The 63250-nt window shown below is 44.8% G+C and overlaps 4 protein-coding genes across 5 annotated transcripts in view; 3 read left to right on the top strand and 1 right to left on the bottom strand.

Moving 5' to 3' along the window:
- Nucleotides 1–3395: 3395 nt before the first annotated feature.
- On the top strand, nt 3396–7745 carry aimp2 (aminoacyl tRNA synthetase complex interacting multifunctional protein 2). The gene is made up of 4 exons (XM_030343949.1): nt 3396–3662; nt 4245–4463; nt 4792–5026; nt 6807–7745. Exons 1-4 carry the CDS (start codon nt 3534–3536, stop codon nt 7187–7189), a joined length of 966 nt encoding a protein of 321 aa, XP_030199809.1. The 5' UTR covers nt 3396–3533; the 3' UTR covers nt 7190–7745.
- Nucleotides 7746–8452: 707 nt separating this feature from the next.
- zbedx (zinc finger BED-type containing X) lies at nt 8453–11049 on the bottom strand. Of its 2 annotated transcripts, XM_030343938.1 has the most exons (3): nt 10711–11049; nt 10365–10428; nt 8453–10076 (listed from the first exon to the last, which is right to left on the bottom strand). In XM_030343938.1, exons 1-3 carry the CDS (start codon nt 10900–10902, stop codon nt 8731–8733), a joined length of 1602 nt encoding a protein of 533 aa, XP_030199798.1. In that variant the 5' UTR covers nt 10903–11049; the 3' UTR covers nt 8453–8730. The 2 variants fall into 2 exon arrangements, with proteins under 2 accessions (XP_030199798.1, XP_030199788.1); XM_030343928.1 differs by having other exon boundaries at nt 8453–10428.
- Nucleotides 11050–12199: 1150 nt separating this feature from the next.
- On the top strand, nt 12200–28222 carry cacng4b (calcium channel, voltage-dependent, gamma subunit 4b). The gene is made up of 4 exons (XM_030350407.1): nt 12200–13302; nt 19271–19354; nt 21996–22136; nt 25402–28222. The coding sequence occupies exons 1-4, from the start codon at nt 13080–13082 to the stop codon at nt 25944–25946; spliced, it is 993 nt and encodes a 330-aa protein (XP_030206267.1). The 5' UTR covers nt 12200–13079; the 3' UTR covers nt 25947–28222.
- A 21294-nt stretch (nt 28223–49516) lies between these two features.
- LOC115558413 (voltage-dependent calcium channel gamma-1 subunit-like) overlaps nt 49517–63250 on the top strand; it is a 23152-nt gene continuing 9418 nt past the window's right edge. Inside the window, exon 1 of the mRNA XM_030376512.1 lies at nt 49517–50286. Coding sequence (XP_030232372.1) covers nt 50046–50286 — 241 coding nt within the window. The 5' untranslated portion in view covers nt 49517–50045. The remainder of the gene's footprint in view (nt 50287–63250) is intronic.

Raw genomic sequence — 63250 nt, 5'->3', positions numbered from 1 at the left:
TCTCTCTCTCTCTCTCTCTCTCTCTCTCTCTCTCTCTCTCTCTCTCTCTCTCTCTCTCTGTTTCTGGAAAATAGGCCATGAGTTCTCGATTGGTCCATTTATCAGCTTAGTATTGCTTTCCACTCCATTGTTTTCTGGCGGATAACACCGTGCAACAGCTATATAGAACCCCGCTCTGAGATAGTGTCAAAGGGGCGGCCTATAGCACTTGTTCTTAGAAGCTCAATAATTGATGGTACCTCTTCATTGTCACCAAAAACTTAAACCAAGAAAGGAGTGTCTGGCTCACCTTACCTATTAAGTCTGTTTGAAACATTAATGGGCCACCCATCATCCTACTGAAAACCAATTGACAAAAGTAAAAGAGACAGACAGAAAGACAGAAAGAGAGGAAGGTAGCAAAGCATTGTAAAGAAAAACAGAAAAACAATTTTAGATAGACACCAGCGAGTGCAACATTTTGGATACGCCCTCGCCCTCCCAAATGGGGATACGTGTGGATGTATGTAACAGGACAGTCACACGATAGGCTAAACAGGGATGGATGTTGTGAAAGATTTAACTGCATTGCTTGGACGAATGAATGGGCTGCATGAGCTCAGAGCCAGGGTCTCCATCCATTATGCAGGGCCTTGACTGTCCACGGTTCTCTAGTGATCTGCTGCTGTGCTGTGCCTCAGATTAATATTATGTCATGGGTCTAGGTAACTTCTCTTCAGTGAATGGAACTACCTGTGCCATGGTTCACATGTCTTTAGGAATTGACGCACACGTTAAGACAGATCTGAGCAGCCTTACCTGTCTTGATCACAGTCGGACAGTGTCATTCTTACCCAAAAACAGACAGACAGATGCATGCACTTAACGGGTGTGTGGTCTGAGCAGTCGAACATGTCTTCAGTACCTTCGGGTTTCAGATAAAAACCATCGCAGGTGGTGGTCAGTCGTCAACTGAAGCGCCACAATGCCTCGAACATGAGGATTACTACGTATCGCGGTGAGGACACACTTGGTCGAGCCGTGTCAAAGAAGAATGTCGTAGACATGAGGGGTGACAACGTTTCATCAACCCTCAGCCAATCACCTGCTGCAGTCAAACGGGAGGAGAAGACTGAGCTTCCGTCTCGTTCTCTCTGCTACTTTCGCCGGCTGCTGCCTCATTTCCAATTAAAAGGGTCGGAGGGAATTCTAACTAGTATATCATTGATTGAAAGAGGGGAGGCTATTATAGCTGAACTTTAGGCATTCTGTCTGGTTAGGTTAAGACATGTGCTTACCTAGGCCCATGATATAGCTACGACTAAATACAGGATGAGAGAGAGAGAGAGAGAGAGAGAGAGAGAGAGAGAGAGAGAGAGAGAGAGAGAGAGAGAGAGAGAGAGAGAGAGAGAGAGAGAGAGAGAGAGAGAGAGAGAGAGAGAGATTTTCTATCATATGACATGAATATGGGTAATGTTCTTATTTGGAATTGATTTTATTTCATTTATTTTTTGCTTATTTGTTTTCTTTATTTTTTTAATGTTTTTTTTAGCTTGAATGCTTTATTTAAGTTTATGGCTGAAGCCTTCACATTAACCCCATGAATCGTCGGATTTGCGATCAGACAGTATCCTAACAGGTGCTCTAGCATGGCTGACACCTGTAGATATTTTCCAAATAACCGGGTACTATCATGTTAGATTTTAGGACTGTGTAATATTTGACAAATGTTATGAATTGAATTAAATACCTTAATCCATATTTAATAGTCAAATCTTCTTCTCAAACCGACCAACTAATATTCTTGGTGATTTACATTATAATCCAATTTACTCTTGTGTGACATTAAACAAAAATACATAATGTGTGTGCATGTGTGTGTGTTTTGCATGCATGCATGAAAGAATGTGTGCCTCTGTGTGTGTGTGTGTGTGTGTGTGTGTGTGTGTGTGTGTGTGTGTGTGTGTGTGTGTGTGTGTGTGTGTGTGTGTGTGTGTGTGTGTGTGTATGTGTCTCTGTCAGTCAGGATACATCTGCTATTTACCTCTGACCCCGTACAAACTCTTCACAGCATTGGCCATGTTCCTACACGGTGTACAACATGACCGCAGTTCACTGTCAGGTTACATCCCCAATGCCAGCTCAGTTTCCTGTCCATCAGATCTCACCAATTGCTCAACTGGGCCACCCGGAAAACCCAAAACTCAACCGTTGCATTTTAATTAAGCTCCCTCCACCTGTGTCCCCTCTGGCTAAGTGGTATGGACACCTTTCAGGAAACAGTACAAGGGGGTGTAGCGTATCGAAGGCAGGGATTAGTGACAGGGAGTGGTCGAGAGACATTGTAAATAGAACCACCGTCTGACCGCTGCGACCTCGGGACGCAAGGCTTCTCCTGCAGCGGTGATTAGAAGGGAACTCTTTTGCTGCTGCAAGGGGAGGGGCGTGGTTCCATGATACAGAGCAGTAGAGTCAAATGCAGGTTTCCCCAATCAGAAGGAATGTATGGCAGGTGATATATATATATATATGTGTGAACAAATACGTATGAACAATACATTATGTTGAGTTGTTGTATAGTCGTTCTAAAATTGTAAGTCAGTCATCAATTGTATGATCTGCTCTTGGCTAATTGAAAATTAATAAACAAGTTAAAACAAAAATTTGATGAGATCCTGTTTGCAGAGGTGGCTTCGTATGACGAACCCAGGGGTCACTCATAGCACTAATTATTGACCCAGGCATTGTATATACCAGGGCATTACTCATATTGACCACAGCTGGTGCTTTGACAAGCATCAATGAGACACGTACATATCTATCCAATCGGAATGTTGAGGGCTACACTGTGTTTGTCCTGCTATGAGAGCTCTGTGAAAAGGGATCGTGGTCAATGTATGCTATCTTTGCTAGTTCAGTAGTTTAGTTAACTATATGCCCTGGTACATAAAAATATAGCAGGGCTGCTTTCCTGCTATTACTCCTCAATGATAAGGTATATTGTTGAGAGTTAAGGGTAACAGGTGGATGTGAATTGTACTGGAAATGCAATGTAATTATTTTCAGCAGTTCACATTTACATTTGAACGTGCACAGGTTACATAAAATAGCACGTGAACACACACCCACACAGAAATACACAGACACACTCACACGCACACACACACTCACACGTGCAATCGTCTTGAGGCGTTCGATCCTTAAAGATAAATACTGTGGCGCCCTCTAGCGATACAATTATTCATATGCAGAAATTAAGCACAGAACGGAAATTGCATTGTTTTTACTATTACCGTTTTCATATGAGTAATATTTACAATATTAATTCCTTGCATTAACGTGCGCAAGAAACCAGAATTTATGACAAATGTTCATACAATGGTATTTAATAACGGATGTGACGTAAACGTGAAGGTTTTTTAGTTCCGGTCCAGGCATGTACGTGAGTTAGCTGCGGCTGCTGCTGTCTGTCAAGAAACATCACCCAAGCACAGCGTTTGCTGGGATTTTATTTTTTTATTGTAGCAATCAGAGGCCGCTTTACACCAGAAAACATGTCTATGTACCAGGTAAAGCCCATATATGAGGGTGGAACAAAGATTGATTTGCCAACGTGCATGTACAAGTTACCCAATGTCCACGAGCAGCGAGCAAGCAGCTGCTTCTCCGAACATGCGCATCAGGTAACTAACTTGGCACCGAACGATAATAGTGATCCACACATCAGCTTTAATATAACCTCAGTCAGTATTACCAGTTATTTTAACTCGTTTAGCTTTCATATAACTTCCCTGATTGGCAACCGTACATGTAGCCTAGCTGGGTGTAAGTCTGGATCAAAGACAAGTAGCCGTTGAGGATGATGCAATGTCGCCTCATCCTTGGTTTCTGTTTCCACAATGTTCTGGTATTGTTATATGGAAAGGATAACACTTCTTCAGCCAACCTTTTTGATTGTCTGGTGATAAGGGCGTTTAAATCTTGGAATGTGTGTGCTTTGCTCTATATAGCGTGTAATGTTTGAGTTTGTATTGTACGTAGCATGACAGTATATCAATAAAACACAACAAATATGTCGGTTTTTTAATGGGGCTAGTGTGTGCTATGTGTTCATTCATGTCATACTCGTGAAATGATCTACAATAAAAACACTAGTGTGCAAAACCATTAATAATTGTGGATATACATATCCCTAACCCCATGACAATATAATAATCTCTTAACATCATCCCGGTGCTTACACACATTCTCCCCCTCCCTCTCAGAATGGCGAGCCGGACTCGGCTGTGAGAGCTCTGGAGGCTCGGCAGGACGAGATCATGAGGAAGCTGTTTGAGTTGAAGGCGGCAGTTGACGGTCTGGCTAAGACGGTGGCCACCCCGGACGCTGACCTGGACCTGACCGTCAGCTGCAGCCTTGCATCCCCCAGCCCCACTGCTTGCACTTTTACAGGCACTGCAGATCTGGACACCCTGCTAGGCAAGGTGGGGAGGGGCTGTGGCCTCCTGCTGTTGCATTGTTTATATATATTCTCAGACTGGCTTGATCAATACGTGCATTGTAAAATAATATTTTCTATTATATTGTTAGATTCTATTTTTATTGGGCATACTTGACATATATTATCAAATCAATTAAGCCTCATTCACAGCAGCGATGTTCTCAGGATGTCCCATAATAACCGGTTTAAGTCGGAGGATAAATTATTAGGATGTCCCAATAGTCCCGTTTTTGAAAAAATATCAATCACGAGCATTGTCCTGATGATGACGACAAACTACTCCGTATTCCCGGCGTCTACCCGTGCCACAGGACCTGGGCGCCCTGCGTGACATCGTCATCAACGCCAACCCCGCCCAGCCTCCCCTCACCCTACTGGTGCTCCACGGGCTGTTGTGTCAGCGCTACCGGGTGCTCTCCGCTGTCCACGTGCACTCGTCTGTGTCGGGAGTGCCCCCCCAGCTGCTGTCCTGCCTGGGCGCCCGCCTCACCGACGGCTCCGCCCGGAACCTCTTCCAGCTGGGCTTCACCCTCATATGGAAGGACGGTATGGGAGGAGGGGGGGTCGGCTGGGAGAGATTTGGGAGGGAGGGAGGGAGGGAGGGAGAGGTGACAGACTGACTTAAGGTACGGCCACACTGAACGTGTTACGCGCCTAACCTGCCTAACCTGACGCTTGATCATTGTGTGTCACAAAAATGGTTCAACGCGCCTACGCAGCTAGATGAGCTCGCCCAAAACGTATTTGTTGTGGGAGTTCGAGGAGAGTCGGAAACCCAAACGCCGCCGTGTTTGGGTGCATGATAGAGCTTAGATCGGGCCAGAAAATCAAGCCTGACCCGGCCCGAGCCCGTGCAGGATCTTTCCGAGCCCGGCCCGACAAATTTAACTGTAATGATGAGCCCGAGCCCTATTTCAACCCGACATTTTTTTAACACATGTGTAACTTTGTACACATTTGTTACTTAGGCCTACCCTGCTAAATATATATGTAAGGGATAATGTATAGAACGCCGGTCATTATCGGGGAAAATAAGACCCGGCAGGGCTAACAGGACACCGACGCGCAGCGTAGGTGTCCTGTTAGCCCTGAAGGGGCTTATTTTCTATAATGACCGTCAACGTTCTATACATTATCCGGCTTGTTACACGGCTACTTGCCAAAACGAAAAAATAACTTCACATGGTGTGTCTTTTTACAATTATTCGTTACCAGCATTCGTAGTGTTGATCAGCAGAGAGATAGTCCGCCAAAAACGTTGACGTCGCTTAGCAGTTAGTTACCAGACTACTACCCATGCAAGTGAACGGAGCGTTCCACGGCATTGAGAAGACCTGTGTAATAAAGGCCTATAATATTTCTGTTAATGGCATAGATTTCACCTCAGATTAGGCAAATAAAGCAATGATTAAAAAAAACAAAACACAAACACTCGATCAAAGGCCCGGGCCGAGGATAGTGGTGGGAAATATCAGCCCGATCCGGCCCGCGGGTCGGCTCGGGGTCGGGTCTCTAGTGCATGACATCCTCCGTAGGCGCTCACAGCTGGATGAGTTTCACCACCTCCTCATCGTTTCAGCACACACTGAAACGATGACTTGGTCTTCCATGTTCTTTCTGCTTCTGTGCGTCCTCCGTCTCTCTGCCAGTTACATTGGGTCAAGCTAAACGCTGATTGGCTATCGCAGCTAAGCGTCACGCGTAGGTGCGTAAAAAGTTAAATTATTTGAACTCCGCGCGTTGCTGCGTTGGGCGCGTATAAGGTGTCGAACGCGGCTAACGCGCTGCTTTAGCGCGTGTATCGCATCTACGCGCATAAACCAATGGTTCCCTATGCAAAAATGCCGATTTTCTACGCCTCTAACGCGTTCAGTGTGGCCGTACCTTTAGGTTTACCAGAGAGTAAAGCAAATTAACCTTGTTTGCCGTAAATATGGATGGGCTGTAACAAACATGTTGACATGTGCATTACTAAAACCCGTTTGCAATAATTAATAATCATTTGGTCAATAAGACGAAGCTTATTATTCTAAGTAAATTTTATTTGTACATGACTGTAATCAGGCGTAGTTGGGCATTGTGACTAGGATGAGAACAGGATTAAACCCTGACCCTTTAAGCTGAAAGACACTAGAGCTACACTAATTTATTTAGATGCTTGCTCAAGAATGCCTACCAGTAGCAGTTGACATTTGGACTTGAAACCAGAACCTTCTATCTGGAAGTCAAACACCCCAACCACTGTACTGCCCCCTCTTCTATCTTGGTGTCTCACCGTATCCCCTGTCTTCCTCTTCCCCTCCTCCCCCTCCCCACCTACCCACAGTGCCCAAGCTGCAGATGAAGTTCAGCGTGCGCAACATGTGTCCCGTCGAGGGCGAGGCCAATGTGGCACGCTTCCTCTTCCGCCTGCTCTCCCCCGACCCGAGCGACGTGGGCCAGGCCACGCTGGTGGACAGCTGGGTGGACACGGCCTTCTTCCAGCTAGCCGAGGGCGGGGCCAAGGAGCAGGCGGCTGCGCTGCGCTCCCTGAACGCCGCGCTGGGCCGCCAGCCCTGGCTAACGGGACCTGAGCTCTCCCTGGCGGACATCGCGTGCTACTGCTGCGCGGTGCGAAGCGGGGCGGCGGCGGCGGCGCCCACCCATGTCCAGCGCTGGATGAAGGCCTGCGAGAACCTGGGTTATTTTAGCCGGGCCCAGCTACAGTAGGAGGCCGCGTCCAATCAGAGATAAGCTCTGTGAAGATGTGTATCTTGTATCTACTGCTTGTTCTCACCCTGGTTCTATCAAGGAGAGGGGAGAGACAGTTGGTATTTGCAATTCACAAATCAAGAGAACCCATGTCCGATTTTTCCTCTCGTTCTTCATTCCTCTGAATGGATCTCTGAACGCGGCAGTCGATGTGCTGTTGGTGAAGGTTCTCGACATCTTGGGTATTCTATCCAGAGAAAGTAAGCATCAGAGGACTGTATGGACAATGGGGGATTTGGTTAAGAATTGGAACAAAAGGGAAAACTTCTACTGTTAAAGTAACACACACACACACACACACCTCCCACATTGTGCCTAATGTGACCCTGCTCAAGATGCATGTGTGTGTAATACATGGGGATGCGTGCAAATACAATTTTTACACTAAATGGTGCAAATGAGATGCAGACCTGACCAACATCAAGTGTGCTGTGTGGAGATCTTGACACTTTCTATCCATGTTTTTTCTTTTCTTAAGTCAATAAAACGGAATGGGGAGAAACCCTGACCTATGGTTTGTGTTTTGGAAGCTGCTGCTAAGTGTTGGTTTGAAGAGCTTTTTTTGTCTTTCAGGATTAACATCCCACACGTAGTACTCAAGAGTATATACAGTACTCAAGAGTATATAAAACATAGGTACTCCATCTTTCACTTCTATAAGTACATAAAAAGGCCTAGCATACTAGTGCTTTTCAACAAAAGGGAATTTCAGCCTTGCCGCTTGCTTACTTTATTTAAACTAATTTCAATTGGAATAATTTGCATTTGAAAGGGTAATCATCAAGATGTGGTGGGCCAAACTCTATTTACAAACTGGACCTTTCAGTTTGCTTTGGTGTCCAGGTGTGTAATGTCCACACTTAGAATAAAATGGAGGGCGATGTACATCCTTTTCAACCCCACCATTTGATTGAGTCATACTAATATCTTTCTGTACCATTAATTAGCACGATGCAAATTAATGTTTTAGGAAAAGATGAACCTAGGATGATTGGCATTGTGTGTGCATGCATGCTCTGTTCCCATTTAGAAATTATTGCAGTTTTATTTTTTTCATCAGTAATCGGTTGATGCACTCCTGGCTGTATGTAAAACAGCTGGGCAAGTGATCATGCCCCACTTCTACACTGATTACATCTGGTTCACATAACCCCTATGACCTCTATCTGCTGAATAGCGGACGTGGTTCACGAAGGAAGAAGAACTCACCATATACAAAGATTTTGCGTTTCTTCTATTCTTTAGTGTAGTACAAAAAACAGTCAACAAGGGAGCTCAAATTAATATAAAACTAAAATCACATGTACATAATAAAAAATAAAGATTGTGGGTTGGGAGTAACTTGAATGTTTGCCTAATGGGCTACTTATCCTGAGTCCAGGCCAACTAATATTGGCCATCCCATTAATTAATAACATACTAAGAAATTATTCATTTAGTTTCAATGTCGCTCGTTATATTTTTATAGTTAATCTTTGCTGATTAGGCTTTGAGCTCCACTAGGTGTCCAACAAGCAGACGGTGCTGTTGTATCTCAGCAGGTTGATCCTCTCAAAGAAGTCGTCGGTCAGACTGGTGATTCTCTGCGGGGCAGCCAGGTTCGCCTTGTGGCTGAAGAGGCGTTGCACGGGCGCCGCAGACGGCAGCGTTGTGTTGTACTTGATGAAGAGCTGCCTTACTCTGGGGAAGTCCTTTAGGCACTCCAGGCTCTTCCCTGTGCCCTCCAGGTACTTGTGGATCTCCTCCTTGGCGCCTAGCTTCTCAGGCCGACTGCGGGGCGTCGCGGGCCCGTAGCTGAAAAAGTCGTCTTCAGACTCTGTGATGGTGTCGTACTCGTCCGTCGCCTCCTCCACGGGGAAGCCGGGGTCCAGCTCGGCCGTCTCCAGCAGGCCGCACATCTCCTCCCTCTCCGAGGGAGACATCCACCACAGCCGGAACTGGGGTGTGGTCGCTGTGGCGATTTTGGCCTCAGTGCTGGCGAAAACGTTGCGAAAGCGCTCGTCAATTGTGGCCACGACGGTGTCGATGACGTCGGCGAAGTAGCGCGCTGTCGCCCGCTGCTCTGTCAGCTTGTTCTTCAGGCTAAGGATGGTGGGGATGACTAGGCCCAGGTAGCACTTCTGCTCGGCCTGGAAAAGCTCCAGGGCAAAGGCCAGCGGCTTGAATACCACCACGTACTCCTGCAGGAAGGCCATCTCCTTGGCCTGTAGCGCGGGAACGCCAAGCCGTTCGCTCAGAACCGACCGCTCCTTCTCGGCCAGAGAAACCAGCCTCTGCACCATGCTGTACTCAGCGTTCCAGCGGCTGGCGCTCGGCACCACCAGGGGCATCTTAGCCACGTCTTCGGCTTTCGCGGACGCCACCTGCAGCTTGTGGCATTTGCTCCAGAAGGCAGAGACCTTGGACATGGTGCTGTAGTACAGTTGGCCCACGGGGCCCTGGGACACCGCCAGCCAGAAGTCCTCCATCACAATCAGGTCCAGGGTGTGCGAGGCGCAGTGGCCCACGTCCGGCACAAACACCGGCGCGTCCCGTTCCTGCTCACTGTCCAGGATGGCGCCAACGTTTTCAAAGAAACCCACGTCATCTTCATCGCCGTCCGCCAGGAACTCCTTGAACATGCCGACGAAAGGGCTGCCGTTGTCCACCAGTGTGGTCTGAACTTTGCTCTCGATGTTATACGCACAGTGGATGTCGCGGATCCGGCCTGAGATGGCCTCAACTGTGTTGGGCCCCTCAAGCCGAGCGAAACCCAGGGCGGCGGATTTCCGCTCCAAGGTGACTGCGTCGATCCAGTGACAGGTCATGCCGAAGTAGCTCCTGCTGCCCGTGGTCCAGATGTCGCCTGTGGTACACATGTGCAGGACGCTGTCGAGTTTGGCCGTCAACACCTCTCTCATGCTGGAGAATTCCAGGTCGACCTTGGTGGACAAGGTCAGCTTGTCCATGGTCAGCTGACCCTCAGTTAAACCATCCAGCAGTTTCCTGAAGCCAGGCTGCTCAAGCAGATGGAAAGACTGGCAGTCCTCCACAATGAAGTTAAATATTAGCTCATCTAATCTCGATTGTGCCTGGGTTTTGGAAATAATCTCTGCTTTAACTTTCTTGAGTTGGAAATGACTGGTGGCCTCACCGTTGTGTTCCTTCTTTCGGCCCCTCTTTGGTGCATTGACCTCATGGCAACCCAAATGTTTCCTCTGAAATATAATACAAAAAATACAAAAATATTATATATGAAGAGTGTTTTTTTTTTAAATTTAACACCCACTTTCAAACGTGAAATGGGACATCTGACAGTATAAGGCTGTATATATCTAGATAAAGAACAATCATCAGAGATTGGTCCACAAAAGCACAGGCCACCATTCAATGAAAGTGAAATGACCATATACCTAAGGTACATACAACCAGCCATTCTTTCAACCAAAAAGGTACCTGCCTTTTACCAATGCACAGAGAAGTGAAAATATACAACTTACGTCTAAATGTTTCTTTAGATTTGACGTTGATGTTTTTGAGGTGGATAACAGATTAACATTCGGTAAACATAAGTTACACTGGACGATTACATTTTTTCCTTGATCTGCCTTGTGTGTAAAATGGTGGCCATAACGCCAAGAATGCAGTGCCGTTTTAGTGTCTATGACGGGTTCTGTATGGTCCGTGTCCATTATATCCGTTTTGCCTGATGTTAAAACTATTTCAAAATGAATCGAAAGTATTGTAATCTGATTTAGTAATCAAAATTACATGTAATGTAATGTAACGCAGACGGGAAAGGACTCGTGAAAGGGGCATGTCTGATGGAGATTTTGAGGGAGGGGACATCGCGTCGATGACTCGTCGTGCGCTTGCGCACTCACAATCTGTGGCCCTTTAATCTTACTGCGCATGTGTACTGGGCACGCGTCATTGTCGCGTCTTGAATTTTACGTCATTATCAAATCAGATCAAATCAAAGGAAACTTTACTTACCTATTCAGGTTCCAGATACAAAGAAAAATTACAACACACTGAGGTAAAACATGATTCCACCAATATTATTGCATCATTTCTTCTTCGTGGCTGGACAATAAATAGAAACACGAGTGACATCATCACTGTTACAATTATTATTATTATTATTATTATTATTATTATTATTATTATTATTATTATTAATACTATTATTATTATTCGTTCTATATATATATATATATATATATCGTTTTACAAAAACCTGGCTTCACAATATAACGATGACCAAAAGAGAACACGTGGTAAAAAAGTGTAAGTGAAATCCAGAAATGAATCACTATTATAAGGCCTACAAAATGGCCTAAATAGGCTAGTCTATCCGCAGACCCTCAGCACGTTACTTTAATTTCCTCTTACATCTAAAAAACGAATGGTGTTTAATAAAGCAATTTGTTAGAGCCTTGACCATGCACCGTCACTGCCAAAGTAGAGGGGAGTTGGCCATTTAGCCTATGGGTTTATATCCGTATGCAGATACGTAAACACACAGACACACACACACACACACGCACACGCACACGCACACGCATACAAACACGCACACGGTGGATACACCTGAAAATCGACAAATAGGCCTGAATTAGTCACAGCGCAGTTGTCTCTTACGCATCTTCTATATTGTATCCGAATGAGCCGCTATTTCATCCCTCAGCTTATAAACTTTCTTGTGCTTCATTGTTTCTCCGGACACCAGGACAATATCTATTGATAGCCTACTTAAATGATAGTGATTACATTACAAAAAAGTGGTAGGACTAGGTCTACATGGTGATGGAGGTGGTGGTGGTGGTGGTGGTGGTTGGGGGAAGGGGGGCTACATTGGACTCCAGTGAGTGATGGGTGAAGGTGAAATTGTGTGCCTTGACCAACAATCATATCCCGAGTTCCGGCTCCCACCAAGACTGCCTCGGCTGCTTATAGCCTATAGCCTAAGGGTACAGATTATAATAACGGAAGCTGTAGGTCTACATTCGGCTAGTGGCTGACTATTGGTTCAATGGATTTGACATATTTAGCATATAGCCTAAGTTCCGCACACTCAGTAAACATCTTATTGCTTTTTGGGATTTTTGAAGGTGCCGCGTTTTGAGTGGGGATCCGTTTGAGCTGGGGGAGGTCTCTGCAGGGAGGATAACTCATCTCGTCGTCCGACTGCAGTCAATAGTGGAGGAAATATCGAAATAATGCTAGAATGATCGGTTTTATTTTGTTACTATTACAATGTGTTTAAGTTTCTAATGGGCACAAGAAGTGACGGAATGCATAAATATAAAGCACATGTGCATTGATGACAGGCGTTTATGGTGAGCTTTTTGGATTTTTATCCCTGCAACCTGTCGGAGCGGTGAGGGTGGGGTCTGATGTTGGAGTCATGACGCAGGGGTTATCGGGTACATTATTCCTCTCTATGGCAACAAAGTGAACTGATCATATAGAAATCGTGTGGGTCAAAAAGGAGTACATACAAAAAATTATGCAATTCTTGGATTTAGTGCCATCCGGCGCGCGCGTGTCAAAGCTTAGGGCTACACACATGGCATCTGGTGGACCGTGGATGTTGGCAGCAGCAGTTGCCACTAGTTGACATGTCACCCGCGTGTGAGCATCAAGTGAGCTTTTCAAGAGAGAGACACAGACAAAGAGGTGGACACTGAGAGAGGGAGAGATAAAAAAGGGGAGAGTGAGGAGAGAGAGTATCACCAATCTTCACTTTCCAGCGTTGCCGAAACAAACTAAATCTCCTACGCCTTGAAGCACTCCAATGTGCGCGCATCGTTGGAAACGTCTGTTGACTTTATTATCCTTGTTATTAATATTAGTATGAGGCGCAATGGCTTGGTTTGACCGCGGGGTTCAAACGCTGCTGGCCACCGCCGGGGCTTTCGCCGCGTTCAGCCTCATGACCATCGCCATAGGGACAGACTACTGGCTGTATTCGCGCGCGTACATCTGTAACGCCACCAATGCCTCTACGGACGACGCCCCATCGCAGCCCAAAACTAAGAAAGGCGACCTGACCCACTCGGGGCTGTGGAGAATCTGTTGTATTGAGGGTAAGAGGTAACACTTTGAACTCTTTGTCGTACAGAATTCCCTTCGGAAAAGCTGAACACTGAATATTATGCTTTTCAGTTTGTCAGTGCTTTTTCAATAAATACAATAAAACTTACTTTAAACAGTTTTACCCAGTTAAGGCAAGGTTTAACTTGGAGTGTAGGCTTTGATGTTCTATGTGTGTGAATAGTGTGTAAATAAAGTGGTCAATTATTTTTCAGAACGGAAAAAAGTGAATGGAGAATGATTCATTATTAAGAATATTATATAACAAGAACAAAAAAATCATCGGTCGAATTGACTCGTGTTAAAAGTAGAAAGATACAAAAGCGATTTATGTGCGAAATGTTGGCATCCTGCAAGTGATGATAGGCCTAGTTATTTCTATTTTGTTTAGCCTACTTGAAAGCTACGTTTGAATACCTTAAACATATAAAAGTCGGCCGCATACAAGGCCCACGCGGCAGAAAGCATCGCCAACCAATCCATGGCACGTTCCTGTCTCATTCAAGAGGAGCAGGCTCATTCCCGGCTGCAACATGCACAGTCCTTACCCATATCTTCGTTGTATGGGATGCTGTTGCTTGGCAACATATTTGACATCGCTATGGAAACATGCCCAGTGTTAGAAAAAATATGTCTCCCGAGGTTAAGTCATTTCCGAGCGCAACAAGTTATTAGAGACAGGGAGGAGAATACCCCTCGGAAACGTCTGAATCCAGTTTTTATTTTGTTCAGTGTTTTGGGTGGTGAGATGGCAATGACTTCTTGGTTCATAGGAACACGGTGATTCATTGACCGGGTTAGTTGCGCTTTCGCTTTCTATCGGAAATCGACCATTATAGGCCTATCGACTGTTTGTTCAACCCCAGACGATCTAGATCTAGATCCGGCGCTCCACGCATTATCAGCTCTCTTCCTGTAAGAGCTGGGCACTGTCCACATGCCGAGGTGTTTTTGAATTTTCGGCCTTCAACTTCTCACTATTTCATCTACTTGTCACAGAGCAATGTTCACTAATCTTAATACTTTATCCAACTGCATTAAAAACGGCCCAAATGGTTTAAATGACACCAGAAGCCTCATGTTTACACGGATATAGAAAAAAAAAGATTTGTTGGGGTATGACCCCAGACAATTTTTTTCCCATAGTCATAGTTTTTCCCATAGTTTTGTTCTTTTTGTACTAATTGACCTAGTAATTCCATGCTTTGTCTCTGGTTTGGGAGGAAGAAAAAAAGGTACAATCCATTCATATTGAACATAATGGGCTCGTTGCCATGGGAACTCACAAGTATAGCGCTGGAGACGGGAGGTAATGACGACACTGTTTTATTGATGATGGTGGCTGCATGCAGAAGACAGTGTGGTAGCAGCCGCTACAACCAGGGCCGTGCAGAGACCTTTTGAGGGGCAGGGGCTCTGATTCAGAAAAGGGCACATGGTACAAGATTAGCTAACAATATACGTATGTCATCTTTATTTTAAATAATGAATTACCAATGCGAGATATAAGCAAAGTCAAAGTGTTACCTGTAGTAAGTAGCAGCCATTGCAATGGCTACTATTGCAATAGGCCTACTTGCCATGGCAAGTAGGCCTACTATAGCAATCAGATAAGAAAATATATTTTTATTGATTTGTGCTGATTTCTTTCCTGAACCATTCCATAGTAAAGTCTATGCCACCAGTCTGGGGGGTGTAATTTGTAGACGGTCCCAAAAACTGACGGCAACCGGAACATAGATTTAAAGAGTAATTCCGGCGAAAATGTAACAGGGTCTTTGTTTTGGGATATATGCCCATCAAATACGCCCTCCAGGGACTTTTTTCATTGAAAATCGAATATAAAGGATGCCTGGCGCAATGTTATTCCGTGTTATGGTTAGGGGCACCGCAAAAGCTGCATGTTTTAACCACTTATATTGCTTAAAATAGCACCAAACCTCTGCAGTAGCATGATTAGGGTCCCTACACATAAAACGAAGCATCAACAACTTAGTTAGCGAACCAGAGTTTATTAAAAACGACTAATGTCGTTATGATTTTTGTCGATAGGGTGTTCTAAACTGTCCTCAACATACTACACCCATAATGTAGTGAAATTCTGTTGATGAATCTGATTGCTGGGTAAGTCAAAACCACATAGGCCTATACGGCGAATATCAGACCTGTTGCTAACTTTTACCCGCTACAAAACAAGATAAATGTTAGTTAATTTTTGGAAACGGACGTCTCTTAAAACAACAACAATATGATGCGCATCCTGCAGGCAGGCAAATGTGAAAGGTCACGTTGATAGCCTATGACGTCACCTACCAGCAGCGCGGGTAGACGAGGCTACCAAATTTTTTCTATATTATTCCTTTTCGAAAATTTGTATTCTCGATAATTGATTCACACGTTAAATTTTAAATGTTCATGTGTAATTTTAAGAAGCATTGATCATTTAAATTGCCACTCAAAAGGACACTTTGGACATCCAGAGGAAAAGGGGCAGGTGCTCAGGCACCAATAGCCCCCCCTCTGCACATGCCTGGCTACAACAATTGGCGAAGCAGAGCGAAAGAACAATCGAAATGTCCCATTTTAAAATGCAAATAACTCTCTCCCACAGCACTTGTTTTTTGTTTGAGTTCAAAATCAGGCGAGGCCATGTTTGATTAACCCCTGCTATGACACAAACTTAATTAACTTTCATTCCAACAGCACATAAACTCCTCGATGGCTTTTGTATTTGTGTGTGTGTGTGTGTGTCTCTGGTTGTTTGTGTTCGACAAAAAGCTCAAACGACAATGATCCATGGATTTTCTCGTCTCTGTATCCACATCTCTGTTGTGGTAAACTCCCCTGAGACTGCATCATGTTTAATGAAGGATAACTATTACTACTATTTTTCATCCAAAGCGACTTATAGTGTAGCATAGCACTATTGACCTCGGACCTGATCTGGATGTGGTGGTGGTACAAGGGGGTGTGTGGGGAGGCGACGAGTACACATATGGTTGTATTGAATGCAGATATTTCTCAAAGTAGATAGTTAGTTAATAGGTAATCTTTCAGTCTAATTTTAAAGTGCTTCCATTCATAAAATCGTCACACTTCATACATTTATATCAGATTTCCAAGCTCTTTCAGACGGGGAGAAATCTTTTAAGAGGAGGAATCCAAGGGGGGTAGGTGTGAATTGTGCAGCGGGTGGGGACATACAGTATGTCTATATAACTAGGATCACACCCCCTGTAAGAAAGCAAAGGAACGATTTTGCTTCTCCTGATCTGGAGTATTCTACAGAGATGGCCCTCTTATTGGCTTAGCTGGGTTGACTCACAGTATCTCAGCCTCCCTGCCCCAAAGCACCGATCCTCTGAAGCCTGCTTCAGCATGTGCGTGGTTGTGTGAGTGTGTGTGAGTGTGTGTGTGCGTGTGTGTGTGTGTGTGTGTGTGTGTGTGTGTGTGTGTGTGTGTGTGTGTGTGTGTGTGTGTGTGTGTGTGTTTGTGTGTGAAGGGGGGGGGGGGGGGTGTTTGTGTGTGTGTGTGTGTGTGTGTGTATTTTAGAGCAAGATCATTAACTAGTGCATGAGGGTTTTTTATGGAAAGATTGAATATGTTGTGCTGGTTAGGTTAGGTATTAAAATACAATAAAGATGTCAAAGGCATCCTTGGATATAATCTATTCAAATGAGCATGTCAGCGGCTGACTATTGGTTGCCATGGAGAGCTAAAGGGGTGGAGGATTGGGGATTCGGGGGGGATGCTATTTACAGCGGAGGTTTTGATGCTGCTTTCAGCTGAGACCGAGACTTAATAGGTCTGTTACAGCTGCGTTCTGTTTACCTCCCTGTCACACCCTATTCAGTGTGTGCCTCCAACATCGATGATCGATGTATAGGTGGCGCCTTTAATTGATCACTGAGTTTTTATCATGTGACTTAAGCAGACAAATTGCTTTGAGAGGAAAACCGGGCTTTCTATAAGATACCAAGCGATATGGCTTTCCTGTCCGTGTAAGGCTAAGTTAGAAATCGCCTGTTGATTTGTCTCCACCAGTTACCAGGAAGTCCTTTCAGTTTTCCGTTACCATAGTAACTGCCCTAGAAACAGTAATATATGTCCACAAGGTGCTCCGATTACTTCATTCATTTGTAATTGATTCACTAATGTGCAATTACCATATTCAATTCAAGATATGTTAATCCAAGTGGTTGTTATTCAGATGTTTGTGGGTCCCCTCACTATTGCTGTGCAATAATAACAACGTAATTCAGTTCATGGGGACACCTGACACCTTGCACCTTTAAATCTTATAGTTATTTGTATCCTTCTACCTTGTGGACGTCCAAATCCTCGTGTTTGCCTCTTTCTTGCACGCATAATGCTGTGCTTGGATATTTAAGTAAACATTTCTGCCACTTCCCCTCTCCCAAAATCACTGCATCTGTTATATTCAGACTTCATACACAGAAGGCCCCTAGCAAAGGTTGTGTCAAAGGGGCCGTGATCCCCCAGGGCACCCTGGGAAATGGAGATCACAAGTTTTTTGTTCGGTTGATTGGGATATGGTTGTAGTTCCCCTATTAAGATGCAACAAGTTGAATGTGGCAGTAGGACTGTTCAGAGACTCAAAGAGAAGTGAGGTTTTTATAGGTTGAGACGAGGGCAGGCTTAAAGGACCTCCAAGAGAGAGAGAAAGGCTCACAGGAGGTTTTACGAGGTAGGATTTATATTGAATGTGGAACTCAGATTGGTCGTGACGTGCAGTCATACATGCATAAGGACATAAGTACAAATAGAGAAAATATATTCAGAAATATCCCGGTTGTTAGCCCTAGCTCTGGACAAATGTCAATGTCAAGTGTCAAAAACATTAGATCAGTGTGCTTTGTGCTTGTGTGTGTGGGTAATTGTTTTTAATGTCTGTCAAACAATCACATACGCTTATTGTCCCTATGAACAACCCTGCTCCGCCAGGCGTAACTCAAAAGGAAGAGGGGTACTACCCCCACCTCCCTCTTAATGCCATGGTATTATTGAAACCACACAATTACGGATAAAGAATTATCCCAGCTCACACATATCAATGTCCACATCTCTATTGGTCTTTTGCCCTCCCTTCCTCTCGGCTTTCTCTCCTTTCCTCTCTTGTCTCTCCTCCTTTCCTTTCCTTTCATCTCTCCCTTTTCACACCTTCTCGTCTCGCACATTGCCACTCCTGGGTATATGAGCTGCTGCCCTTTACCTGATTGTTTCCTTCCTCTTGACAGACACACACGCACGCACGCACGCACGCACGCACGCACGCACGCACGCACGCACGCACACACACACACACACACACACACACACACACACACACACACACACACAGGCTGACCTTTGGTCCATGTTTAGTTAAGCCTTCCGAATAGAGGGGAAGCATTTGTGGAGATATAACGGCTCAAAAAACAGTGTCCTCTCCTTTCTGTTCCTAACTACCGACATTTGTCCAGAAAGAAATTAGACAATGATATTGTTTTGGTTGGAGTAGCCTTGCTTATTGGCTCTTATTTCTCTTTGGAAATGTCGGCCATGAAAGAATTTCTTGTTAACACTTGTTAAAAATGTAAGAATCATAAGAAAATTTGATTCCAACAAGGACGTTTTAGCGTCTTCATCTTTGGATGTTGGGTGTATTTCCTTTCAGGATTTGAGATGCAGCTTTCCACTCCTTATGCTCCATTATCTGAGACAGGAGCAGGGCAGGGTTGCACTGCCTGGGACAGTAGCTTTAACAGTAGCTCTACCTCCTGCACTTTCACTTTCACTTCAGCCTGTGGGCTCAAGCCAGCTCAAATCAACTGGAATTCTAATTTATCTCATCAAAATTTCTGTCCCAGGACATGAAAGTAATTAGAATGTTTGTCAGTAATATAACAGTTTCTAGTGATGTTTGTTGTTCATCTAGTCATTGATGCATGTGCCATGCAGGTATCAACCAAGGCAGCTGTAACAGGATCAACCATTTCCCCGATGACAACGACTATGACACGGACAGCTCTGAGTACCTCCTGCGTAAGTTCTGCCTCTGATTGCATTGACTATTAATATCTGAATAATAACTTATTATTTTTTACCAATCTCCGATGTTTATTGATTTCCTTCTTTTACAAGACATGTTTATGTAGAAGTATTGGTAGAACAATAATAAGGTTGATTCAAAAGCAATTTACAAGCTTTGAGTTAACGATGACCTATGCATTAACAAAACATTAACATTAATTTGTAGACGATTAATAAGTATATATCAAAGGTTGTATCAACGATGTTGGGTGACATCACTTCTGTTGGTATTTGAACAGAAGTCAGAGCCAGCTCGCCCCTCCCATCCGTGTTTCATGCATCCAGTAAAAACGATCATGAACACAGCGCAAAACCCCACAACACCCGCTCCTTGTCGGTGATTGGTTGGAATACTGATCTATCCATCTTACATCAGGGTGGACACTCAAATTTAGAGGGATGTCGCTAGAGGGTCAATTATGACATGGCTTGTAATTATTAATCAACATCATCCCTGGTGGTAGAATAGGGGCCCTTTCACGTAGCTCATTCATCATCTACAAATGTATCTTAATGTTTGGTTACTTATTAGTTAAGCATTCTCTAAAGGCTAATAAATTACGTGTGACTAAACGTTATTATAGAGTGCTACGGAAATATTTTGTTTTATTCATTTTAATTAATTAATTAATTAATTTGACAGGGACAGAGCATATAAAAAATAATATCTATAAAAATATGATGCAAAACTGCTCATTGACATCCAAATCCCTAGGCAGGTAACAAAAACATAAGAACAGAACCTCAACATACAGCCAACAAAGCAGATGTAAGTCAAACAAACAGGTATAGACACATCATAAATGTTACAAAAGCATTAAACAAATAACATTTTATGGTGTTGGTCGAATAGGATAGATAGAACATATTCCGGCTATATTTTAAATGAAACACAATGCAAAAGCCAATATCTCACCACAACCCCACATGCACACAAGCATAATACACTACCCCAGGTTCCCCTCATTAGCCAATATTTCATCCACATAACATTGCTCAACAAAACTTGTTATTTTTTCCATTTTTAGGGTAGACGACATTTCATGAAGCCAATGGACAATGTTCGGCCTGCTCACTTTTTCCCCGGCAAGAGCTAACAAGCGCATTGCTTGCAACCAACACATAAGTGTATATACATAACTTGGTTCTTTAGATGGGGACTGATCCGCCCAGATTAAATACTTTGGGATGGGAAGTAAAATGTACTTAAATAAATAAATATCCAATGTAATACCTCCTACCAAAAATCCCCCAAATCACCTTCCATCACACTAAGGTTCCCTTTAGTGATTGCACTTGTACCATTAAACATGTTTAACCTGGCAAGTATGACATATGTTTGCATCCACCAATTGTAGTGAAATTGTTTCAGCTGGGTATTCCCAGGATGTGTCTGAGCCTTAGTACAGATGCTACTCCTTTTATATAATATGTCCTTTTCAATATTATCCTTTGTGCACAGAGGATTCTGTTGAAAAGTATTCTGGCGTGTTGTATAGAATTGACATTCTGTCCTCCTGACCATTACAATGGGTTGAGATGTTTTCGTCCAAAGAGGAGAGAGGGGGATCTGTTTTGGTCATGGCACCCATAAGGAAGCTCCTTAACTGTGACTAAATAAAAAAAAAAACAGGGAATATCAAATTACGTAAAAAATACATTCTTTATATAAGTCCCATACTTTCCTTAAACCTATGCTGGCCCTTGATTGGAAACCTGGATCACACAAAATGTTGACAGTATCCAAAACAAATTGATTATTATTAATTCCTTTATATCAGTTGAATAAATGGGTAATAGGTATTCTGGATACAAATGAGAATCTGAGTAAAATTGTTGAATAGCATTTTGGAGACAGGCTGCACAGTAGCATCAAATTACTTAATTGGCTTGTATTGCTTACTTGTATTATCCTCACCTTTCTTGACCCCTCCTTTCTATTTGCTTAATTTACTTTGTTTCATTTAATTTATTTTTTGGTTCCTTCTCACCCTTCCTTTCCTCTTTTCTCCTTTACTTGTATTTTCTCCTATCCTTTCCTCTCTATCATATAATTTTCTCATTTCCTTTCCTCCTTTCTTTTCCTCTCTATCATACAATTTTCTCCTTTCTTTTCCTCCCATCCTTTCTTCCTTATCCTTTTATTTTTTCCTATAATTTCCTCTTTCCTTCCCTTTTCCCGACCCTTTCACTTCTACTTTCCATAATTACCCTTTTATTTTCTTTCCCTTCCTTGCTTTTTACTTACCTTTTCTCCTTTCCTGTCCTTTTTGCCTATCCTAGGAAAGTCATCTAATCCTTAGTAGAAGGAGGACACTAACCATGTATCTATTAAATGACAGTGTTTTCCACTGTCCCCAACAGTGTCGCCAAATGTTAGACATGAATTATTTAGTGTGTAGGCAAATCCATAAAAGGCCCCCTACATAGCAGTCAACCTTACCTCATAGTCACAGAAAGCCCTGGTTCTTCATTTTCCTTGCTTCAATCCTTCCATCCTTGTTATCTCTGATGCCTTCCTAAATGCAAAGAATTCCTAAATGCATTCTTCAATCTTTTCTAATCGAACAGTGCCTTCATGTAATGTTTCCAGGCATCGTGCGGGCCTCCAGTGTGTTCCCCATCCTCAGCAATGTCCTGCTGATGTTTGGGGGGCTCTGTGTCGGGATGGGCCACGTCTACAGCAAGCGCAACAACATCCTCCTCAGCGCAGGCATCCTGTTCGTTGCTGCAGGTAACCGCCGGGGGCTCTGGGAATGTTCTCCTACTGTGGTTCTAGAGGTTGTAGCGGTCTAGAGATGTTCTCACTGCTACGCCGATTATGATCGGCAGTGTTGCAATGGATGTGTTAACAGGCATGGTGGTATTTCATTTATCACATGAGATACAGTTCTGCATTAAATCAACCCATTTAATGCAACCAGGCGTTGTGGCTGTGTAGGCATTGTTGCATTAATTGCAATGTTTCAATGCAGTACTGCATCTTATTGGGTCAATTTTGTCAACCCGTTACCCGTCAGTGATTTAGCGCCCACTTGAAATCATCAATGGGCAGAATTGTGTCCAAATCTCAGTCCAAGTCAATCCAAATTCACCCCTTGGCCCTAGCCCTTAGCCCTACCCCTCGCTTTTCCGCATTCACGCGTTGGGTAAAACTGTCCCAATAGTCATTTCAGGGAGGGGTAGGGCTAAGGGCAAAGGCTAACTTGCTCTTGAAAGTAAGATCTTTGAGAAGCACATGCAAGGATTGTGAGAAATATCCCACAATGCCTTGCGAGAAAATAGAAAATCAAGAAAAATCCTAAGCAAGATGGTGGCGAAACATGCGACAGGATCGAACACCACAAATGTAAGTGTAAAAAAATTAATGTAAAAAACTATGCTGACCATTGCATTAGCATTATGCCGTTTCAATGTAGCATAGACATTTTCTAACAAGCATAATCACAAAATCACTAGTTTCATCGCTCTAGTTAGCGAACTAACTAGCTAGTGAACTTAACGTCATTGATGATAGATTATGACAGTACTGGGCATATTTAGGTTAGGTTAGGTTATATCCCTGACCCATTTACCCCCTTTGTTGGCATGTCGATGGATGGCGGAAAAACTTGTAAGTTCTTGTATCTGGTATCTGAACAATGTTACAATGATATCCATACGTTCCATGTTCTAGGGAGTCCAGGTTTGAAGATTCGATATAATCACTTGGCAAACAATGTAATAGTTATTGTTTTAAAAATGCTATGTAGCCTGGATGGTTGATCAATGTGATGTAGTTCTTGACAAACCAGTGTCTTATTTAATTTATATTGGTAGAAATATATAATGATACACATATTGATATAAAGATATGGATAGATAGATCCCCTCCAGCTCAGGCACCTCTTCTGCATTAGTAGCCCCAAGCCCCCCAACCCCTAGGAGGGAAGAAAGATGGATGGTTTAAAACCGACCGTTTTGGGCCCCTTTGAAAAAGTTATCGAAAAATATGATTGTGTGATTGTTAAAGCCTTTTCGTAATGTGTAATATTAGTTATATTATATCACTGATATATTTTTTTTAATTGATGGCACACTACCTCAAGTTCTTTGTTTGTTCTGGTTTTATTTATTATCTTTTGGTACAATGTTTGATGCAAGATAAAGGGCAATATTGCCGTTTCTAAAAGGTTGTGAGCATGAATCAGAATCTTATATAATCATACCACGTTTTTCATGGCGGTAATAATTTAATGACATTCAAACCAAACCAAATTCCAGAGAAAAGTGTAGTATAAAAAGATTTATTCTGAATTTAAACTGTAAAAAAAGGACACACATCATTGAGACCAGCAAGAAGCAGCCTCTGCAGACCATGCATGGCTCTTCTGCTGAGGTGGAAGCCCTGCTCCAAAGTTCAAGCACAAACGCAGGATGGGAAACTTTACACTTAACTTGCATTACTATGGAATGGTCTGGAAAATAAAATAAAATCACATAATTTAGTCTGAATTGGAAGGACTTTAACTAGTTGAAACTAGTTACATAAAACGCATGTGTATGGTATTCTATCCTATCAGACCTGAACACAGATTAAAACACAAATTAAAGTAAACTGTTTATTTGACACTGTGGGCCCTATCTTGCATCCGGCGCAGTCACTGGCGCATGTGTCGTTGCTAGTTTGCAACTGGCGCAGAGCTTTCTTTTCCCTCCAGCGCCAAGCGTCGGTAAATTAGGGAATGATCTTGCGCCCCAAGGGGCGGTTCGGCGAAAGGAGTGAGTGTTAAAAAGAATGAATGAATGCGGGCGTGCGTGTGTGCGTCCATCTGTTTAAACACACGCAAACTAAACACTTAACGCATAATACAGTCCATGGCAATGTATATTAACGGGGGGACCCATGCATATTAGGTCGATAACGATAATGCATACAATACTGATAAGAAACAATGTTTATAATGAATTGCGTACATCATTAAATAGAACCACAGTTACCGCATATCATGTGTTATATCTAAGTTTTCTTTGCCGAAATTACTCAGTATTTTTTGAAGTTGTGGAAGAAAACCTTATTCCATGTGTGAATTAGGCCATATTATTTGGCCATAAACTGGGCCATTTGTAGTTTGAAATTCATGTGCATCTGACTCATCGGAGACTGCAGACGCGCTTTCAAAATATCAACTCGTCAGATTCAAATGTGCTCGTGGCTCCTAAAGGGGATGGGAGCTGGCACTCTCATTGGTTTGTTGCACATTACGCCCAAACCACAACTACGGGTATTTAGGCTACTTCAGACCAACCCTTTTTAGATTTGCGCCAGGCGCAAGAGTAATTTTTTGCGCCGGCGACATCGCCATAGAACCGCCCACAAAGCTACTTGTCTATAACAAAGGGGTTGATCCAACAACATTAATGTTAGTCATACTAGCATGTTGTGTAGCTAGGCTAACTACAACAAAAACTTTTTGCAGTATATTCATGTATGTATACACATGTATACACATACACATCTTGGACGTCCTACATTGTTGCTCTTTGTTTAATGTGTCTCGTTCTTCTTTTCATTGGATTATTAGCAGGCTGAACGGGCTGCTATGAGGTCAAAATGCTTATGCAGCTGCCGCGACTGTCGCCATCTGGCTTAAACCCGCCCTACCATAAGGGTACTATCGATGGTGGAAACGTGAGCCGTAACCAAGCTGCCTAACCGCACTTAAATTACCGGACCTAATCGTCCTGGGCCTAACCGCACTGCCCAGTGGAAGCGGGCCATTTGCTTCTTGGTTGCTTAGGGTATGATTAAACAGCCCTTTACAAATAGTGCTCAACTTCATTGGTTTAGAAGTAGATGTCTCATAGTTGCTTTGCAACAGTCAAGAGGCTGCTGCGAACTGTTATTTTTCTAGAATTAAACAAAAAGGCCATGCAGTGTGCCTCGCATTTTGCAGCCTGCATAAGTCTTCGCTGTGAATGGGCACTTGATGTCTCTTAATATGATCTTCCCCTTCAAGGTCTGAGCAACATCATCGGCATCATCGTTTACATATCCAGCAATGCCGGTGACCCCAACGACAGGCGGGATGATGACCGCAAGTATACATACTCCTACGGCTGGTCCTTCTACTTTGGCGCGCTGTCCTTCATCGCGGCCGAGGCAGTGGCCGTGCTCGCCATCAACATCTATATCGAGAAGAACAAGGAGGTGCGCTGGCGAGCACGCCGCGACTTCATCCGCTTTCTCTCCTCTTCCTCACCATACTCACGAATGCCCAGCTCCCACTTCCGCCGGCGTACATCACGCTCCAGCTCTCGCTCCACAGAGGCGTCGCGAGAGAACTCGCCAGGCACCAACGCCCGCAAGGGGGGCATGGTGCCGTCTCCCAGCAGGCCACTGGGCGAGCTGTCCATGTACACTTTGGCCAGGGATAGTGTTGCCGAGAGCCCCTACAGCCCAGAGCATGATGTCGCAGCCACCGCTGCTGAATTCCTGCAGGTGCATAACTGTTTCCCCAATGACCTCAAGGACGGGGGCAACCGCAGGACCACACCGGTGTGAAGCACAGGGTCTCGTCCCGTGGTCTCGTCCCGGGGTCTCGTCCCGGAATCTCGCCTATGGGTCTCATCTCGGGATCTCGTTCTGTACTCGGGTTCCGAAGCGATACTGGGGTTACAAAGGGGTTCTCGGTAACAATTGGGTACTGGGGTTTCCGGAAACTCAGAGGACAGGTAAAAGAAATGGAGTCCACAAAAGAAAACCATCGGAGACCATTCCATACTTTGAGTTACTTCAGGGTCCAAAGAGAGCAGCAGGTGTGTGGAAAGATATCTGTGTAACCATCAGTTGTAAATTGAGCTGTTGTCTCTTGTATTGGCCTTTGTTATCGTTGTTCCTCTTCTATTAAGACTGCTTTTAGAGGCTTGTCGCTGCAGGGTTGAGGTGCGGTTATCTGTGTCTTAGCCAGCGTCGTGTTTGAGATCATTGGATTGTGATCACACTCCTTTCAAAGAGGGCATTGGTTACAAACATTGCTGTTTATTCTAGAATTATTCTTGTTTATGTGATTCTTAAAAAAAAGATTCAACATTTTTAGTGAGATCTGAATGTGCCGTATTCTACCAGTGTTTTACTAAACAAGGTGCTAGGTTATCTATAACAGTGTCTTTGTGTGTGCTCTGTTTCTATCAAGTGTGGACCTCTCAACTTAATTTCTGTGTTGTGGGTTATTATACCGAGGCGGTTTCCTCTTCATCAACATAGTCATTTATTCGAGTCCCTACATGGCGGATTAACCAAAATATACAGTTATAATTATATAAACTCTTGAGTGTAATTCAGTGTTTTTGGTATAATCTGAGATCAATCAATATTGATTGATTCTTTCAGAGTTGGTGGAGGGGTGGGTAGTTTGGTGGTCCATGTTTGCAATGTGTTGAAAGTGGAGAATCTCTACCACTGAGACCAGATGTGCATGTAGGGACAGGTATAGAATTACAGCATTTTAGTAGGTCTGTTACCGATGGAGATTAAACACACCATCACCCCCGCTTTACTTTTGTCATACGTGCCCATAAAGGACACAGCATAATCTGTGTGTTAGCAAGTCTGGAGTTTGAAAGAGTTAGCATTCTCAAAAGACTGCGATGAGAGAGGTTCTGCTGGCTTTGAATCCCCCAGTAGCCTGAGAAAGATCAGAGCTTCTGGGCCAACATGATAAAAAATTAATGTTTGTGTGTCCTAACAAAAAGGAGTGTTTAAGGTAGAAAAGAAAAGATATCCCTTTGCGTTTGGATTTGCCCTTTGGATGTTAGTTGAGTGAAAAATAAAAAAAGTGTTCTTGTTGTGATGTTACAAGTTTCTATTGGTTATTTTATTAGTTAATAGTTAATTATGTGCCCACTCATAGCAAATCCAATATTTTTGCTCTTGTGGCCAATAGATAAAAGGTTATTTCGTCTGCTTGTTACCGCCATGTACCCATAAGAAGAAGAAACACAGCAACATATGCATATATCTTCAGACTTAAAATCATAAATTTTTTCCTCTTCATTTTGTTAAACAATTTTAAATGCACATTTGTGGCAGAAAGACTTATTTTTTGGTTTTCCTACTGTTTCAAATAAGCTCAATTAGGGAAAGGAAACTTTCTAAATTACATTTTAAATATATCATACATATATGAATATCCAGGAGACCTAAGAAAAAATGTATCCTAGGTAAACTTTATTATTTTATATGCCATGCATGCAGATACAATTCAAACAAACGTAATGCTGTTCTGAACAATATCACCTGATCATAACTTCATAACATGCACTCATAATCACCATTTCATATTCAGTTAAATAATCGTCTTAGCATTAAAATTAATGCATTCTGTTAAAGTGATGAACTGTTAATATTAAGGAAAAATTACTTACATTCTAACTAATTGCGCCTTATATTAAGAATTATTCTAAAGATAAATATTTTTATTGACAAAGATAATGGTTAACTGGACCACAGAAAGTAGTTGAATGTAAAACCGTAAAGATGGTGATTATGGTAGCAATGCAGACCACCACTACCTGCAAAATAATGCATATCAAAAGTTATTTTCTTCCCTAATTGTCTTCAAAATATCATGGCTTTACTTGATAAGTGAAGTCCACATATGCCTGTATATGATTGTTTTTTGAAAACTAAATTATGGGATTTTGTTTATAATGTGCTTTGGTTATAACCTTTTACTTTTTTATGGTGTTTACCTTTTGTATTCTTGTAAGATTGCTCACAGTAGGCTAGTACGTTTGGTTTGCATGCATAACATGTTTTTACTATAAATAAAATATTAAAACTGGTATGCATAATTTTCAATTTACACGATTGCATTTAAACATTTCACGTGAATTATGTATCAAAAGAAAGAAAGAAAGAAAGAAAGAAATGAAAGAAACAACAAAGAAATAAAGAAAGGTAAAAGTAGTTAATTCCTCATTCATCGAACAAATGATGTTACACGGTCAATTACGTAACCATGACATTAATGTCAATGGATGGATTTTGCGGTTTCTATTGAAAAGTCGTAAAATACCTTGACTATGGTCACCCTAATTTAATTACACCACACGAGATTGAATCAATGCCATCTCACAATGAGCTATGAGCTCACTTATTCCCACCATCTCTACATCAAACTAATAAATTGTTCAGAAAGATCTTACTCAGAAAGATCTTACTAAGCTGTTGTTATCTGTCCTCTAAACAGGAAGTAATGTAGCATTCTTTCTTTCTCCTCCTGAATACAATCGATCCGTGGTTAATGTTAAGTCAATAGTAGCTTTCCAGTGGACCACAGATAGCAAATGTTGTTCTTTCCAAAATTCACTCTTGGCCGATCAGCATGGCACAGCGGACTCGGCCTGTGCATGCACATATTGAGCATGAGAACAGAGCATGTAGATCGGGGTCTCAAACTCGCGGCCCGGGGGCCAATTGAGGCCCGCGGGATGAAATATTGTGGCCCCCTACTTGACATCAAAGTTTAGTCCGCCAACACATATGCCCGCATCCTGTTCATGGATTTCAGCTCTGCATTCAACACAATAAACCCGGCCAAACTATTCAATACATTACTGGACATGAACATCGACCCATGCATCTGTCACTGGATTCACAGCTTTCTCTGGAACAGGCAACAAAAGGTGAAGATCAAAAATACCACATCCTCCCCTCTCTTCCTCAGTACAGGCACACCCCAAGGCTGTGTTCTCTCACCCTGGCTATTCTCCCTTTTCACATCCCACCACAGCTCTGTCAACCTGTACAAGTACGCGGACGACTCAACCATCATAGGACTCATCACCAACAACTAAGAAACAGAATAACGTGCACAGATCAACCAAGCAGTGACCTGGTGTACAGACCATGATCTCACACTCAACTCATCAAAAACAACGGAACTCATCATCGACCCAAGACGCCAACCATCCCCCAAAACTCCTGTGCTCATTAAAGGTGAATCCATCTCTATCACTGACACATTCAAACTCCTTGGAACCCACATCAGCAATAACCTCAAATGGAAAATAAACGCAGACCACATCTACAAAAAAGAACAGCCAAGACTTTTCCATCTCCGTTAGCTCAAGAAGTTCAGGGTAAGGTCCCATCTTCTGCTCCACTTCTATACAGCCATCGTAGAAAGCATCCTCAGCTTCTCCATCACAATCTGGTTCGGCAGACTCACTCTCCCGTTGTTGTCAAACGCACATTTTTGCTGAGACGCTTGCCACGCTTTTTTATCACTTGTGATAGGACCAGATGTCCCGGTTTTACCGGGACATTCCCAATTTTGAGTTACGTGTCCTGAGTCCCGACAAAAGCAAAAGGACGCTAAAATGTCCCGGTTTCCACCAAACACTATGAAATGTCCCCTGTTGTCAGCGATTACATAGCCAACGTGATCTAATTATATCCCGATCATTAACTTAGATTGGGTCAGTTGTACTAAATTTTTTTGTGGAATACTTGATGTGGCCCAGCCTGACCCAGACTCTACTCCAGCGGCCCCCAGGTAAATTGAGTTTGAGACCCCTGATAGATGAATGGGTTCAATGGGACTGCTGAGGAAGGGGTGGTTCAGTTCATCTCAGAAGCGGAGATTTCCTTCCAAAGGGGATAATGTCGTTGGAAAACCCACGGTCTAAAACTCTAACAATTTACGAGAGGTCGAGAAGGAATAGGGTTGGATGATCAAGGCTTTATTGTCACCGCAGAGCGTAACAAAATCACCTGAGTTGGTTTCCAAAGAACTGGCTCTTTCGGCCCGGGATCTCTGAGATAACTACAGCTCTGTGATTTCCTAGACCAATCACAGAGCTTCTGAAATCTATGGGCCCTCCCCCGTCCCCATTTATATTTATCTTTTACTTCCCACGTGGATACATACATTCCAGCATTAGATACAAAGAGTTAAATATTAAACATTAGTCATATGAAGTTTATGTATTATGCATTACAGTTATATGAAGTGAGGTCTTTGATTAAAAACCATTCATCGCCTTGTTTATTAACCTGATCTTAATTCACCATGACTTACCAAATGTGTTTAAGAGATGAGCCCTGTGAAAGAAATATTAATTTAAAGGAACATTTCACCGGTGGAGGCTTGAATATGTATTGAAATTTGGTCCTATATGCAGTCGAATAATAAAATAAAATTCTAATTTGGTGCCGTCTTGACCGAGAAAAGGCAGAAAGTGACTTTTTGGCGCTTGTGGATTGAAGACAGCAACTCCCACCATGCACCACGATGCACAGCTTCGCTAGCCACTCCCGCTGATCTAGATCTCCGCCTATCGGACACCTCGCTGTTCCATCTACCAAGCTGATACCGCAAGACTGCTTGAAAATCATTTCACACAACATTTCTAGTGAAGAGTATTAGTTGATGAAAACGATCCGATTTCGTTTTATGTGGTTCAGGGATATCTCCGTAAAGACGGAGTCATTTCGAAACAGCATCGAGCTGTATAAACGCTGTAGTAAATATTCAAGGTGCTGGTTCTCCACAGAAAAAGTGGAGCGCATCCAGCCTGCGCGCTGTATACAAACATTCAGTCACGAGGAGATTCAACCTTTTAAATTGAGCAGAAATACTTTTTAATGTACAGTTAGTAATTATATTTATCAAGGGGCTTTATTTAAAGCTACAAAAAGAATACAAATAAAATAATAAATAAAAAATTCAACGCAACTCTGACGTCCCCCAGCTGGTGGGGGGCTGATGCCATCAAGCGTTTCAGACGTCCACACGAATCCTTACACGAAACCGGTTAGGTCCGGATAGATTTGAAACCACCTCCGAGGGTGGTTTCAGAAATGTGCGGTTTCGGGCACCGGATTCGCCGGCTCCGTCTGGACGGTCGGCCGGACGGACAAGACTTATGCGGTTTCACCATGCGGTTTTTGTGTGGACGGGGCCTTAGAAGGCAAACACACGTTCACCAAGACGGGGAGACAGCGCCGGGCGACTTACGCCACTATCTGCCAATGGATCGTGGATGCCTGGGCAGCTGGGCTGATACATCAGTCTCAACTGTGGTCCAAGCTTTCACGAAGGCAGGAATAATCACTGAATTGCCAGGCAACAGCAGCGACACTGACTCGGATAATGACGAGAGGGAGCCGGGCATGTTGGATGCCTTACTCGCCCAAATGTTCAATTCGGACACTGAAGAAGAAGAATTCGAGGGATTCGTGGACGGGGAATGAACTGAAAAAGTGAGCTTTACGTGTTATACGTAACTGAACAATGTTGAGTTATGCACTACATTTGAATTAGCGGTATCAGACTGTGTTTCTTTTACGTGTTTACAACTGAACAAGGCTGGGAGATGTTGTTAATATGCACATTAACGTTTGAACATCGTTACCATGGGATTGAACCGAGTTGTCAGAACGCTTAATAAAGTTTGACTTAATCTGACTGTTTTGTTGACATTCCCTTTAGCACAGCTCCATCTAGTCGGTGCGTATCTTCTATTCTATGCGCCTTATAATCCGGTGCGCCCTATATATGAAAACAGTTCTAAAATAGGCCATTCATTGAAGGTGCGCCTTATAATCCGGTGCGCCTTATAGTGCGGAAAATACGGTAGTCCTCATTTGTATTTCTTTTGAAATGGTGAACTTTTGCATGGTGCCATCTTCTATTTCAGATCCAGTACCCTCCGCCATTGTACTTCAGTTTTATCAACAGCCTCTGTTGGCTTAGCTTCAGACGCTGTGGATGTTAGTTCTATTTCATGTAGGCTACGTCGTCTAGGCTTCGCCTTATGGCTTGTCCCGTGCACGCGCTAATGCGCGCTGAAAATTCAAACTATGCACCTATCAGCGTGGGCACCGCCCACATTTCCCCATGGTATCGTGTCTATATAACGAGGTGTATACCGTCGCTCATCCTCCCTTTTCTTTCAGCACTTGTGCTTATCAGCTAAGAATTGAGACTACTAGAAGACGATGACTTCAAAAGCGGCTCGGGCGAGGCCGCGGACTAACAGCCCTTTTCAGGGCCACCTGAGAGCGCTCCTGGGGCTAGGTCCTTCTCAGGACTCCTATGCGCCTCCTGTCCCGCCTCCCTGGCACCGGGTGACGTGCACGTGGCGTGTTTTCGGTGCCTCGGCGCCGAACACGCCGCGGCTGCTATGGCGCCCTCCGTCTCCTGTGTCGCCTGCCGGGAGCTGCCTGAAGAGGGGATCCTCTCCAGGCATCTCTACTGCTCCCCTGCGGTGGACCTGGCTGACGCCATCGACCTGTTCAGGGCCAGCCCTGACTACGACGATGGCGTCATCGACGCCAACGCCGACGCCGCTTCCATGGACGACGTCTTCGGCGACTCGGCGACGGGTTTATCCCGTTCCCGGGGTTTCAACCGCCACCGCCGTGCAACGCGAGAGACCGCGCCAGATGGCCGATCTCTTCGGGGAGATCATGGGTGAGGCGGCGGCCACCAAAGGGATTCCGATGCCGGCCCGCCTCTCGCCCCCGTATCTGACGATATGCAGGGCGAGTGCTTTCGCACCCTATCTTCTTCCCGACGGGTTACCCAGTGCCTATTGTTCCCGCCTGTGCAGCACTTGTTCACTGCTGCCGGTGGGGACCCTTCGACCCTGAAGGCCCCGGTGAAATCTTACACGGATTTCACCAACGTGGAGGGGTGGGCCGATACTCAGGCGAGGGGGATCCCTCGCCTGGAGCCTCTCTGGCAGCGCTTCTCTGTCCGGGCGCCGGATGGCGCCCTAACGAAAAGCCGCTGCCCCCCGACCGACTCCAGAAGCAGATTGTCGGCCTAACGGACAGGTTGTTCGTTTGTGTCTCTCAATCCGCGGCGGCGGTCAACAACATCGCCATGGTCTCCTTGTCGGCTGACAGGGAGGCCTACGGCCCGGAGGAAGCCGCGAGATGGCTGGCGGTTTCCCGCTTTTCCAACGCCATCCTCCAGCTATGCCAGCCGATAGCCGTTTCGGCCGGCCGGCATATGGCGTGGGCAACCATGATACAGAGGGTCATATGGCTCTCCCACACTGCGGTGCCGGAACGGGAGCGGGCCAGCCTGGTCCAGGGTCCATTAGCGCCGGATGGCCTATTTGGTCCCCGGTTCTCCGAGGTTCTCGCGCACCAGCAGTCTGTCCTTGAGAATCGTTCCCGGGTCGGGGCGATAGAGCAGCGCCACGGACCGGGAAGTTCCGGAAGCTTGCTCCTACTTTTTCCTTCCCCAACAATAAAGAAAAAAGTAAAGACCGTTCGGCCGAACGGCAGTACATGGTACCTAAAGAGCGATATTCCTTAGGACACCTGCGTCCTACGCTTGTGGTGCGTTCCTCCATGTTGCCTCTTTCCCCCCCTTAGCCCGGTGGCTGTAGGGTGGCGGTCGGACGGCGTGTTCACATGGCCTCTGGTTCACCTGCTTCTAAGAAGCGGAGTCCCTTGGAGCCTCGTGGACGGATCAGAGACTCGTTGCATGAGCCCGTGGATACGGCCGCTTGTACTGGTCTCCTGGTTCCCCAAATTATCCCCCCTACCTCCCTTCAACAGTTTGTTGGAGGTGAGGAGACGGGTCCGCGCACTGTGAATACAGCCTGCGGACAGCACATGCGCACAGGTGCGGCGGCCGGACGGCTCGCTCCCTGTTCAGCGGGCACAAGCGCGACGTCTAGATAGCTCGTTGTTTTTACAGCGGCTGGTTCTGGTATGTCTCCTACGCTCGCTGAGCCTCCTCCCTTTCATGTGAACCCCCCCCGTCTTCCTCAGCTGTTGGCTCGCCCTCTCTCCGACCGCTATGCGTGTTGGCAAGAGCGGTGCGTTCTGCCATCGTGGTTGGACACCACGCTGAGATGGGGCCATCCCATACAGTTCAAGCGTCGTCCCCCACCCTTTATGGGGTTGGTGGAGACCACGCTACGGGACCCGGCTGCGAGCCCGGCTCTGGCAGCAGAGGTGGCACGTCTCTTCGTGAAGGGGTCCATCACTGTCGTTCCCCCCCACGAGTCTCACCTAGGGTTTTATACCCACTACTTCCTGGTTTCCAAGAAGTCAGGGGGAAAGAGACCTATTCTGGATCTTTGCGTGTTCAACATATTCATTGCCACGAGGAAGTTCAGAATGCTCACTGTCGGAGCGTTGTTCCGGTGTGTGAGAGAGGGCGATTGGTTCACATCCCTGGATCTCAAGGATGCTTACTTCCACGTCCCTGTTCGGCAGGCGCACAGGAAGTTTCTCCGCTTTGCCTTTATGGGGATGGCGTACGAGTACCAGTGTCTGCCGTTCGGCTACTCCCTGCCTCCGCGCACCTTCTCGAAGTGTGTGGAGACGGCGTTGGAACCGCTCAGGCGTCAGGGAAAGAGGATTCTCTTCTACCTAGAGGACCTGCTTATTCTGAGCAACTCAGAAGAGACCGCAAGAAGGGACACCATGTTGGTGATGAACCATCTCTCCTTCCTGAGTTTTGCCATCAACTGGGAGAAGAGCTCCCCGCTCCCCAGCCGGCAGAAAGTCTACTTGGGGCTTTGCCTAGACTCAGCCACCATGACTGCGATGCTTTCGCCTCCTCGGCGAGACGCCATCCTGTCGGCGCTCTCCAGTTTTCGCGTTCGCAGAAACGTGACCGCACTGTCCACCATGCGCCTGTTAGGGCTGATGGCAGCTGCCCACCCCGTGGTCCCCCTGGGTCTGCTTTTTATGCGCGGTGGTTTGCTCGCCAACGGTTGGACCCCAGTTGACACAAGCTCAGGGTTCTCCTCGTTCCCCGTTCATTGTCGCCAGACCTGGAATATTTTGAAAGACCCTCCGCCCTTCTCAGGGGTTTTCCCCTGGGCAGGGTGGCGTCCTACGTAGTGGTCTTCACGGACGCCTCGTTGACGGGTTGGGGAGGAACGTGCCTCTCTCACTCGGTCGGAGACGAGTGGCACACGCCCCCTACAGCACACATAAATGTGTTGGAGCTCGACGCTGTGAGGAAAGTGCTGTTGCATTTCTTTCACCTGGTGCGCGGCCGCCACGTTCTGATCAGGACAGACAGCGTGTCGGCAGCGGCGTACATCAACAGACAGGGGGGAGTCCGCTCCCCTGCTCTCCACCGAAAGGCTGTCGAGCTCTGGCTTTGGGCTCATCAGTATCTCCTCAGTCTGAGAGCCCTGCATATCGCGGACGCCCAGAACTTTGGGGCGGACCTCATGTCTTGAGGCGGTCCCCGCCGAGACGAGTGGCGGTTACATCCAGACATTGTCAGACTGATCTGGCAGAGGTATTAGCAGAGGTATGATATTAGTGGCCCCGGAGAACCGTTCAGCTCTCTGGTTTCCAGAGCTGGCCACGCTCTCGCGGTCGGCGCCGTGGCCAGTACCGTTCAGGCCGGATGCGCTTTCACAGGCCCAAGGGACGGTGCACCACTGTCCAGGGATCCTTTCGAGCCTCTTTCTCAGGCCCCTTTGGATGCCCTGTAATTTAAGACGGCGCTCTTGTTGGCCTTGCTTTCTGCCAAGCGGGCCGGTGAGCTAACCGCTCTGTCTGTCAGCCCGAGTTGCTTGTTGCTAAACGAGGACAGCTCCTTCGCGTTGCTCAGACCTAATCCTGCGTTCCTCCCGAAGAACATTAATAGTTATTTTCGGTCTAGGGATATTGTGCTTAAGGCTTTTCACCCCCCGCCTCATTCTAGTGAGGCGGAGGCGGAGTTGCATCTCCTGTGCCCGGTTCAGGCGTTGGCTATGTACGTGAATCGCTCGGCTGCGTTCCGCTCCACACAACAGTTGTTTGTGTGTTATAGCGACGCTAGCAGGGGCCGCGCTCTCTCTAAGCAGTGGTATTCTCGCTGGGTATGTGAGGGTGTTTGCTTAGCCTACTCTCGGCAGGGCTTGGCGCCACCGTTGGGCGTTAAAGCTCACTCCACACGTAGCGTGGCCGCTTCAACGAATGTCCAGGGGCTCACTCGGCAACTCTGTGCTGGAGTCCGGGACCCCTTTTACGGCTTAAGAATATAGACATTTTCTTTAAAGCGGCGTGGTTGGATTTCCTCTCGCCGGCTGCCGAGTTGGACTTGATTACCGGTGTTACTCTCCCACCTTTTTTCAAATGAAAAACAGGCTAGGGGGGTTTTCTATTGGCTTGCCAATTGTCAGGTGGTTTTGTTTGCCAGTGTGGCACTCCCGCCGTTTTCTTCAAATAAGAAACGGCTGAGAGAGTCCCCTTATTGGAGAGCCGGATTCCGTGGCTCCGCCCCCGGTGGTAGCGGACCTAATGGAAACCGTGTTGCTCTGGTTTTTCTTTTCCTTTTCATGGGTTCCATGAAGCACGGATTAGAGCCGGAGTCTTTACAGACTCAATTTTTTCTCCCTTGATCATTGCCTTGCTTGATCTAGGAGGAATTCGTTTTTTATTAAGCTGTTGTGTTTTACACTTCCTTGGCTTTTTTGAGTCTTAATGTGCTCTGGTGACTTAGGTCGTTTTGACTGGGGTCCAGCAGGAGTACATTGATCGGGCTCCGCTCGCAGCTTCACCTTAGCCCATAAGGCGAATCCTAGACGGCGTAGCCTACATGAAATAGAACGATAGTTATGTTATTATAACTCTAGTTCTATGATTGTAGGTGTAGCCGTCTAGTTTCCCACCTGCTGTACCCTCCAAATGCTGAAAGAAAATCGTGGAGGATGAGCGACGGTATACACCGCGTTATATAGACACGATACCGTGGGAAATGTGGGCGGTGCCCACGCTGATAGGTGCATAGTTTGAATTTTCAGCGCGCACATGCGCGCTGAAGCGTCAGTGGGTCCCACCCCCTGTAGAGGGGTGGGACTAGGGGTTGTAGTCTAACGAGAAGCCTCCCCTCTTACACTTCCTATTTACTTCTACGCAAAAATCGTCATATTGCGTCTTCTTAAACAGGAAGTGTTAGAGATCGATACGGATCTCTCCAGTCTCTCCAGAAAATAAGGGAATGATGCACGACCATTCAAAAATATGAGTGGGTTTCTAACGATACAAAGCTTAAAGGTCCCATGACATGCTATTTTATGCATTATTTAATATAGGTATTAGTGGGCAACTAACACAGTATTCAAAGACGTTCCCGAAATTCAGCCGTGGTGCAGAGTTACAGCCACTCGGAGCCAGTCGCACATTGAGCTTCCCCCAAATGCTCTGTTTTGGTGTCTGTAGATATAACGCAAATGAGGAGGAGCGAGGCGGGTCAAGGAGGAGGGTGGGGGTGTGGCCCTGAGCAGCTTGCAGCCACGGTACCATGCGCTGTTTACAGTGGATGTATCGCAATGGCGAGGCGCACACAGCCTTTAGCCGTGTTCTGTAAATATTGTAGAACACACGGGAGCTCTATATCTAAATATTATCATACAGCCTACATAGATATCTCTATCATATAATATATATTATCACGGCCAAAAGCTGTGTGAGCCGATATTATCAATCTCAAACGACCGCGTTGGGTTCTCCGACGTTCCTGGTTCTTCCACGTCCACATCAATTTGTAGTAGACTGAACCGCGACAAGGAGGAGAAAGTGATTGTTGCCGGCAGCGCTTAGGCACCTCCACCTCCGGCGGTGGTCCCTCAGCAGGGCTCAAGCGGGAGACATTCGCCGCCAACAATCCCTCTCTCCTCCATGTCGTGGTTCATGTTCTTGAGGGAGTAAAAGCCAAAGTTCCTTCCCCCCAATTCATTCTCAACCTTGGCTGAGATAACCCCCACTACGAGTCTCGTTGTAGAAATACCAGAGACGAGAGTCCGACGTGTTATGCGCCATAACACCAAAAGCAGAACGGTTATCCAAATAACAAGGGAGTGTACAACACTTGCGTTACAGTCCTGGAGCTCTATATCTAAATAATATCATATAATACATAGATATCTATATCATATAATACATATAATCACGGCCAAAAGCTGTGTGCTTCTCCAGACGATATTATGAATCATAAACGACTTTGTCGGGTTCTGCGATGTCTCTGGTTCTTCCACTTTCACATCAATTTGAAGTAGTCCTTGTTGAACCATATGTAGGCAATGCTACACAAAGAAGCCGTGCACTTACTGTTGCGCAGTGTGTCTGTGCTTCAAGTTCGAAGGTGGCCCCACATTCAACTTACATTAAACTTGGATAGTCAAGTGCTGTGTTGTCCATTATCCTTTATATAACCGCTATGTCAGTGACACAATTAGGCCTAGGCATTTTTATTCTACAAATTCATATTATAGCTGTGAGAATTGTTAAGAAAAATCACCTCCATAGTCTGAAAACCAAATCATAGGCTAGATTCACCTGAAATTATTCAAATGGATGCTTACAATTTACCACATTGAATAATATTTGTATATTTATTTTTGACTTGGCCCCATGTTTGTAGGAGCATGCTGGCACCACATCTATGGGGGCAAAAGGCATGATGATGCATAATATTTTTTAGATGCAGAATCTTTTCACTTACAAATTAACACGGTCGGCTATTTTTTGCCAACACGCCACCCTAACCATATTATGGGCAACCGTGTTCCCCTTGGCTGTGATTTGAACTTTTAATTCCTCGTAGGAGTTCATAATAATACACTGCTCACCTTGGGTGAAATACACCGCTCTCGCTCGATTCATTTTGCAGAAGGGTGAGTCAAATGACGCGATAAACTCCCCTTTTATGTGAATGCGCATTGAACCTAAAGCGGAAAACCTGGTTCAACTAATTGAATCTAATGTGAGCGTCGTGGTACCATTTAACTCTGATTGCGAGTTGCGTCTCTGTCAAGCCAGGTTTTCCTAAGAAAGCCTGGGTATGTTCAGTGAGGTTCGTGGTATACCCCCCTGGTTTCTTGGCTGTTGTGTTTATTTTGAATTAAAGACCTGCTTTGTTCCGTCAAGCCCCCGCTTTCTCCATCCGCTCTGTAAGGACTTGACACTCCCCAAAATAATTGGAGTATCAAAATGGATTAGGACATTTGAGGAGTATACAGTTGGAAGGTTGCTGGCGGTGGGGGACATTGGCAATTGTTGGCAAGGGTGTTGGGTATATCTAAAATGGAGAGTCTGCTGGAGAATGGGCAAACAAAGCATGGCTAGACAACGACATGGATGGGACAACATTTTACACCTTCAGAACGATCGCGTGGGGTGCACTCAGAATTAAGTACCAAACAAACATTGATGACAAAAGGCTTGAGGGACACAAGCTAGGCGACACAGAGAATCCTGCGTCTTTTCTCCAAAAGGAATATGTGAGATGGCGCATGGAGACAGAGAAAGATCCTGAGACAGATTATTTTGTCTCTCACATGTGTAGAAGGCCAAACTGCAGGCACTGCCCCCTCCAGTCAGATACAAACTAGAGAGTGTGGTGCGGTTGCTCACATCCCACACTCATAAACATTTTAGCGATCAGCTGGTGGATGGATACCGCCTTAATGAAGAGAGAAGGGAGGAACAGACTAAAAATGTCAGGAGAAGATTGGACCACAACGAATTGGAGGAAATAACACAAAAGGGTAAAGATAGGCAAGGCAAGGCAAGGCAGCTTTATTTATATAGCACTTTTCATACACAAGGCAGACTCAAAGTGCTTCACATATAAACATTGTCATACAATAAAATAAAATAATAGATAAGTAAAAGAAAACATATGCAAAGAAATTAGTAAAATTGAAAGAAAATAGAATCAGATCATGTATCTTTCTGGTAAAAATAGAAAATTAAATTGAAAGCTAAAAAGGCTTTTTAGTAAGTAAAATTGAAAGTGCAATGTATTTAAGATCAGATCAATAGTCTCTCTGGATGACATGCAATTCCTATTCAAGGACTCTAACCCAGATTATAGGACTCTAACCCAGACCAAAGGCCTTATTCTGGAATTCCACCCACACACAAACTCAGGACTCTAACCCTTATACAAATACAAACTCAGGACTCTAACCCTTATACAAATACAAACTCAGGACTCTAACCCGTATACAATTACAAACTCAGGACTCTAACCCTTATACAAATACAAACTCAGGACTCTAACCCTTATACAATTACAAACTCAGGACTCTAACCCTTATACAAATACAAACTCAGGACTCTAACCCTTATACAAATACAAACTCAGGACTCTAACCCTTATACAAATACAAACTCAGGACTCTAACCCTTATACAAATACAAACTCAGGACTCTAACCCTTATACACCTCTTCTCAAAATAATTAAAAAATAGAAAATAAAGGGAAAGTTAAAAAGGCATTTTAGTCAAATAAAGGCAAATTATTTAAGATTTTGTATTTAAGCAGAAAGCTAAAGCAAACATAAAAGTCTTCAATCTGGTTTTAAAGGTGCTCAGAGTTGGGGCAAGTCTTAAATCCTCAGGGAGTTTAATCCAGCTATTTGTTGCATAGTAGCTAAATCCTGCTTTCCCATGTTTCGTGTTTACTCTGGGGATATTAACAGATTGGTCTCAGAAGATCTTAGTGTTCTAGAAGGCTTATGTAGTGGAAGCATATCAGTTAAATATTTTTGGCCTAAACCATGTAGGGATTTATAGGTTAGCAACATAATTTTAGAATCAATTCTCGGACCTACAGGAAGCCAATGTAAGGATTTAAGCATTGGTGTAATGTGTTCAAATTTTTTGGTCTTTGTTAAAACTCTAGCAGCAGCATTCTGAACAAGCTGAAGCTTCCTTAGAGTTTGTTTTGGGAGACCTGTAAGGAGACCATTGCAGTAATCAAGCTTAAGTCTTCGGTGGACATGAGCCCTCTTAGTCTTGCTACATTTTTAAGGTGATAATATGCAGATTTTGTAACTGATTTGATGTGACTTTCGAAATGTAAATCAGAATCCATGATAACCCCTAGATTTCTGGCTTTGATTGAGGTTTTCAGGGACAGCGAGTGAAGGTGTTGGGTTACTTTAAGCCTTTCCGTTTTAGCACCAAATACAATTATCTCTGTTTTATCCTCATTTAGCTGAAGGAAATTTCGGCACATCCAGTCTTTCACTTGCTCAATGCACTGGCACAGCAGATCTATGGGCCAATAGTCATTTGGTGATAGCGATACATAGATTTGCGTGTCATCAGCATAGCAATGATGGTCAATATTGTTATTTTGCATGATTTGCCCTAGTGGGAGCATGTAGATGTTGAATAAAGAGGGTCCTAAGATCGAACCTTGTGGGACTCCACACATCACGTTGGTTGATTCTGATACAAAGTCGCCAATGAAAACAAAGTAGTTCCTATTTTGTAGGTAGGATCTGAACCAATTTAAGACTGTGCCTGAAAGCCCGACCCAGTTTTCTAACCTGTCCAAAAGTATTGTATGGTCTACAGTGTCGAATGTAGAACTGAGGTGTCGAATGCAGCACTGAGGTCTAGTAGCATTAGTATTGAGGTTTTGCCAGAGTCTGTGTTAAGACGGATGTCGTTTACAACTTTAATGAGGGCGGTCTCAGTGCTGTGCAGGGGTCGAAATCCTGATTGGAAGGTGTCATAACAACCAGTTGCTGCCAGGAAGTGATTAAGTTGCTGGAGGACAACTTTCTCAATGATTTTACTTATGAAGGGTAGATTTGATATTGGTCTGTAGTTGTTAATAATAGAGGTATCTAGGCTCCGCTTTTTTAAAAGGGGTTTAATAACTGCAGTTTTCAGGGCTTTTGGAAAGTTGCCTGACTGGAGAGAGTTGTTAACTATCTGCAATATGTCTATTGCTAGGCAGTCAGAAACATTCTTAAAGAGGTTGGTAGGTAAAGAATCAAGGCAACAGGTGGATGGCTTTAGTTGTGTAACAGTTTCCACAAGAGTTTTAGAGTCTATAACATTAAAGCATGCCATCCCTGCCACGTTACTTTTGCCTGAACAGGGTGGTAGTCCAACATTTTTGTTTGAAGTGGAGATATTGATGGCGCGTCTGATGCCTTCAATTTTATCAGTATAAAAAGCTGCAAACTCATTGCATTTCTGTGTGGAATGGAGATCAGGTGGGGTTTTTGTTGGGGGGTTGGTCAGTTTGTCAACAGTTGCAAATAGGGTTTTGGCATTATTAGTATTGGTTTTAATGATATCGGAGAAAAATGTTTCTCGAGCACTTTTTAAGTCTAAATTGTAGGCACGGAGGCTCTCTTTGTAGATATCATGGTGAATATGTTTTGTTTTACGCCAGATGCATTCAACCTTCCTGCATTCTTTTTTCTGTGCTGTTACAGAAGCAGATTTTCTCCAGGGTGCCTTTTGCTTTCCAGAAATCGTTTTAACCTTATAAGGGGCAATGACATCCATGACTTTCAAAATGTTCAAATTAAAGTTTTCTACAAGATCATCAGCAGAACATGGGTTGAGAGGTGGTAGTAAGGAGATGGCCTTTTTAAAAAGTACATAAGATTCTTCATTGATATACCGTTTTTTGACAGTATTTGATTTTGTCTGTATGTCGGGAATAAAAGATATATTAAAGAAAACACAAAAGTGGTCAGACAAGGAAGGATCAGTCACAGAGAGATCAGAAACATTGAGGCCCTTTGTGATAACCAGGTCTAGAGTGTGCCCCTTACAATGAGTAGTCTCTTTCACATGTTGAGACAGTTCAAATGTGTCCAAAATGGTAAAAGGTTTTTTTGCACACTTGTCATTCAAATCATCAGTATGAAAGTTGAAGTCACCAGTTATAACTAGACAGTCAAAGTCTGTGGAGATGCTAGACAATAATTCTGTGAAGTCATCGAAAAAATTTGCAGAGTATGTGGGTGGCCTGTAAATAATTAATAGGAGAACTCTGGGGGAGCATTTCAATACAGCACAAAGGTATTCGAATGATGGAAAATCACCAAATAACATCTGTTTCCCCTGAAAAACATTTTTAAATATAACAGCAACCCCTCCACCTCTTTTTCCAGATCTACATGCATCAAAAAAGTTATAGTTGGGAGGAGCTGTCTCTATCAGAACGGTTGCACTGTTATTTTGTTCCTGCCATGTTTCAGTTAAAAACATAGAATCCAGTTTAGAGGTGGTAATAAAAGGGTTAGAAATAAAAATAAAATGATTTGTTATTAAGAGACCTAACATTAAGTAGACCCATCCTGATGGTGTTGTTGATAGGCTTTAAGGTTGTTTTTGGTTTGGAGCCAATATGTATGAGATTTGTGAGGTAAGCAGTGTGTCTAAGTTTCCCTTTGTTTACTCTCTTAGTGGTTACAGCAGGAATGCAAAAGTTGCCATGTTTTGACGTAGGCAACCTTGGGTTCAGCAGATTATGCGAAACGTTCTTTATACTTTGTCTACGGCTGAACCCTTTTTTGTCTCAGTAATACTCAGGACTACTATCAGTACAGGGGGGGGGGGGCTGGGGCTCCCTCCGCTTGGGTGTTATCAGCCTGTGGCCATGACGTGGCGATGCTATCATTGACACAGATGCAAGTTTGATGCCAACATATTCCAGTCTCTTAAATTCAGCTGGAAAACCGAGAAGGGAGGAGACAGTGGAGCTGGAGTTGTTGTTGTGGCTATGGGAGAGATGAGGCTGGAGGTCATCGTCGATGGAGGAGTGCAGAGGAGGGGGGTGGCCGTTCCTCGCCAAGCCAGCATCAGTGATGGGGGAAGGCACGGTGTCCATGGTGTCGGGCAGGCTGTTGTCTCTCTTCAAGGTCTTTGGTCTGTCTGCTATCTGTGTGACAGATAGTGGCAGAGTAGATGTGTCGGGGAGGCTGTAGTCTCGCTTATTCTCAACCTGTGCTCTGACTGTGGCCTGTGCGTCAGACCATGGAGATTTGTGGGAAAGCGAGAAGAGAAGATTGTCCCTTAACAGTTTTGAGCCTAACCTGTTTGGGTGTAGGCCATCTGCTCTGAAAAGATATTTGCGCCCCCAGAACAAGTTTAAATTGTCAAGAAAAGCCTCTAAAGATAGAAGAAACAAGGTGGTTGTTGTCGTCAAATACAATGGCACCAGTTGTTCAGCATGCCCCACCAACAGCGAATGTTCCACAGTCTCCACCCATAGTTAATGTATACACACAGGGGAATTGGGATCCACGCGACGGGAGAGGTATACCCAACAGCAGGAGATTGTGTGAATAATCCTCTTCACAAACCGCAGGGACAGCAACAGCAAAGACAGGAAGATTACGGACAGAGGTCGGCGGGACCCCGGATGGGCCAAGGTAACTAAGGGTGCCCACTGAATCCACAATGTACACCAGAGAGCAGGGGGAGGGTACAGAAATCCAGTACAGGGCCCAGAATTATAAACAGTTTGGGACAGTTATCCCCGCTACCGCTCGTCCACAGAAGTCCAGGGGTCAACCAGCCCTGGGGTCTCTTCAGAGTTCAGGAAAATTGCTACCTCACCAAACTGAGAGAATGGAACCCGTCCAAACGGACCCTGATGGAATGCGGTAGTATATATATTGTTTAACAAACCTATTGTAGAAGTAGTACATCCAACAGGTACTAACTTAAGTTAGTAAGTTAGTTTAAGCGTCTTAGAGTACCATATTAAGCGCTATATAAATTTAATTTATTATTGTTATTATTATTATTAAGTTAGAATAGTCTATCTTAAGAGCAAGCTTGTTGTGCACAAAAGTCTGGCTGTGTGCTTTGTGTGTTTTGTGTTTTTTTGTGTTTTGTGTATTTTTTATCTTTATTCTTTTTTAATTTTTTCTCTGTTTAAGTGTGTTTGTGTGTGTTTATGTGTGTTTTGTGATTCGTGACACGAGTGCGTTGGGGCGACTGCAATTGTTACAATATCGTACCACCACCATGCATGCATGATCTTGTATTCAATAAGTAGAAAAGCAAGATTCCAGAACCCGAAGGGAACACCACATGGTACCATCTCAACCACTGCACGACAACCATCAAACCCTTGGACCACATCCGATGTCGGTTCACCCTGTCAGACACCAACCAGAGCTAAGTACCAGAACCAAAGACCGAATTGAGTACATTTTTAATTTTCTTGTGATATATGCCATCATGTTATCTGTTATGCCTGTTTTCACTCCCTACTGTCCATAGGAGCCATCCCACAACCTGAACAACTAAAGGATAATTCTGACCATGGACAGTGAAGTATAAACTGGTTTGTTAACAAAAATAGTTACTGTCTTAACCTAATAGTCGTCACACTTATGATTGTGGGGTTATGCTGCGTGTCTATACTTCGGGGATATGTCATGAGAACTGTTGGTGTTATTCAGATGCCGGTCAGGTAAAATTAGAATGTTTCTAATTTTTGTGTTTTATAAAAGTGCAATAAATGGAGGATAGGGTAACCAAAGGGTCATCTAGATCGTAAAATGGTAATACAGGTGGGCTAAGGGATGTGTGGGACTTAATAAGCCCCAAAGGGTGGATATATGGTAGAAAATAAAGGAACCCTATGGGTTCTCGTCTGTGGCTTCAGAATGTATATTCTGTTGGCTTCAAGTTAGAGTTATGTTAACTAATCCATACCCCGGTTAAAAAAGGACACTACCAGCTATAGGATTATGACTGCATATGCCACAGACAAATAAAGTGGCATCGTTAAATATTTCAAATACATATTTTAATGCTTAAATAAATATATTGCTTTCACAGGGCTCATCCCCTAAACACATCTGGTAAGTCATGGTGATTTAAGATCAGGTAATAAACAACCCTAGTCCTTCTCGACTCTCGTAATTTTTTACGACAATCGCTGGCTTGTTGTTCTTCATTGTGTTTATACTTTTATTGTACATACATATATATATATTTTAGAAGATCAGAGTGCCGCAGGGCTAACAAGATATATGCTTCCACAATTGGTTAGTCTCATGCCCTTTTGCCCTCTATTGAATACAAGACGTTGGTATGTTCTGCAATGATGTATTATTCACAAATGTATAAAGTACAAGCCATGCAACTGTCAACTTTTCAATGTTTCATCAAGGTAGAAGATGCATACCTGAACTGTCATATGATAATACAAATTGCCCAGCCCTGCGTATTCATAAAAGCAGGGTTGGGCAATTGGTATTATCATATTAGTCATGAGATTGGGTCGACACAAAATGGCTTTTGTACCACAATATTCATGAACATATTTGGATAAACTGAAGTCACAATGGCCGATGATGAATTGCTATTGGTCAGCTCTTTAAAATAGAAAATAACCCTCTCTATTTAGTTGGGAGTACAGCTCATACTGTTCTTTGTGAAAAGTAGATTTCGATGTCTGCAAAAATCTCGAACAGACGCAAGAACTCTGCCAGGCAAGTTTAAATGCCTAAGCTGGCTGGTTTCATTACGTTAAAGCTGAATTGTATCCATCTATCAATATTTTATTCTTTCTGCTTTATTCTCTTCTCTGCCTCTCAGGTGTTCCTGATTGGGGTTGGAGCTACTACTACTACTGCCGCTACTTAAGGCGTGGCCTGTGCACCCCCAAGCCACTCACTATTGCAGCTCCCGGCCGCCGGCCTGTCGTTAGGTTGTCCCTTGTCCTGAGCTGGATTCCGTGAATGGAGGGCTGTTAGTATAGGCTTTTTCGTATTTCTGTTATTAGTTAGAGGGTCTGGGAATTGAAGGTTAGGAGGAGGAACTCCTGGCTTCGACGGCCCAATGCGCGGCTGGCCCGGGCTTCCTCCCCCCTTTTGTTTTTTTAAACAGTCCTCCAGTTGTTTGCGTTTCGGGATAAGTAATAAAGTGGCATTATTATTTAATCTTTAATGTTGGTTCGGTGTATTTTTCCTTTCATGTTACTGGCCGCTGAACCGTGAGTCAAGTTATAAAGGGTGGCAGTAACACCCTCATAGAAATTGCTGCAGGCTAACAAGAGCTAATTTAAATTATCTTGAGTAATGTTGCCTGTCAATAGCCCCCAAAAAAGAATTCAGCAGAATCCCTCGGAAGGCTTTGCAATCTATCCGGCTCAATTTTTAAATGTTCTGCATTTGTACATAAATATATATATATTTTGAAAGCCAATGTCTTTCTGAACAGCAGACTGCATTATTTTATAGTGAGACACACACATGCACACAAATCTCTGAGAAGAGAATAAAGATGTTTTTATGATTACATCTCTCTCTCTCTCCCTCTCCCTCTCCCTCTCCCTCTCTCTCTCTCTCTCTCTCTCTCTCTCTCTCTCTCTCTCTCTCTCTTCCGGCTTCCTTTTGGAAACTTCCAGAAGGATATATCCACCTTGACACATATCCATGAGTTATTTTGACATTCACACTAATGGATATGATCCTAGCCATCTTTACAATAAGGCATACTATCATGTTAGCATGTTATCCACAATAGCAAACTATAGCTAAATGCACTGACCTAGACTGCTAATATTATGATAATACGTATTCTTATATCAACAGTCTTCAACAACAAAGGACAAATTATTAATCTCCATAGTTCTGGTTTATCATCCTATAACTCTATAACACACACACACACACACACACACACACACACACACACACACACACACACACACACACACACACACACACACACACACACACACACACACACACACACACACATTGTTCTCATGTAACCACTTGGTGTGTCTTCAACAACAAAGGACAGATTATTAATCTCCATAGTTCTGGTTTATCATCCTATAACTCTATAACACACATACACACACACACACACAAACACACACACACACACACACACACACACACACACACACACACACACACACACACACACACACACACACACACACACACACACACACACATTGTTCTCATGTAACCACTTGGTGTGTTCAAAGTGTGTGAGAGTTGTCAGGGGGGCATAAATTGGGCCAGAGCCCTGCCTAAATTGGGGCGCAGTCGTTTATAAAAAGACTTATTTTACAGGGAATGGTTGATGGTGCCTTTGAGACTTAAATACTTGATTTCACCACCTTTCCTAATCTTGCCATGTATTGTGTATCCACAGAGAGTTTATATTTCTGTATTTTATGAGATGAGATAAAACATTAATTTATTGAATTTAATTTGATGGTTTGAGTTCCATTTTCCATTCTGGATAAAGGGGTTGCAACCGGCTGGTTGGCTGAGAAATAAGTGAGTTTATTCAAAATCCCAAGAATCCTATTTGGCAAACAGAAGCTACACAAAAACTAATATTGGATCTGACTGAATAATTGTGGATTTATGGAAAAGGGACAGAGAGCATTCGATGTGATTGGAAATTCAATGAGTGATCGTCAGCCTTGGAGTACAGAGCATCCTGGTTAGTTTTGTATGAGCATATGTTATATTTAATGAGCACATACCACTGACTGAAGTGATCTATTGCTTTTATACAACGGTTACTATTATGGCAAAACGAAAGTCATAGACACACTACATGTAAAATAAAAACAAGAAAGTCAAAGTAGCTGTTTTATTAAAGAATACAAAAAAGTAGTCCCTCCTGGCTGCCTTCAAAATGCACGACGGTCGCCGAGCCTTCCCTCCGAGAGAAGGCTCGGCTAGAGCGGTTCGCCGGCAACTTATCCTATGTAGCAGTTCACTCGCCGTGTGCCTAAGCTTTCGTTAGTCTCTCCATCGCCTTGCTCACTCCCGGAGTAACAACATTTACACCCTCTCCATCATTCAACATATTTTTTACTTTGTAACTGTTTCTACTTCCAGGCACGGAATTATATGCAAACTTTCACAAAATGATTGGGCGTCATAGCAGTTATGTATACGCTCATTATACAACAGTTAGGAACCAATCAGATCGCTGGATTTAAGCCACCCGTTGTATAAGTGTTTATATGTTACATGTTTTTGTCATAGAGTGATTGAATTGATTAAAAAACATATAATTGCGGACACCTGGACTTTAACGCACAGTGTGGAAATAGATTAGAATCACTTCTAGACCAAGTCGCCGTCTTGTGTCCTCTGTTCTACTGTACCAAAGGCACTGAGAGAGAGAGAGAGAGAGAGAGAGAGAGAGAGAGAGAGAGAGAGAGAGAGAGAGAGAGAGAGAGAGAGAGAGAGAGAGAGAGAGAGAGAGAGAGAGAGAGAGAGAGAGAGAGAGAGAGAGAGAGAGAGAGAGATATGAAACTAGGGCACTATTATCTGGCCTATTTTCTCTTGCCACCAACCCCACTAGACACAGTGCAGAGATAGAAAGAGAAAGAAAGAGCAGAGAACAGGAGGACAGGACCGAGTTGAAGAAGAGAGAGGAAACGACATAAACAAGAGTGAAGAAGTAGAGGAAGGAGACGTGAGGCAGTGCTTTTGGGACAAACAAACACATCAACTGGACTTCTGTACATCACAGTCCTGCGCAACCTGGACGGTGAGAAGTCATTCCTAAAGACCAGGAGGGCACTTACCTACGCACACACACACACACACAGAGTCACACATACACACCTCTTAAACACACAGAAAAACACATACCTCGAGCATTTGACCTTTTCACCCCAACAAAAACCCACAAGCACATACACACACACACACACACACACACACACACACACACACACACACACACACACACACACACACACACACACACACACACACACACACACACATAAACACTCCTAAACTTCAATCACATAGAGAAGGAACAAACACACGCATCCCCCACAAACATTTAAATATATTTAAAAAAATATCGAACAGCTACACACGTATACAACAGATCACACACGCCACCATGTTTGAGGAGCAGGTGACCAGGGTGAAGATCACATCCCTGCTGATTCTGGTGGGCATGGGGTCCATGCTGGCGGCCGTATCCACAGACCACTGGGCGGTGCTGAGCCCGCGGGTGGAGCAGCTCAACACCACCTGCCAGGCTGCCTACTTCGGCCTCTGGAGGCTCTGCAAAAAGACCATCTTCATGGTGGAGGAGGACCCTGAGTGGAAGGGCTGCGGCCCCATCAGTCTACCCGGAGGTAGGGAACCGTCCCGATTACATTAAGACCTTGGCTGTGAATTAAGATACCGAAGCTTAGACATGATACATAGGATTATATAAGATTCAATAAGATACATAACAATCAATAGGACGAATACAATTTAGGAAAATATAGGATACATAACATCCTTCTGAAATAACGTTTCAGATAGATAGGATCATAGGATTCAATGCGATAAGTAGGATTAAATAGGATACAAAGGATTTAATAGGATACATTGAATTCCATATATTCCATAAGATTAAATAGGCTACTTTGGGATTCAATAGGATTTGTAAGATTACATTTTGTTGGCGATAACATTACTTTATTCCCTAACATTACTTTTTTTACAAGTAATAATTTATACCTTAAAGTAAAGTGTGGCTGAGAAAATATATATTCTGATGCCTGGCAAGTTTCATTCCATCATGTTTTGCTAGGTGTATTACCAGATATTATAACTATTGAAAACAAATTTGATAACAGAATCTTGCAATGTGAGTGAGTTGATACTTTCACGATCAGATCACTTTGATATGTTTCAAGGTATGTCATAGCATGCCTCAACTTGATGCCCAACCACTATTATTGTACTAACTAACCTAAATTTTGATGTAACCCAGGTTTTCTTGAGAACCATAACAAAAAATACACTATATTCACAATATTCCTATGTTAAGGAGGATATAAGGATATATATATATATATATGAAACCTTATTTTTTATGTCGTTTTTATATTATGAATATTTTAATATCGTCTGGTTATACTTGAACCACACTTCCATGTTGGTGGAAATGGATTTTCAATGGTCAGATACAGATTTTTTATTATAACGATAATTGAATAAAAGCTACATGGTCTACTTATACTTAAATACTATACGTATTTATATAGATAATATATATTTTAATATTTAATTAAATACACACACACACACACACACACACATTGTTTTCATCTAACCACTTGGTGTGTTCAAAGTGTGTGAGAGTTGTCAGGAGGGCATAAATTGGGCCAGAGCCCTGCCTAAATCATAGTGGGGGCGGGCTGAGCAGTGCACGCTCTAGTTAACCGCTCTAACCGATTTATCAGATTTTTACAGCAGACCCCCTCAAAAACTGAAGCTAACCTCGTCTCTTGAAGGGGACATATTATGAAAACAACACTTTTCCTGGGATTTGGGGTTAGGGTTAGGGTTGTTGTTTTGGATCTCTGGTGCCCCCACACACAAACACACTTTGAAAAAAGTCTGTACGTGATTTTTTGAGTGAGATATGCATTTCTGAAAGTACCCTGCCTACAGTTACCAAACGAGCGAGGAAGGGGTCACATTTGAATATTACCTCCCACTTCCCCTACCCCGTCCAATCAGAGCATAGCTAACATTTTGTGGACCAGCGGACGAGCGCTGGGCGGAGATGTTCGCGCATTTCAGAAGCAGGGATATTCCATTCGAAAATAGATGTCTAATTTGTCAGTTTGCCATGTAACTGCCTGGCAGGGAGTCCTGCGGAGCTGCCGGACTGCCTGCCGCCGAAGCTCTGGTTGCAGTCGGGCAGCTCCGGCGGGGGAGCTTCGGCGGCAGTCCGGCAGCTCCGGCGGGGGGAGCTCGGCGGCAGTCCGGCAGCTCAGCTCCGGGAGTACAATCCCTTTCTCCTCCATGTCGCGGTTCAATATGGACTTCAGAGAGTCAAGGCCAAAGTTCCTTTCCCCCAGTTCTTCTCAACCCTGTCCGAGATAACCCCCACTACGAGTCTCTACTTGTTGTGTAGTACCAGAGACGTCAGACGCAGTCTTCATGATTCATAATATCATCCAAGGCGCACATAGCTTTTGGCCATGATATTAGATATATTATATACTATTGTGGAGTTATGTAAATGATGAGACAAGAGACGGAGATGGGTCGAGTCAGCTTTACTCTCCACTTCAAACAAACGAGTGTCACTCGCACATGAGTTCAAATCGAAACTGCAGAGAATCGTAAATGTCGTGAAACACTACGGTAGTAAACCGGAACTGTTTACCTTAAAGGTACAGTCCCTTGGTGAATGTCTCACACATCAATTGTGGGTCACCACACAGGCCCCCCCAGAATTCACCCAAACCAACAGGTCCAGACCGAACAGGTAACACACAGAGAACATCGGACACCCACTAGCATTAAACAGAATACACTAGTACAAAACAGTCCCTAGAAAAATCAACGCCTAGGGGGGCGGACCAGGCGGCCAGAACGGCTGCGCTTAACAGGAGAAGGGCAAGAGGCAGGAGCAGGTGTCGAGGCCGCCGCAGGATCAGGGGCCGAGGCTGCCGCAGGCGGGCGCCCCCGCCGCGGGGGCTGAGCCAGCTGGAGCGGTTCGCCAACATCCACATGAGCAGGCTTGAGCCGGTCTATAGCCACCCGCTCAGGCCTGCCCCCCATATCCACAACAAAGTTCTTAGGCCCACCCTCCAAGACGCGGAAGGGCCCATCGTAGGGGGGCCGCAGCGGGGTACGGTGGCCATCGTGGCGGATGAAGACGTACTTGGCCGACGGTAAATCCCTGGGAACGTAGGACCGGGGGAGGCCATGGCGAGACGTCGGAACGGGAATGAAAGCGTCCGCAATGTCCCGGGACGCAGCACGATGGGAGGCAGCCGACCACGGGGCCGTGGCGTCCGGAAGAAACTCCCCAGGGACGCGCAGGGGCTGGCCGTACACCAGCTCTGCCGACGAGGCCTGAAGATCGTCCTTGGGGGTGGAGCGAAGGCCCAGCATAACCCACGGGAGGCGGTCAGCCCTGTCGCCGCGCGTAAGGCTGGCCCTGAGCGCGGCCTTCATGTCCCGATGAAACCGCTCGCAAAGCCCGTTGCTCTATGGGTTATAGGCTGTGGTGCGGTTGACATTCACCCCCAGGACCCTGGCGACCGCAGTCCAAAGCTCCGACGTGAACTGCGGCCCCCGGTCTGAGGAAATGTCTGATGGTGTGCCGAAACGGGCCACCCAAGCCATAACGAACGCCCGGGCCACCTCAGCTGCTGTAGTGGAGGACAGGGGAACCACTTCTGGCCACCTGGTGGTCCGGTCCACCATGTTGAGGAGGTAGGTGTAACCACGGGAGGGTGAAAGCGGGCCCACCTGGTCCACATTCCCGTGGTCGAAACGCCTCTCCGGCACTTTGAAGAGTGCCAAGGGGGCTTTGGTATGCCGAGTCACCTTTGCAGGCTGGCACGCCACACAGACAGCAGCCAAGGCCCTGACGTCCTTCCGCAGGCCCGGCCAGACGAACTTGGCCCCCACGAGCTTGGCAGAGGCCTTCACCCCTGGGTGGGAAAGGCTGTGGATCGTGTCGAAAACCTTACGCCTCCAGCCAGCAGGCACCATGGGGCGCGGTTGGCCAGTAGAGACGTCGCAGAGGAGTGCAGTGTTGGCCGTGCCAAACACCACATCCTCCATGAGGAGTGCCGTGGGGGCTGTCCTGTAGGCCTGCACCTCAGAGTCAATAGCCTGATCCCCAGCCATAGCTGCGTAGTCGAGGCCCAAGTGGACGGAACCAATAACCACCCGAGAGCAGTCGGCTACAAAATTGTCTTTGCCGGCCACATGCTGAACGTCAGTGGTGTACTCCGAGATGGCGGAGAGCTGACGCTGCTGTCGACCAGACCATGGCTCCGAAGACTTGGCCATGGCGAACGTCAGCGGCTTGTGGTCAACAAAAGCCGTGAACCGACGGCCCTCCAACAGGAAGCAGAAATGACGGGTGGCGAGGAAAAGAGCCAGGAGCTCCTTGTCGAAAGCGCTGTATTTCCTCTCGTTGTCGCGGAGCTTCCTGCTGAAAAAGGCCAGCGGTTGCCAGGCTCCGCCCACCCACTGCTCACACACAGCCCCCACGGCGTAATCAGAGGCGTCCGTAGTAAGAGCAACAGGGGCGGTCGGAGACGGGTACGCCAGCAGAGCAGCGTTGGCCAACGCGGTATTGGCAGCATCGAAGGCAGCCGTCATTTCCGTGGACCAATCCAACGCGTCTGCAGGCTTCCTGCCCCGCAAGGCGTTGTACAAGGGTCGCATGAGCTGGGCCGCATGGGGGAGGAAACGGTTATAGAAGTTCACCATGCCCAGGAACTCCTGCAGGGACTTCACAGTGCACGGACGTGGGAAACTGGCGATGGCGTCCACCTTGGCCGGGAGGGGAACCGCCCCCTGCGGAGTGACGTGGTGGCCGAGGAAGGTGATGGATGACCGGCCAAACTCGCACTTGGCCGGGTTCACAATGAGACCATGCTCACTGAGCCGACCGAACAGCTGCCGTAGATGCGTCAGGTGGTCGTCCGCGGACGCACTGGCAACGAGGATGTCATCCAGATAGACGAACAGGAACGGCATGTCCCGCAGCACAGAATCCATGAGGCGCTGGAACGTCTGCACTGCACCCTTGAGGCCGAAAGGCATCCTCAGGAATTCAAAAAGTCCAAAGGGCTTGATGACCGCCGTCTTGGGGACATCCTGCGGGCGGACGGGCACCTGATGGTAACCGCGTACCAGGTCCACCTTTGAAAAGACGGCGGCGCCAGCCAGGTGGGCGGTGATGTGTGCGGTACCGGGTACCGGTCGGGGGTGGTGGCGTTATTCAAGCGACGGAAATCACCACACGGACGCCAACCGCCATCAGCCTTGTTCACCATGTGCAGGGGGGAGGCCCACGGACTTTTGGAACGGCGTACAATGCCGAGGCGCTCCATGGTGGCGAACTCCTCCCTGGCGATCGCGAGCTTGGCAGAGTCGAGGAGGCGGGCCCGTGCATAGACCGGGGGGCCAACCGTGGTGATGTAGTGCTCCACACCATGCTTAGCCACAGCCGATGAAAACGTTGGCGTGGTGATGTCAGGAAACTCAGCCAGCAGGCGTTGATACAGGTCCCCGGTGGCAAACGTGTTCGCAAGACAAAGCCCCCCCACCCCCCCCAGCGTGCAGGGGAACGAAGCAAAGGAGAGGGCGTCGATCAGGCGGGAGTTGGGGAACATCCACCAGCAGCCTGTATGCGCAGAGGAAATCCGCCCCCAGGAGTGGGGTAGACACGGCAGCCATGACGAAATCCCAACCAAAACGCCGGCCGCCGAAACACACATCCACATACCTCGTGCCGTAGGTACAAATGGGTGTGCCGTTGGCGGCGTCCATCGGGGGGCCATGGCCGCCAGCCATTGTGTCCAAAGGCGTTGCCGGCAGGATGCTGCGCTGAGCCCCAGAATCGACCAGCAGCCGCCGGCCGGACAAGGTGTCAGTGACGAACAACAGCCTGCAGTCCTGACCAGCGCTCACAGCTGTTAATGAGCGCTGGCCCGGGCTTTTCCCGGGGCCCCAAAACTGCAAGGCTGTCGACACTGCTTGGCCTTGGCCCCGAACCTGGCGTGGTAGTAACAACACCCGTCGTCATGCTGTCGGCGGGCGGTCACAGCGGCTGCGGTGTCCGGGTCATACCCCTGCGGCGGAAACGGGGCCGACGTGTGCTGGGGGGGCAACAGCGCATGAACAAACTGCTGCCTGTTGGCGAGGAAAATCCTGTCGGCCTCTACAGCCACCGCCCGGTAGTCCTTGGAGGCAAAGAGGGGTGAGCTGGCCAGTGCGGTGCGCACGGGTGCTGGAAGCTGCCGCAGGAAGATGTGGGCGAAAAGGAAGGAGGGATCCGCCGAGCCCAGCACAGCCAGCATCCTCTCCATCAGCTCGGACGGCTTGCCGTCGCCCAGGCTGTTCAGGGAAAGCAGGCGGTCCGCCTTCTCCAGCTCCGACAGTTCAAAAAGGTCCACGAGGAACGCCTTGAGTGCGTCGTACTTGCCGACAGCTGGAGGAGCCTCCAACCGCGCCATACACCTGGCCGTCGTCGAGGCATCTAAGGCTGCTACCACGTGGAAATACTTACTCACGTCCTGTGTTATTCCTCTCAGCTGGAACTGGGCTTCGATATGCTGGAACCACGACCGTGGGTTGTTCTGCCAGAAGTCTGGTAACTTGACGGTGGCAGCATAGATAGCGCCGACGTTAGCCGCGTCGATAGCCGCACCGCCAGCGGCGGCCGGCGCCGGCCGGCGCCGCGGCAGGCGCGTTGTTATCACCGTCGATGTGAAACATTTTACAGCCGTATCCAACTCGCGTCGGGGGTCACCAATTGTGGAGTTATGTAAATGATGAGACAAGAGACGGAGATGGGTCGAGTCAGCTTTACTCTCCACTTCAAACAAACGAGTGTCACTTGCACATGAGTTCAAATCGAAACTGCAGGGAATCGGAACTGTCGTGAAACACTACGGTAGTAAACCGGAACTGTTTACCTTAAAGGTACAGTCCCTTGGTGAATGTCTCACACATCAATTGTGGATCACCACACTATTATATAAATACCTATATATTACATAATTTTATTATTATTATTATATTATATTATATAGAAATAGAAGTCTGGGAGAAAATACATATTTTTTGGAAAAGACATCGTGTACAAGCCCATAACTTTTAAGATTGATGAGTATTTGATTGTGAGAAAACATCATTTTACAGCAAGTGAGTGTTAAAAAGAATGAATGAATGAATTGCCTCCATCTGTTTAAACACACGCAAACTAAACACATAACGCATAATACTGTCCATGGCAATGTATATTAACGGGGGGACACATGCATATTAGCAACACAAGTCGATAACGATAATGTAAACAATATTGGTAAGAAACGGTGTTTGTTAATGTATTGCGGCATATCATTGAATAGACCCACCCATCATCTGTGTGTTAGGTTTTCTTTGCTGCATTTACATGATGACTCAGTATTTCTGAAGTTGTAGAAGAAAACGGTATTCCATGTGTGAATTAGGCCACATTATTTGGCCATAAACTGAGCCATTGGAAGTTTGAAATTCATGTGGTCATGCATCTGACTCATCGGAGACTGCAAACGCGCTGTCAAAATATCAATTTGTCAGGTTCAAATGCGCTCATGGCTCTTAAAGAGGATGGGAGATGGCACTCTCATTGGTTTATTGCACGTTACGCCCAAACCACACCTACGGGTAATTAGGCTACTTCAGGGCAACCCATTTTAGATTTTCGCTGGGCGCAAGAGTCATTTATCCGCCGGTATAATAGCAACATCACCATAGAACCGCCCACAAAGCTACTTGCGTTTGGCGCTTTTCACTTGCGTATCAGACTGTTAAATTAGGGCCAATCATGTGTGAGGTCATTCCTCCTCCTGAGTGTCTATTGACTATTTCTGGTGATTGTATGTCTAGTGTACCCCTACTGTCCACAAGCACCCCCCCCCCACACCCATCCCAATATGGATATGGAGAATTTTTGCCACGCCCCGGTGGTGGTAGTGTCATATCTATGAAAGTGGGCATTCAAATATACTACAATGATCAATTAGGAGGCTGAAGCTCTAAAGGAAGTGATGCAATTGTCCACTTCTGAGTCAAGGACAGTAACAAGTAAGCTATAAACCTGGGGCCTCTTTTATATCAAAGGGGGTCTCAAAGGACGCAGATGATTATCAACTTGGGAGCTCCGGCCTACAAAAAATGACTCGGCAAGTGCTCCATCTTGTTGTCCTCACCCAGCGAGAACTTGCAAGATTTTGGCCTGAAGTTCTTCCCAGACATACACCCTAGCCATCCAACATGCATGTCTGAGAATAAGGCCTCTCTTTAATAATGACAAAAAGTGATGATAAAAACGCACGTTAATTTTTTGTTATCTCATAACAAAACGTGGTGCCGGCTTGTGACCCCAGACTTCAAAAACTTCCCATCCCACAAAAAATGGGGACTAGAAAACTAACCTCTGTCTAATGCACATTTACTCTACTCTGGAGGTCAGGGTTAGTCCCTTTTCCCGCCTATTCGAGATAGCTAGAGATGCCAAAATGTATACGCACGTTACCCGGGTTCCCGAGAACGACGTATCCGAGATTTGGAGTTCTAGCCCTTACAGAAAAGAAGCTTGTGGACAGAAGGGGTACACTAGACATAAATAGGAAGCACACTCAGGAGGTGGAATGACCTCTCACGCATGATACTTAATTAATTGTTTAAAATAACCCTACCTCATTAAATCAATGAGCTTGGCATTTTGCTTTCACAAATAGGTTATAGGCTGTGTCACTATGAAATCTGTCCATGCACATCTCTCAGAGTGACGTTACAAGCAAACAGACAGCTATAAAAAATAACGAGTCAAGTTCATTACAAAAGTAACTTATTAATTACAAGTCTAAACTGCGGAAAATATAAACCTTTTCCGCAATTTGAAATCTGTCTATTTTCTAGCCAGCGGACCCTATTTTATGACAAAAACAACACAATTGACGGCAGCTCAGTTGCCGCCCTTAACCTCGTTAACGTGGTTTGGAGTAGAGGGGGCGGTCGATGGCAACCACCATAGAAAGTCACGTGACGTGGACGCAGGCCCATTGAAAAGAAAAGGCCAAAAAACGTAGGCATGTCACATGTTTCGAGCCGTTATTGTAAAACTACTCTGGTGTAAGACTTCTAGGGACGTGGGTTTATAAATCTGATAAATCGGATTGTTGTTTTGACGAATCAATAACTAGAGCGTGCACTGCGCCCCCACCTTTTCAAAAAAATATCTCTTGATGGAAAGTAATTGGTTTTATATTTAATTTAATTAATTCAAATATATATATTATATATAAATAGATACAATTATTGAGTTATAATATTATAAGTAGACAACAGCTTTTATTCAATTATCGTTATAACAAGATCTGTATCTGACCATTAAAAATCCACTTCCACCAATGTGGAAGGGATTAACCAAGTTCAGGTATAACCAGACAATATTGAAATATTAATAACATAAAAACTAGGCTATACGTACAGAATGTCATACATTTGACATGTATAGAGTTAGACTAGATGTATGTATAAGGATATAAACCAGTCCGAACCAGACCTGGCCCGTCGGGTACCGTTGGGTCCCGTCAGGCTCGGGTCGGGTTTCCGTGCTCTAGCGCACACCCCTTCTGAATACTCGGAGAAACGACAATCGTGTTCTGGGACACGATTCAACAGATTAACGATTGTGTGCATGAGCATGAAATCGCATGAAACCGGGTTGATATCGCATAGTAATTGTAAAAGATAATAAAAAACGTATTGGATTTTTATATTGAGGCAATAACAAATACTTCAAAATCCTGTGTTGAAGTGTTGACAAGAATGTAAGTACATCTGTATATATTATAACTAGATAATGTATATGGCAGAGCCTCACAGTATACTGTAGATCAGATAAGTTTACTCCCATTTGGATTTACAGAATTTTCAGTACATAGAAGTGTGGGAAGTGTGTGTCTTTAATGGATTTATTTTTAATTGTATGCGTAATTTTTGTCCATTGACCTCAAATGGATGTCCAAGTCTATCTGAGCTGTCCTCACAATTCTTCATCCATTAGTCATAGGACTTTGAAGACTAATCGATAAGTTTATTAAACTATACTCAGGGATGGCTGGTATAAATTGGCTAACAGGGCTAAGCCCTCCCAACCTTTTACAGTAAAAATTAAAAAATACTATAAAAAAAAAACCTTAGAACATATTGTTTTAAATTTTGGTAGAACCTAAAGCAGCAACTGCACCAAAAAGTGACAGAAAAACCCAGGATATATGATATAGCTTGGGTTTTTTCCTGTGAATGGGCTAAATGTATTCAGCCCAAGCGGAGTAGCGTAAGCGGCAATTTCATTGTGATTGACCGGTGTTGTGACACGCCCCCATTTGGGCTAATTTCATTTAGCCCAAGCACAGTAGCGTAAGCTTCCATTCACGTTTGATTGACAGGTGCCCTGACACGCCACCTTCATATGCTTCCCATTTGGGCTAAATTAGTTTAGCCCAAAGGCTGACCTTGGACTTACAGCTAGCACAGTAGCTACAGTACAGTGACCTTCGACCAATCACAGCACAGTAGCGCAAGTGCAGTATGGTGGCCGTTAGCATGAAAATGAACGAAGTGGATTATTTACCTTCTAATCGGTTTTCTTTAATGTCTTTGGAGGAAAAATTGGAAGTGAAGAGATTGGGGACACATCATCCAAACGATGTACATCACACAAATTAATTAAATGCTGACTCATCTATATAACATTTTATTATTACGCAGTGCATTACGGAATGCACTGCTTTTACTGTCAGGAGTGCGGTCAGAATATGGCCGATAATAGTGCATTTGTAAGCGGGTCAACAACGTTTCGTATCGAAACATTAAAGCCACATACATGTCCTTCATCATTGACGGCGACACAGACGTCTCTACCAAAGAGTGTGTGATCGTCTACAGCCGCATTTTGCGCAAAGGGAGATCGGTCAACATTTAAATTTTTTAATACTTTAGGCACAAAAAAGGTTTTATTTTGCTTAATGGTTTAGTTAGAAATGTTCAATTTCAGCTCAGTGAAGCACTTTAAACACCTTATTTTTCTTTTTATTCATAATTGTGCTTCAAATAAAGACACGCATTTCTCTACACCTTATTCTTGTTTAAAAATCATTCACATTTTATGAAAGTTATGAACAGAGATATAAAGGTGACCTCATGGCGTCTGGAGCCCTGTGAAGTATTGATAAATGTAATGCATTCGTTAGCCCACCCACCCAAAATCACCACCAGCCGTCACTGACTATACTACTATCTACTAAAGATTGCTGTTCACAAATAACGGAAGGAAATAATAATTAGTCAGCTGGAAAAATGCATAAAAATGTACCAACAAAGTCTGGTGACCATGACTAAACCAACCGATGCATCGACTAATCAAGGGGCAGAAACGAGGCAGCCCTGAAGTCTATACAGTCCTCTTGCCATCCAGACATAGTGATGTCTGTGCAGACTCAACCACTATATTTGGTTGACATTGTCCTCATTTCAAATGATCGAAAATATTACCTTTTTAAAGTTAATATAAATAAATAAAAAGGTTTCATTTATAAACAGAAACAAAAGGTACATTTGAGACAAAACAAAAAATTAAAACAAAAATGTATTCACTTATGACACCTCCCTCCCTCCCTCCCCGGTTTCAGGCCAATCCCCGTTACGTGATCATACTAAAAGACTCTTGAGGGTCACAGAGACTGAATTCCACATCTCCATCATAGTTTCCTTTGCTGCATGTACTCAAGCAATTAATAGCTCAAAGTAGACAATGTCGAGGAATTCTAAAACCCAAACTCTACCGGAAAGGGAGTGAGGAGGCTTCTAACGTGTGGCAATACATTTTTTCGCTGCTGTAAGTCCGGCCAATATAGCTTGCTTTTTCAGTGGTGAAAATCCCAAATTAGACAGGTTAGGGACAGGTTTAAAATGAGTGTAGCATGAGTATGAGGGAGGGTGAACTCAAACATCACAGTGGTTAGAGGCTACAATCTACCAAAACCCAGCCACTTGAGGGCATTCCCAAAACATATGTGCGTAAGTACCATACACTTGGTTAGTGCAAAGGGTGCAAATAGGGCTAGCAATTATTCATCAAGCAGAGCTTATTGGGGGTAAAGATAAACTCTATTTAGGAAATTATAATGTATTTGCTGGTAATCAGAATTTCTCGAAGCCAGCAGTATGTTGGACAAGACTTTGTCCTAATCAAGGGCTGAGTCCAAATCTGGGAAGTCCACTGCTCTGGGATTAAATGTTAAAGTTTGGAACCTCGGCTGCTTGTACCTCTGAGTCTAGTGCTATGTAAAATTGCATGTAATGGGTGTGGTAAGAGAGGACTATGCCACGGTTGCTCATTGGCTGGCCAAATTCTATTGGCTGGCAAGGCAGAGAAGGGGGAGGTGGCATCTCCCCTTATGACGACATACAGGGAAAATTCCAAAACGGTGCGTCTGAGCTTCGTTTTTCTCAAAAACAGCCAACAAAATGTCTAGCTACTGGGGGAGCATAGGTAGGCTAGGGGAACTCATATTCATGTTAGAAAACATCAGAGTGGGACATTTTCATGCCATGGGATCTTTCAGTCTTCCAGGTTATGGAAATCCTGAATCCAGCACTTCCAATCCTGCACAATAGAGTCTGGTATCACATCGTCCCAGACGGTCTTCTCCCGTCACAATTTCTGTAGGATCCTTTTTGCAGGACTACTCGTGCCAACATTCCAAGGGGATCATATACAGAACTGAGAGTCGACAGAATCCCCCGTCTTGTGTGGTGTCGGTCATTGAGGATTATTTTGAACTTGAAGACGTCCAACTGAACAGACCATTATACACCTACCATCCTCTCCACAGGTAGTTTGTCATGGTCCAAATCCATTTAATTTGCATCCCTCATTACGTTAACTTTCAACAGACGAACGTCACCACACAAATGCAATCCGCAGTGACATTGATTCAGCCACAATGCGATTTCAACACAACAGCACAGCACAGCAAACGGAGGCCACAGCGTAACACGCTGTCAAACCAGCCCAATAAAAGTTGCCGACCGCCACCAACCAAGCACACGCAACACAAGCCAAAACCAAGGGTCCACAAACGGCAGCCCTTCTAAATTGTGTTCAACTTTGCGCGCCCTTCTCCGGTGTGATCTGGTGCAGGCATGTTGGTTGCTGTTTCGGACCCTGCATCCCGCTGCTCCTCTAGAGCTGCAGCGGTCTCCCGCAGCAGCTCTGCGACCATCTTTTTCTGCCATTTTCACGTTTTACTGTTAATTTAGTTAGTTTAGTTTAATTTATTTATTTCAGGACAATGCACATTAATAAACATGTACAGCAGTACACATAAATGTGCCAGATTGAAGCCCTGGGGCTAATTTCCATCTGTAGTCCATAAAACAGGTCGATGTAACAGTACAAATGACGAACGATATACAATAGTAAAATTTGCTATATAAAACAGGGAGAAACAGAAAGAAAGAAAAAGAAAAACAGGACAATAGATTAGCATGTGTTAAAACAGAGAC

The sequence above is a fragment of the Gadus morhua genome, chromosome 2, assembly GCF_902167405.1.
Source record: "Gadus morhua chromosome 2, gadMor3.0, whole genome shotgun sequence".
NCBI lineage: Eukaryota > Metazoa > Chordata > Actinopteri > Gadiformes > Gadidae > Gadus > Gadus morhua.
This window is presented reverse-complemented; position numbering and strand designations above follow the sequence as displayed.

Bases quoted from the DNA above. Each gene is read 5' to 3' on its own strand.
- aimp2 (XM_030343949.1), top strand. From the start codon at position 3,534: ATGTCTATGTACCAGGTAAAGCCCATATATGAGGGTGGAACAAAGATT. The intron at 3,663-4,244 runs GTAACTAACTTG...CCTCCCTCTCAG, and splicing joins TCTCCGAACATGCGCATCAG to AATGGCGAGCCGGACTCGGC. The intron at 5,027-6,806 runs GTATGGGAGGAG...ACCTACCCACAG, and splicing joins CACCCTCATATGGAAGGACG to TGCCCAAGCTGCAGATGAAG.
- zbedx (XM_030343928.1), bottom strand. From the start codon at position 10,902: ATGGACACGGACCATACAGAACCCGTCATAGACACTAAAACGGCACTG. The intron at 10,429-10,710 runs GTAAGTTGTATA...ATTATATTTCAG, and splicing joins ATCTAAAGAAACATTTAGAC to AGGAAACATTTGGGTTGCCA.
- cacng4b (XM_030350407.1), top strand. From the start codon at position 13,080: ATGGCTTGGTTTGACCGCGGGGTTCAAACGCTGCTGGCCACCGCCGGG. The intron at 13,303-19,270 runs GTAAGAGGTAAC...TGTGCCATGCAG, and splicing joins GAGAATCTGTTGTATTGAGG to GTATCAACCAAGGCAGCTGT. The intron at 22,137-25,401 runs GTAACCGCCGGG...TTCCCCTTCAAG, and splicing joins CATCCTGTTCGTTGCTGCAG to GTCTGAGCAACATCATCGGC.